This window comes from Oncorhynchus tshawytscha, linkage group LG21 (assembly GCF_018296145.1).
Source record: "Oncorhynchus tshawytscha isolate Ot180627B linkage group LG21, Otsh_v2.0, whole genome shotgun sequence".
Taxonomy (NCBI): domain Eukaryota; kingdom Metazoa; phylum Chordata; class Actinopteri; order Salmoniformes; family Salmonidae; genus Oncorhynchus; species Oncorhynchus tshawytscha.
The window spans coordinates 2,907,023-2,970,502 of record NC_056449.1 but is presented as its reverse complement, the minus strand read 5'-3'; the positions used below and the strand labels follow the sequence as shown (position 1 = coordinate 2,970,502).

The window sequence follows — 63,480 nt, the reverse complement described above, 5'->3', positions numbered from 1 at the left end:
TCAGTGCAAGAGAGTCAGTGCAGCTAGTTTGGGTACCAATCTGGCTACTTAGCAATTTTATGGCTTGGGGGTAGAAGCTGTCTCGGAGCCTGTTGGTCCGAGAGACGATGCTACGGTACCATTTGCCGGACAGTAGCAGAATGAATCAAATCAAATCAAATGTATTTATATAGCCCTTCGTACATCAGCTGATATCTCAAAGTGCTGTACAGAAACCCAGCCTAAAACCCCAAACAGCAAGCAATGCAGGTGTAGAAGCACGGTGGCTAGGAAAAACTCCCTAGAAAGGCCAAAACCTAGGAAGAAACCTAGAGAGGAACCAGGCTATGTGGGGTGGCCAGTCCTCTTCTGGCTGTGCCGGGTGGAGATTATAACAGAACATGGCCAAGATGTTCAAATGTTCATAAATGACCAGCATGGTCGAATAATAATAAGGCAGAACAGTTGAAACTGGAGCAGCAGCACAGTCAGGTGGAAGTTGAAACTGGAGCAGCAGCATGGCCAGGTGGGCTGGGGACAGCAAGGAGTCATCATGTCAGGTAGTCCTGGGGCATGGTCCTAGGGCTCAGGTCAGTTGAAACTGGAACAGCAGCATGGCCAGGTGGACTGGGGACAGATGGAGTCATCATGTTAGGTAGTCCTGGGGCATGGTCCTAGGGCTCAGGTCCTCCGAGAGAGAGAAAGAAAGAGAGAAGGAGAGAATTAGAGAACGCACACTTAGATTCACACAGGACACCGAATAGGACAGGAGAGGTACTCCAGATATAACAAACTGACCCCAGCCCCCGACACATAAACTACTGCAGCATAAATACTGGAGGCTGAGACAGGAGGGGTCAGGAGACACTGTGGCCCCATCCGAGGACACCCCGGACAGGGCCAAACAGGAAGGATATAACCCCACCCACTTTGCCAAAGCACAGCCCCCACACCACTAGAGGGATATCTTCAACCACCAACTTACCATCCTGAGACAAGGCTGAGTATAGCCCACAAAGATCTCCGCCACGGCACAACCCAAGGGGGGCGCCAACCCAGACAGGATGACCACAACAGTGAATCAACCCACTCAGGTGACGCACCCCCTCCAGGGACGGCATGAGAGAGCCCCAGTAAGCCAGTGACTCAGCCCCTGTAATAGGGTTAGAGGCAGAGAATCCCAGTGGAAAGAGGGGAACCGGCCAGGCAGAGACAGCAAGGGCGGTTCGTTGCTCCAGAGCCTTTCCGTTCACCTTCCCACTCCTGGGCCAGACTACACTCAATCATATGACCCACTGAAGAGATGAGTCTTCAGTAAAGACTTAAAGGTTGAGACCGAGTTTGCGTCTCTGACATGGGTAGGCAGACCGTTCCATAAAAATGGAGCTCTATAGGAGAAAGCCCTGCCTCCAGCTGTTTGCTTAGAAATTCTAGGGACAATTTGGAGGCCTGCGTCTTGTGACCGTAGCGTACGTGTAGGTATGTAAGGCAGGACCAAATCAGAGAGATAGGTAGGAGCAAGCCCATGTAATGCTTTGTAGGTTAGCAGTAAAACCTTGAAATCAGCCCTTGCTTTGACAGGAAGCCAGTGTAGAGAGGCTAGCACTGGAGTAATATGATCAAATTTTTGGTTCTAGTCAGGATTCTAGCAGCCGTATTTAGCACTAACTGAAGTTTATTTAGTGCTTTATCCAGGTAGCCGGAAAATAGAGCATTGCAGTAGTCTAACCTAGAAGTGACAAAAGCATGGATTAATTTTTCTGCATCATTTTTGGACAGAAAGTTTCTGATTTTTGCAATGTTACATAGATGGAAAAAAGCTGTCCTCGAAATGGTCTTGATATGTTCTTCAAAAGAGAGATCAGGGTCCAGAGTAACGCCGAGGTCCTTCACAGTTTTATTTGAGACGTCTGTACAACCATTAAGATTAATTGTCAGATTCAACAGAAGATCTCTTTGTTTCTTGGGACCTAGAACAAGCATCTCTGTTTTGTCCGAGTTTAATAGTAGAAAGTTTGCAGCCATCCACTTCCTTATGTCTGAAACACATGCTTCTAGCGAGGGCAATTTTGGGGCTTCACCATGTTTCATTGAAATGTACAGCTGTGCGTCATCCGCATAGCAGTGAAAGTTCACATTATGTTTTCGAATAACATCCCCAAGAGGTAAAATATAGTGAAAACAATAGTGGTCCCAAAACGGAACCTTGAGGAACACCGAAATTTACAGTTGATTTGTCAGAGGACAAACCATTCACAGAGACAAACTGATATCTTTCCGACAGATAAGATCTAAACCAGGCCCGAACATGTCCGTGTAGACCAATTTGGGTTTCCAATCTCTCCAAAAGAATGTGGTGATCGATGGTATCAAAAGCAGCACTAAGGTCTAGGAGCACGAGGACAGATGCAGAGCCTCGGTCCGATGCCATTAAAATGTCATTTACCACCTTCACAAGTGCCGTCTCAGTGCTATGATGGGGTCTAAAACCAGACTGAAGCATTTCGTATACATTGTTTGTCTTCAGGAAGGCAGTGAGTTGCTGAGCAACAGCCTTCTCTAAAATTTTTGAGAGGAATGGAAGATTCGATATAGGCCGATAGTTTTTTATATTTTCTGGGTCAAGGTTTGGCTTTTTCAAGAGAGGCTTTATTACTGCCACTTTTAGTGAGTTTGGTACACATCCAGTGGATAGAGAGCCGTTTATTATGTTCAACATAGGAGGGCCAAGCACAGGAAGCAGCTCTTTCAGTAGTTTAGTTGGAATAGGGTCCAGTATGCAGCTTGAAGGTTGAGGACATGATTATTTTCATCATTGTGTCAAGAGATATAGTACTAAAACACTTGAGCGTCTCTCTTGATCCTAGGTCCTGGCAGAGTTGTGCAGACTCAGGACAACTGAGGTTTGGAGGAATACGCAGGTTTAAAGAGGAGTCCGTAATTTGCTTTCTAATAATCATAATCTTTTCCTCAAAGAAGTTCATGAATTTATCACTGCTAAAGTGAAAGTCATCCTCTCTTGGGGAATGCTGCTTTTTAGTTAGCTTTGCGATAGTATCAAAAAGGAATTTTGGATTGTTCTTATTTTCCTCAATTAAGTTAGAAAAATAGGATGATCGAGCAGCAGTAAGGGCTCTTCGGTACTGCACGGTACCGTCCTTCCAAGCTAGTCGGAAGACTTCCAGTTTGGTGTGGCGCCATTTCCGTTCCAATTTTCTGGAAGCTTGCTTCAGAGCTCGGGTATTTTCTGTGTACCAGGGAGCTAGTTTCTTATGAGAATTTTTTTTTGTTTTTAGGGGTGCAACTGCATCTAGGGTATTGCGCAAGGTTAAATTGAGATCCTCAGTTAGGTGGTTAACTGATTTTTGTCCTCTGGCGTCCTTGGGTAGGCAGAGGGAGTCTGGAAGGGCATCAAGGAATCTTTGTGTTGTCTGTGAATTTATAGCACGACTTTTGATGTTCCTTGGTTGGGGTCTGAGCAGATTATTTGTTGCAATTGCAAACGTAATAAAATGGTGGTCCGATAGTCCAGGATTATGAGGAAAAACACTAAGATCCACCACATTTATTCCATGGGACAAAACTAGGTCCAGCGTATGACTGTGACAGTGAGTGGGTCCAGAGACATGTTGGACAAAACCCACTGAGTCGATGATGGCTCCGAAAGCCTTTTGGAGTGGGTCTGTGGACTTTTCCATGTGAATATTAAAGTCACCAAAGATTAGAATATTATCTGCTGACTACAAGGTCCGATAGGAATTCAGGGAACTCAGTGAGAAACGCTGTATATGGCCCAGGAGGCCTGTAAACAGTAGCTATAAAAAGTGATTGAGTAGGCTGCAGCTGCATAGATTTCATGACTAGAAGCTCAAAAGACAAAAACGTCATTTTTTTTTTTGTAAATTGAAATTTGCTATCGTAAATGTTAGCAACCCCTCCGCCTTTGCGGGATGCACGGGGGATATGGTCACTAGTGTAGCCAGGAGGTGAGGCCTCATTTAAAACAGTAAATTCATCAGGCTTAAGCCATGTTTCAGTCAGGCCAATCACATCAAGATTATGATCAGTGATTAGTTCATTGACTATAATTGCCTTTGAAGTAAGGGATCTAACATTAAGTAGCCCTATTTTGAGATGTGAGGTATCATGATCTCTTTCAGTAATGACAGGAATGGAGGTGGTCTTTATCCTAGTGAGATTGCTAAGGCGAACACCGCCATGTTTAGTTTTGCCCAACCTAGGTCGAGGCACAGACACGGTCTCAATGGTGATAGCTGAGCTGACTACACTGACCGTGCTAGTGGCAGACTCCACTATGCTGGCAGGCTGGCTAACAGCCTGCTGCCTGGCCTGCACCCTATTTCATTGTGGAGCTAGAGGAGTTAGAGCCCTGTCTATGTTGGTAGATAAGATGAGATCACCCCTCCAGCTAGGATGGAGTCTGTCACTCCTCAGCAGGTCAGGCTTGGTCCTGTTTGTGGGTGAGTCCCAGAAAGAGGGCCAATTATCTACAAATTCTATCTTTTGGGAAGGGCAGAAAACAGTTTTCAACCAGCGATTGAGTTGTGAGACTGCTGTAGAGCTCATCACTCCCCCTAACTGGGAGGGGGCCAGAGACAATTACTCGATGCCGACACATCTTTCTAGCTGATATGCACGCAGAAGCTATGTTGCGCTTGGTGATCTCTGACTGTTTCATCCTAACATCGTTGGTGCCGACGTGGATAACAATATCTCTATACTCGCCAGTTTTAGCTTTAGCCAGCACCATCTTCAGATTAGCCTTAACGTCGGTAGCCCTGCCCCCTGGTAAACAGTGTATGATCGCTGGATGATTCGCTTTAAGTCTAATACTGCGGGTAATGGAGTCGCCAATGACTAGAGTTTTCAATTTGCAGAGCTAATGTTGGGAAGCTTCGGCGTCTCAGACTCCGTAACGGGAGGAGTAGAGACCAGAGAAGAATCGGCCTCTGACTCCGACCCGCTGCTTAATGGGGAAAACCGGTTGAAAGTTTCTGTCGGCTGAATGAGTGACACCGGTTGAGCGTTCCTACAGCATTTCGTTCCAGAAACCGTGAGAAAGTTGTCCGGCTGCGGGGACTGTGCCAGGGGATTTATACTACTATCTGTACTTACTGGTGGCACAGACGCTGTTTCATCCTTTCCTACACTGAAATTACCCTTGCCTAACGATTGCGTCTGAAGCTGGGCTTGCAGCACAGCTATCCTCGCCGTAAGGCGAGTACAGCGGCTGCAATTAGAAGGCATCATGTTAATGTTACTATTTAGCTTCGGCTGTTGGAGGTCCTGACGAATCGTGTCCAGATAAAGCGTCCGGAGTGAAAAAGTTGAGGAAAAAATAAATAAATATATGAACGGTAATTAAGTGAAAACCGTAAAGTTGTCAGGTAGCAAAACAGGTTGGCAACAAAACGCACAGCAACTCGAAAACAAGCCTGAATGAATGAACATGAATGAATGAACATACTAAGGCTTGGGCGATGGGAGCCTGGCAGATTTTCGGGCTTTCTTCTGACACCGCCTGGATAGAGGTCCTGGATGGTAGGTAGCTCGGCCCCAGTGATGTACTGGGCTGCCTGCATCACCCTCTGTGGATCTCAAAAACTGGACTTGGATATGCATTAAGTAGTAATGATATCTTTCGCCACTATTGTCTTACAACACAACAGTTCGAACTAGTCATGATAATTCAACAATACATAATTTTCAAGTTTCTTTCCAGCAAAGTTCTTAGTTACATGATTGTTTAAATAGCAAATGAGTTTTGACGTTGAGGGTGCAGTATCTATGAAGTTTAGCAATGAGGACGAAAACAATCATAGTTCAGCTAGCCAGGTAGTTATACAAGGAATACTGGAGAAAAACTTGGGGACGGCATATAGCTGGGCGGCCATGGCACTAGTCTAATTCAGGACACAGTTTGTAGTTTTTCTAATCAACGGGCCAGAGTTCATGTCTAAGAAGCACGGCTTCGACTGCTCCTACAGTTTTGGTTCGGTACTGCAGTTTAACTGACGCCCTGCCCAGAAATACAATTTCCATATATGGCAACATAGCGATGTCAGATTTGAACATTCGTAATAAGACACTTTAGTCATCAACTTTGAGCACAAAACATTCATTGAATTATTCAAATCGTTTTTTGCTAAGGACGATTTTTTTACCTATCACGCACAGCCAAAGATGTCATCAATGCTCCCTGTGCACGTGATGTTTGTCCATATAAACTAGATGAAAGCCGGATATGCACTGTCCATGAATCGGCATATGCAAACGTGAGTAGATTACACTGAGTTATAAGAACTGGAGACTGTGTCCAAGATGTCCACCCGTTGTTTTGAAGGTAATATACCCATATGCTGATTCATGAACTGTCTATATCCTGGTTGCATCCGGTTTATATATATCGCATACGCGCCAGCACTCACAGGGAGCAGTGCAAACAGCAAAGCATTCCCCAAAAAAACATGGCAGACAATGGATGAATATAAAATGTTAATATCTTCGGCCATGAATGAAAAATACACTTGGCCTAAGCAACAAATATTTGAACAATTCAATGGATATTTTGTGCACAAAAGGGGATGATTAAACGGTCTTATTACAGTATATTTTCCAATCTGGCCATGTATGGAAATGCTCTTTCCAGGCTGGGTGTCAATAAATCTGCAGTACTGAAACAACTGTAGGAGCAGTCAAAACTGTGCTTATAGACCGGAACCGCTGGGCCCTTGGTGATTACATTGCATCCAAGATGTCCAACCGTTTTCAGTCTCCCGTTATTATACTTCAGTGGTTTTTATGCCCTGAAGCAAAAACAATTACATATTTAAGGAGAGCAAATCGAAATACAATCCTGAAGTCAAGTTGTAACTAAGTCGTGAAACAAAGCTTAAAAGGATGTTTGAGTCACTTCCAGACACAGTAGACTTGGTCACCAATTGCCAAAGGAACAAATTCCTAATTTAAAAAAGGAGACCAACACAACGCCATTGAAATTTATTATTTTATTAGAAAAATGAGCAACGGTACAACCTCCTGGCTCACAAACCCACCACATACCAGACGTATTTTGATAGCTGTCCTGTGCGAAATGCTGCCTCTGGCAAAACAAAATCTCCAGGGCAATGACTTTTACATTCTTAACAAAGTGAGATGTGTTACTAATGTGCATCCTCATCCAATTACACTCATTGGTATAGTCCACATTACCAATGTAAAAACAAATGTATCATACGTCGATGTTTCTATTTGTATGCAAAGTATTCTCTCCCAGTTCAGACCCATGATAATGTCAAGAATGAGCCAACTCTGGGCTCCTCTGTACTGAAAGGAATACCAGCATAAGGATTCAAATGTCTAAGAACAGAAATAAAATGATACATCTTTAACCACACCTATGTGGCTTTACTCGTATCACTGTACATATGTTTTCATAGAGCAGATAGACTTGATAAACAGGATGAAGCTAGAGAATATCCAAGCTTCTTCTATTGCATTTCCACTGGAGTCGTCAGTTGACCGGACAGAAGCAGAGCTACATGTACAAATGAAACCCAAATGGCGTCACGGTACGACAAACAAATAATTGCTATAAACAGATGCAAATAAATGTTTTTAAAATGGACAGGATATTGTTTTTGACAATTAAATTAATAGGGGTGGAAGAACATACATTATACTGTATATTTTACTGCAAAAACACAGTATGTGAGAATGACTTGAAGGCAATAGCCGCCGTTCAGAACATGTATACGCTCCCAAGCCCATCAGTCCATGTTCCCATTGTCTCCATGACAATCGCAAAGGTTTTACTGCTGGCCTTCCTTCTTCTCTCCAGCTCCACCTTCAGATGATGATGATCCAGAGCTGTTGCCGCTGCTGCCTTCCCTCTCTGATGCCATCTAGGAAGAAATTGACAAATATTCAGTTAATAAATACGTAATATTTCAATTTACCCATTGTAAAAAAAAGTATGTTGGGCTCTTGATTGACAAGCTAAGCAAACAATCCAGGCTTACTCCAACTCTGTTAGAACTGCAAGTTAAGGAAAAAAGATTTGACAATATTGGGGTGTTGAGACAATTACCTTCTTGTAAGCAATTTCAAAGAGTTTGAGTGATGCCTGCTGGAGGGTGGTGGCAGCCTGTTTGATATTCTCGCCAGTCTCTTCGTCCTTCCGTGACAGCAAGTCTCTCACTTTGGTAATCTCTTCCTTCAGTTTGTTGCACTGAAAGATGGGGGAAGAAAGTCAAATACTGGGACTATCAGATTTATATCTGTTCTTGTCAATTTTGTTGTTCAGTGTCTGGGTTTTTTGAAAAGCACTTTAAAACCAATGTATTAATATAATAAAATGTCCGACATGCCTCATCAGCAGGGAGCTGATCCTTGAACTCTTCCATCTTGGACTCAGTGTCATGGACGATGCCCTCGGCCTGGTTAACAGCCTCAACACGGTCCTGGGCAAAAACAAACGGATTCAAGGACAACTGTCAGCATTCACAGTCACATGGTTATCAAAACACACAACTCCAGCTGGGAGTAGCCTGCAGTTGATGTAACTGATAAGTTGAATGGATGCTTGATAAGAAAATTGTCAACCCTACCTTTCGCCTCCTGTCCTCCTCGGCATACTTCTCTGCATTCTTAACCATGTTCTCAATGTCATCCTTGCTGAGGCCACCGGAGGACTGGATAACAACTGGAGAAGTGAGGGAAATGGCAGTGTTAGACGAAGTAAATTCATACTATTGAAGACCTACTATAAGTTAACATGTATTTCAAGGGCAGGTTGTTAGATGATCTTACTCTGCTGTTCACGGCCTGTGCCTTTGTCTTTGGCAGACACGTGCACGATTCCGTTGGCGTCAATGTCGAAGCAGACCTCGATCTGAGGTACTCCACGTGGGGCAGGTGGTATTCCAACCTGCATGAGAGAAACACCAGTAAGACAGTATCCTTCAGAGACTTAAAAGATACTATACTTAGTGTAAGTATGAATCAGCTAGGACACTTACCAGAGTGAACTGTCCCAGGATCTTGTTATCTGCTGCCATCTCTCTTTCTCCCTGGCATACTTTGATCTCCACCTGGGTCTGGCCATCAGCTGCTGTAGAGAACACCTAAGCACAAGGAAAAATGAATCAGTACCACTGATGAAGTACATACAATTAATATAGGTTTCACCACTGCTTCAGACAGAACAAAATCTGATATTTGTCCCTCACCTGGCCCTTCTTGGTAGGAATGGTTGTGTTCCTGTTGATAAGTTTGGTGAACACCCCTCCAAGGGTCTCTATACCAAGAGACAGGGGCGTGACGTCCAGAAGGAGCACATCAGTAACATCTCCAGCCAGTACACCTCCCTGGATGGCAGCTCCAATGGCCACAGCCTCATCTGGGTTGACTGACTTGCTGGGGGCACGGCCAAACAGGTCCTGGACTGTCTGCTGGACCTGGGAGAGAAGACAACAGGATGGGTGGTCAGACGGGGGCAGAGCATGATGAAGAGGTGGGATAGAACCAGGGAGAGATCTGCTCACCTTGGGCATACGAGACATACCACCGACCAGAAGCACCTCGCCGATGTCCCCCTTGGAGACCTCTGCATCCTGCATGGCCTTCTGGCAGGGGGCCACTGTCCTGCGGATCAGGTCAGACACGATGCCCTCAAACTGGGAGCGGGTCATCTTCATGTTCAAGTGCTTGGGGCCAGAGGCATCCATGGTCAGGTAGGGCAGGTTGATGTCGGTCTGTGGGAGAACCAAGGATCTATGAGTGTTTTTTCCATCGTCACTGAAAAGGGGGTAACCTACAGTGAGCTCCAGAACTATTGGGACAGTGACGCACACATTGTTGTTTTGGCTCTGTACTCCAGAACCTTGGAGGGTATTTTCATCCATTTCCGGTAAACAGTTTCATTAAGGGTTTGGTCACATTCATAGCACACAATGACTACAAATTTGTTGGATGCATTTACAGCTTGTTTTGGTTGTTTCTGTAGTCGAATTGTCCCTACCCTGACGACAGTCCCCTCAGCAACGACCATCCCCTGTCCAATCCCACTCCAGAGGCGGGACTCCAGTGCCTTCATCACCTTTAAATACCCACACCTGTCACTAACCAGTGTGGCAGACCATAACGTTTTAGTTTGCAAGTGTTTTGTTACAAGACACCTTCTCTCTTGTAACCCTGTGTGTATTTTTTGGATGAGTTTAAGTAAGATTGTTCTTAATTCATACACTCATTTGATTGAGCCAGTTGCTTCATGCATTTCCTTTACTCATGTTTAAACATCACTTAAGTTACTTCACTAATATTATTTTATTGTTGAGATTCATGTACATTTGTTTCCTTTGCATCCTTGTTAACCAGCCCAACCTTACATCCTCAACCTTATCTTCAACAATTCAACTGAAATAATAAACTGGGCAACAGCCCTTTGAACTCCACATCCCCATTAGAGTTTTAAAATGTACACAACCACAATAGCCCCAACTCAAACCAACAGTTACAGCAAGGTAGTCCTTTTATCACAACTCTGATCAGTTTTCACATTTCAGATTGTGCCCAATAGAAATGTTAAATAAATGCCATTTGAGTTAGTTTATTTTGAGAATACAATGTTTCTAAACACTACTATACTGAACAAAAATATAAATAAAAACTGCAAATTTCAAAGACTTTACAGAGTTAGTTCATAAGGAAATCAGTCAACTGAAATAAATTCATGTGGCCCTAATCTATGGATTTCACATGACAGGAAATAAAGATATGCAGCGGTTGATCACATACCTTAAAACAAAAAAAAGGTAGGGGCGGCGTGGATCAGAAAACCAGTCAGTATCTGGTGTGACCACCATTTGCCTCATGTAGCGCAACATCTCCTTCACATAGACTTGATCAGGATGTCGATAGTGTCGGGAACTGGAACACGCTGTCGTACACGTCAATCCAGAGCATCTCAAACATACTCAACGGGTGACATGTCTGGGAGAGCAGGCCATTGAAGAACTGGGACATTCAGCTTCCAGAAAATGCAAGTGTTCGTTTTCCGTAGCGTAAGCCTGCCCATACCATAACCCCACCATGAGACAGTGTTCACAACATTGACATCAGCAAACCGCTCGCCCACACAACGCCATCTGCCCGATACAGTTGAAACTGGGATTCATCCGTGAAGAGCCTACTTCTCCGGCGGGCCATTGAAAGTGAGCATTTGCACACTGAAGTGAGTTACGGCGCTGAATTGCAGTCAAGTTAAGACCCTGGTGAGGATGACAAGCATGCAGAGAAGCTTCCCTGAGACTGTTTGAGCAGAAATGTTTCGATTGTGCAAACCCAGTTTCCTCAGCTGTCCGGGTGGTTGGTCTCAGATGATCCCACAGGTGAAGAAGCCAGATGTGGAGGTTATGGGCTGGTGTGGTTACATGTGGTCTGCAGTTGGGAGGCCATACAGCCAAATTCTCTAAAACAAGGTGGCTTTTGGTCGAGACAAGACAGTCTGCACTTTTAACATCACAGAAATTGCATCATTTCAAATACAAAGTGCTGGAGTACAGAGCCAAAACAACAAATGTGTCACTGTCTCAATACTTGGAGCTCAATGTATATCAATCTTACATACTATTACAATCTCCATATAGACAACATCTTAATTTGGTGTTAAGGTTTACTCGAGCTCCGTAGGGCTGGCCGATGTAGTCTAAAAATCTGAATTGTTGTTGGCAATTTTACGGTCGAGTCACAACATAACTTTAAACATTTTTTTTTTATCTAAATAAGCTGTTGTACAAAGGTAAAATATTCTGCATTTCAAACAGTCAGCAATAATCTCATGAATTGAGGGTTTGTGAAATTATACCCAGGCTAAATATAAGCCTTCCATAGGGGTTGATATCTATACAAGCATTATACTCTGATTTTTACCTCTACATAGTGTACAATACACAAACAATAGCCTAAACTAATTAGCTGGGTGGCTATAGAGATTAGCCTTGAATCACTACGAGTAGTGCTGTGCAGACCAATTTATTGAGTGTTTATGGACAGCTCCCTGAAGTGCAAGTAGTATGAATGTTCTGACTTCTGCAGAGGCTGCATCACAGTAAATGCTGTATGGCCACTGCAGAGCCTTTAAAATGGGAACGTGCAGCCACAGCAGAAAGAGCATAAAACATGACTTGATTCTTACGATACAGACATTTGGAATATCGCGCAAAACCACATTTGAATATCGCCACGCCCTAGAGCTCTGCATTGCATGTTTGTTAGCCCTTTGAGTAGGGCTGCCCCAGTAGCTCTGCTACAGCTCATCATCCACTAAAACAGTTGCTCTAATGTGGCCTGGGCCAGAAGACTTCCTCACTCAGCAGTGTAGCTAGCTCAGGCATAGGGCTGGCCTGTACAGCCCACTACTGCTGTGGGATTACAGATTTTCAAATAAAGACAGAGTCCAGGGACTGTATAAATGACAAACAAGTTACTTCTGTTGACAATGGTCTTGTTTAGACTAATCATTAGCCTCCCAAATAGGTAGAGAGAAATGTCTGCTGTGGGATGATGAAACTCACCTGCAGGGATGATGACAGTTCACATTTGGCTTTCTCAGCTGCCTCCCTCACTCGCTGCAGAGCCATGCTGTCTTTGGTCAGATCAACTCCAGACTGAAAAGAAAAATCAAAGGTTTGATCAAAATGTTTGGCTCACGTGAATATGGCAGATGCGCTTGGTCATAGAACGGTGTGTATCCAGGATATTTTCCCCCTTCTCACCTCTCGCTTGAACTCCTTCACAATGTGGGTTAGTAGGTGCTGGTCAAAGTCCTCTCCACCCAGAAAAGTGTCTCCGTTGGTGGACTTCACCTCAAACACACCCTTCTGGATCTCCAGGACAGAGATGTCAAAGGTGCCACCTCCCAGGTCATAGACTGCGATGCTACAAATCAGGGACAGGTATGAAATATGAGCCAAAACACCTTTAGGCATGGATCAAAAAAAAGTTAGGGTCATGGTCTCATAAGTTAACAGCAGTTTGTAGGGTTGTTGTAGTTACATTCTGTCCTGAGTCTTGTCCAAACCATAGGCCAGAGCAGCAGCAGTGGGCTCATTGATGACTCGCAGCACATTCAGCCCAGCAATCTGACCAGCATCCTTTGTGGCCTGTAAACAAAATTAGCTACTCATTATACACATCAAATAAAATGTTATTCGTCACATGCGCCAAATACAACAGGTGAACTTAGTGAAATGCTTACAAGCCCTTAACCAACAAAGCAGTTAAGTATTTACTAAAATAAATATAAAAACAAATAATGAAAAAGAGCAACAATAAAATAGCGAGCCTATATACGGGGGTACCAGCACAGAGTCAATGTGCAGGGGCACAGGTTAGTCAAGGTAATATGTACAGTACCAGTCAAAAGTTTGGACACGCCTACTCACTCAAGGGTTTCTTTATTTATACTATTTTCTACATTGTAGAGTAATAGTGAAGACATCAACTATTATTATTATTTTTTTAATCCTTTAACTAGGCAAGTCAGTTAAGAATGAATTCTTATTTACAATGACGGCCTAGGAACAGTGGTTTAACTGCCTTGTTCAGGGGCAGAGCGACAGACTCGTCAGCTCTGGGATTCAATCTAGCAACCTTTCGGTTACTGGCCCAACACCCTAACCACTAGGCTACCCGTTGCCCCAAGGTAGCCATGTGAGATAACACATGGAATCATGTAGTAATCAAAAGCATGTTAAACATATCAAAATATATTTTAGATTTTTCAAAGTAGCCACCCTTTGCCTTTGACAGCTTTGCACTCTTAACCAGCTTCATTAGGAATGCTTTCCCAATAATCCTGATGAAGTTCCCACATATGCTGAGCAGTTGATGGCTGCTTTTCCTTCACTCTGCAGTTCAACTCATCCCAAATTGGGTTGAGGTCAGGGGATTGTGGAAGCCAGGTCATCTGATGCAGCACTCCATCACTCTCCTTAGTCAAATAGCCCTTACACAGCCTGGAGGTGTGTTTTAGGTCATTGCCCTGTTGAAAAACAAATGATAGTGGAACTAAGTGCAAACCAGATATGATTGAGTAATAAGTAGCAACGCTGGTTAAGTGTGCCTTTTGAAGTGCAAATAAATCTGACAGTCACCAGCAAAGCACATCCACGCTTCGTGGTGGGAACCACACATGTAGAGATCATCCGTTCACCTACTCTGCGTCTCACAAAGACATGGCGGTTGGAACCAAAAATCTCAAATTTGGACTCATCAGACCAAAGGACAGATTTCCTCTGGTCTAATATCCATTGCATGTGTTTCTTGGCCGAAGCATGTCTTCTTACAGGAGTCCTTTTGTAGTGATTTCTTTGCAGCAATTTGACCATAAAGACCCGATTCACGCAGTTTCCTCTGAACAGTTAATGGTTTTTTTTTTTTTAAATGTCAAGTTGTGTTACTTGAACTCTGAATTTCTGAGGCTGGTAACTAATGAACTTATCCTCTGCAGTAGAAGTAACTCTGGGTCTTCCAATCCCGTGGCGGTCCTCATGAGTTTCATCATAGCGCTTGGTTTTTGCGACTGCACTTGAAGAAACTTTCAATGTTCAACTTTTACAAATTGACTGACCTCCGTGTCTTAACGTAATGGACTGTCGTTTCTCTTTGCTTATTTGAGCTGTTCTTGCCCTAATATGAACTTGGTATTTTACCAAATAGGGCTATCTTCTGTATACCACACCTACCTTGTCACAACACAACTGATTGGCTCAAACACATTAAGGTAAGTAATTCCACAAATTAACTTAAGGCACACCGGTTAATTGAAATGCATTTCAGGTGACTACCTCATGAAGCTGGTTGAAAGAATGCCAAGTGTGCAAAGCTGTCAAGGCAAAGGGTGGCTACTTTGAAGATTCTCAAATATATTTTGATTTAACACTTTTGGTTACTACATGATTCCATATGTTTTATTTCATAGTTGATGTTTCCAGTATTATTCTACAATGTAGAAAATAGTACAAATAAAGAAAAACCCTTTTGACTGGTACTGTACATTTAGGTAGAGGTAAAGTGATTATGCATAGATAGAGGTCGACCGATTATGATTTTACAACGCCGATAATTGGAGGACCAAAAAAGCCGATACCGATTAATCTGACGATTTTTTAATAATGACAATTACAACAATACTGAATGAACACTTATTTCAACTTAATACATCAATAAAATCAATTTAGCATCAAATAAATAATGAAACATGTTCAATTTGGTTTAAATAATGCAAAAACAAAGTGTTGGAGAAGAAAGTAAAAGTGCAATATGTGCTATGTAAGAAAGCTAACGTTTCTGTTCCTTGCTCAGAACATATGAAAGCTGGTGGTTCCTTTTAACATGAGTCTTCAATATTCCCAGGTAAGAAATTTTAGGTTGTAGTTATTATAGGAATTATAGGACTAATTCCCTCTATACCATTTGTATTTCATTAACCTTTGACTATTGGATGTTCTTATAGGCACTTTAGTATTGCCAGGTTAACAGTATAGCTTCCGTCCCTCTAGTTAGTGCGCGCTAACTAGCTAGCCATTTCACTTAGGTTACACCAGCCTCATCTCAGGAGTTGATAGGCTTGAAGTCATAAACAGCGCAATGCTTGACACACAACGAAGAGCTGCTGGCAAAACGCACGAAAGTGCTGTTTGAATGAATGTTCACGCGCCCGCTTCTGCCTACCACCGCTCAGTCAGATACTTGTATGTTCAGTCAGATTATATAAAACGCAGGACACGCTAGATAAGATATTGTAATAGCATCAACCATGTGTAGTTAACTAGTGATTATAATTGTTTTTTAATGCTAGCTAGGAACTTACCGTGGCTTCCTGCATTCACGTAACAGGCAGTCTCCTTGTGGAGTGCAACGAGAGAGGCAGGTCGTTATTGCGTTGGACTAGTTAACTGTAAGGTTGCAAGATTGGATCCCCCGAGCTGACATGGTGAAAATCTGTTGTTTATTTTTTATTTATTTTACCTTTATTTAACTAGTAAGTCAGTTAAGAACAACTTTTTATTTTCAATGACGGCCTAGGAACAGTGGGTTCAGTGCCTGTTCCGGGGCAGAACGGTTAGCCTAGTGGTTAGAGCGTTGGACTAGTAACCGGAAGGTTGCAAGTTCAAATCCCCGAGCTGCCTAAAAATAAGAATGTGTTCTTAACTGACTTGTCTAGTTAAATAAAGCTATAAAAATGTTAAAAATACAGATTTCTGATTATGAAAACGGCCCTAATTAAATCGGTCGACCTCTAATAGATAATAAACAGAGCAGCAGCGTATGCAGATAGTCCTGGTAGGCATTTGATTAGCTGTTCAGGCGTCTTATGGCTTGGGGGTAGAAGCTGTTAAGAAGCCTTTAGGACCTAGACTTGGCAGTCCGGTACCACTTGCCGTGCAGTAGCAGAGAGAACAATCTATGAATAGGGTGGCTGGAGTTTGACAATTCTTCAGAGGGCATAGCAGGATGTCTTATAAGTGTCCGGGATAGAGTCCCGCTCCTTGAAAGCTCAGGGTATGTTGGGGTATGTACGTACGGTCACTGTGTGGACGAAGTCATCAATGCACTTATTGATGAATCCAGTGACTGATGTGGGGTACTTCTCAATTCCATCAGAAGAATACCAGAATATATTCCAGTCTGCAAGCAAAACAGTCCTGTAGCGTAGCATCTGCTTCATCTGACCACTTTCATTTTCGCATGTAAGCAGGAACCTGGAGGATTGAATTATGGTCCGATTTGGGTGGTGGGTGAGCTTTGTACGCGTCTCTGTGTGTGGAGTAAAGATAGTCTAGTTTTTGTCCCCCTGGTTGCACATTTAACACACTGATAGAAATGAGGTAAAACAGATTTAAGTTTGCCTGCATTAAAGTATCTGGCCATTAGGAACGCCGCCTCTGGATGAGCATTTTCTTGTTTGCTTATGGCCTTTTGCAGCTCGTTGAGTGAAATCTTATTGCCAGCATCGGTTTGTGGTGGTAAATAGACAGCTATGAAAAATAGATAAACTCCTGGTAAATAGTGTGGTCTACAGCTTATCATGAGATACTCTGCCTCAGGCGAGCAAAACCTAGAGACTTCCTTAATATTAGCTTTCAGCTGTTATTTACAAACAGACAGACCGCCATCCCGTCTTACCGGAGGCAGCTGTTCCATCTTGCCGATGCACGGAAAACCCAGCCAGCTGTATGTTATCCATTTCCTGGTTCAACCACGACTCGGTGAAACATAAGATACAGTTAATGCCCCGTTGCTAGGTTAGTCTTGATCGGAGCTCATCCAGTTCTCCACTGATTGCACGTTGGCTAATAGGACTGATAGTAGCGGCGGATTACCCACTTGCCGTCGGATCCGTACAAGGCACCCCGACCTACACTACCGTTCAAAAGATTGAGGTCACTCAGAAATGTTCTTGTTGTTGAAAGAACACATGTTTTGTCCATTAAAATATCAAATTGATCTGAAATACCATGTAGACATTGTTAATGTTGTAAATTACTATTGTAGCTGGAAACAGCATATATTTTTTAAATATACATCTACATAGGCCCATTATCAGCAACCATCACTCCTGTGTTCCAATGGCATGTTGTGTTCGCTTATCATTTAAAAAAGGCTAATTGATCATTAGAAAAACATTGTAATTATATTTGCTGAAAACTGTTGTACTGATTATAGAAGCAATAAAACCGGCCTTCTTTAGACTAGTTGAGTATCAGGAGCGTCAGCATTTCTGGCCTCGATTACAGGCTCAAAATTGCCAGAAACTAAGTACTTTCTTCTGAAACTCTTCAGTCTATTCTTGTTTTGAGAAATTATGGCTATTCCGTGTGAGAAATTGCCAAGAAACTGAAGATCTCGTACAACGCTGTGTACTACTCCCTTCACAGAACAGCGCAAACTGGCTCTAAACAGAATAGAAAGAGTGGGAGGCCCCGGTGCACAACTGAGCAAGAGGACAAGTACATTAGTGTCTAGTTTGAGAAACAGACACCTCAAGTCCTCAACTGGCAGCTTCATTAAATACAACCCACAAAACACCAGTCTCAACTTCAAAAGTGAAGAGGCAACTCCGGGATGCTGGCCTTCTAGGCAGAGTTGCAAAAAAAAGTCTCATCTCAGACTGGCAAATAAAAAGAAAAGATTAAGATGGGCAAAAGAACAGACACTGGACAGAGGAACTCTGCCTAGAAGGCAGCATCCCGAAGTAGCATCTTCACGGTTTAACTTTGAGACGAGTGTTTTGCAGGTACTATTAGCCTTCTAAAATGATAAACTTGGATTAGCTAATACAGCGTGCCATTGAAACACAGAAGTGATGGTTGCTGATAATGGGCCTCTGTAGATATTCTATTAAAGTTTTTTTTTTCTTATAAATGTTTCCAGCTACAATAGTCATTGAAAACAACTATGTCTACACTGTATTTATGATCAATTTCATGTTATTTTAATGAACAAAAATGTGCCTTTCTTTCAAAAACAAAGACATTTCTACGTGACCCCAAACTTTTGAACGGTAGTGTACGTCCGATATTTCTCTCTTTTCCATGCGAATGACGGGGATTTGGATCTTGTCCGGTGTCTGAAGTGAATCCTTTGCGTCCGACTTGTTAAATAATCTTTATCCCGTACGAGGTGAGTAATCGATGTTCTGATATCCAGAAGCTCTTTTTGGTCACAAGAGACAGTGGCAGAAACATTATGTACAAAATAAGTTACAAATAATGCAAAATAAAAAAAATAAAACACAATAGGTTAGGAGCCCGTAAAACGGCAGCCATTACATGTACTGATCAGTTGAGAGGCTTGCTAGATCACCATTCTGTGAGTCAATGGTAAAGGAATAGCTTTTGGCCACCCGTGTGTTCCAGTCAAATGATTTAGCAGACAAAGGAAGGCTCTTACCTGTCTCTGGGAGTCATTGAAGTAGGCTGGCACGGTGACAACGGCATTCTTCACACTGTGACCCATGTAGTTCTCTAAAACCAAGACAATTTTACAATGAGCAAGGTTTTTAGAACACAGGCAGGCGTAGTTGGGAACAGAATTTTGACATGCTAGTTTTCCCCCCGGGGGCAATAAAGATTGATTGGTAGTTTACCTGCCGTCTCCTTCATCTTCATCAGCACGAAGGCACCGACTTGGCTGGGGGAGTATAGCTTTTCGTGGGCCTCCACCCAGGCATCACCATTGGAAGCACGAACAATTTTGTAGGGCACGTTCTTCCTGTAAAGCCACAACAATAACAATGTCATACATTCATCTCAAACGACAAAATATTTTCCAACTAATGATGCTTTACAATGGCTAGTACGGTCTGAGGCCTAATTTAACAAAACACACTCACAGGTCCTTCTGAACCTCTGCGTCATCGTAACGGCGACCGATGAGACGCTTGGTGGCATAGAGGGTGTTGTTAGGGTTGGTGACCGCCTGTCTTTTAGCTGGCATGCCCACCAGTCTCTCCCCATCAGCTGTGAAGGCCACCACTGAAGGAGTTGTCCTTGCTCCCTCTGCATTCTCCAGTACCTGTCACACAACAAACTAATCAGTAACAATCTAGAAAAGGAACTATAAGAGGAGAATTTCAAAGGGATCTATGGTCTTTTCATTACACAGGTCACACAAACATAAAATGACCTGTAAAACTTCAACCGACCTTCGCTTGTTTGCCCTCCATGACTGCCACACAGGAGTTTGTAGTTCCCAGGTCAATTCCAATCACGGATCCTTTGATCGCCTCCGATCTGTAAAACAATGTCAAACAGTAAGTACAAATGCTAAGAGCTGCTCATGGATGTTAAAGGAATAAATGTTGTATAGTAACGTTAAATAACTAACAATACTTACGCATAGTCACGTCTGGACATCGCTCTGAAAGCATCTTGTTGGAATCCATTCCAGCAAGCCTGGCAAAAAAAAAACATTGATTAGCTACCATGACTACTTATTAGTGAAATCTGTTTAACTTCTTCAACCAATATGAGAAGAAACAATTCACACAGGGCATAGACATGACGCACAGTAATCCACATTTGGTATAAAGAAACGCAAAGGTGTCCATGAGTGAAATAGTTACATAGATAAGCGTGTGTAACATTATGTTTGGTTATGATATTTGAACATTATGCCATAGGACTGCGGTGTACTAGGGTGGGTGGACAGGAACACCACAATGAAGGTCACAGATGTTCTCTTCACATAAAACAATGAATGACACCCCCATTCACAACAAGACCGGTAAACTTCAGCAGCTTGCTAATGCTAACATTATCTTGCGCAAATAAAACGATCCGTGTCTATAACCAGCTAAAGGTCTTGACACCCCGCTTAAGTCAGTTTAAACCAACTCACTGGTTGAGGATTTAGCTAAAAGACATTGAAATAACACGAGGTGGTTATACAAACATCCATGTTAGGTAACGTTAGCTAGATTAGCTTGCCTGAGAGGACTAGCCTCTGCTGCAGTCTTCAAATTCAATCAGACTATACGAGGGAAGCTAGCCAACTAACGTTAGTTACTTAACCCCACTGTGATCGTCAATGAACATGACTTAGTATGTTTAGTTCAGACGAAGGACACATGAATGAGAGAACATTCTGGCTAACCTAAAAGTGAACTTGTTAGCTAACATTAGTTAGTTACTACTAGTTGCGTCATAGCTAACGTTAGCTGGCTAGTTCGTCTACCTGACCAGGCTCAAGCCCAGGCTGGGAACATAGTTAGCAAGCTAGATAATTATTTAACAGTTACTTACCATGACTTGACAATTGTTAACTAGCTAGTCATTCGTTTTATCCACTACCAGATGCTAGTTAACTTACGTTAGTAGCTAGCTAGTATGGTAGCCAACTGCGACATTTATGTAACGTTTTTAGTTAGCAAGCGAGCTAACGCTTAGCCATCAGTTATCCTTCATTTCTTGTTACACCTCTTGGAAACATTTAATTAACCTAACATATTGGATATATTTGGGGGACAATTTTAACTGACTTACCTTCTTTATCAAGGAGGACACGCTTCTTGAGCAGTTCGGAGAGGGGAGAGACCTTGAAGCTGTTCTTGCAACACTTAACATTTTTGACAATTCTGGTAGCAAGCTAGTTGGCTTTAAAATGGAAGCCGCAATGATCAAATTCAAACTGTTGAGCTTTTGTCGATTTTAGCGAGGACCCAGGTATAGATATCTTATTTCGTTCGAGAGATGTAATTTCCACGACAAATCTAGGAATATATTTAGCCTGTCAGAACCGGTATTGCAGCACCGCTACTCTCCAACAATGCAGTTGAACTTCCGATTTTCTCGAATTAACTGACACATGAGTTGCTCCATGCATTGAGAAACGGACCCATTTTAGAAACTTAAAGATTGCCTGGGTATAATTACATCCTTCAAAAATAAATTACAACGTTATCCAAGTATTATATTACATAATTATAGACTATATACTTACAAACTACATGTAGTTTATGTTTAGGGTGCAGTATAATTATTTAACACAATAAATTATGCTAAAACAAAATCATGCCCAGATCGGGGCATCACACACCACTGGGCTTTTGAAGGTCATTTTGAAAAAGCGGTGAAAATTCTCACGTGAGTTTCATCAGCGATGCCAGCACTGTACTGTTTTTGATGACAGTGTCTGGCCTGATGAAACATCTAGCTAAATGTGGACAAATTAGCTACATATTTAATTTATTTTGTATATATATTTTTAAATACATTAAATTACCAAATAAAGGGATCAGTCGACCATTTTGCTCATCGGCATATTGCTACTCAGTTTGATTCTATTGGACTTTGCCTCTCACTCATGTCATCTGTATGTCATTGCAGCTCATCAATTTGGCAGCTTGCTGCATTTAATTAATAGTTTTTACACCCTATCTAATGTAGTGGCAACACGGTTTTGGGTCCGGTACTGTTCAGTTTCTATATTGTAACGACCCTGGTTTTATAAGTTGGATATCGACTGCCACTTGAGCTTGCTTTTGTGCCACAGTTGATAGTGGGCTGGAAAGTTGAGGGTTCGAGACCTGCTCCCTGCCAGTTTCATTACATTATGTTACACCTTGGCAGCATTATCAGAAAGCACAGCATTGATTATGACTGTTATGCAGCTGATACACAACTTTTCATTTCCGTGTCACCAAAGGATTTTAGCTCCATGGATAAATTATTAGACTGTATTAGTGATTGAATTACTTTGATGGATCATAACTTCCAGCAGCTAAATCAAGACAAGACTGAGGTACTTATTGTTGGAGCCAAAGCACAGAGAGAGAATCTGGCCACATATTTTAATTCACAAGCAATAAAGATAAAACACATCGTAAAAAAAACCTAGGTGTTATTTTAGACTGAAGTCAATTTTGAATCACACATTAGGAATGTGACCAAATTAGCTTTTTAACACCTGAGGAACATTGCCACTGTGCGACCATTTCTCTCTGAGGCTGATACAGAGGGACTCATCCATGCTTTTATTACAAGCAGGCTTGATTACTCTTATGCTCCCCTGTCTGGTTTACCCAAGAAAGCCATTGGTCAACAGCAAAACATACAGAATGCTGCAGCATGGGTACTGACCAAGGTCTCCACACTGGCTGCCTGTGAGTTAAAATACATTTTAAGATTCTTCTATTGGTTTTTAAATAAATCCACGATTGTGCACCACAATACATGTCAGACATGCTTTTAAGTTATGTACCCAGTAGGTCCCTCAGGTCCTCTGGCACTGGCATTTTAACTATCCCAAAGCCTAGGACCAAGAGGCATGGAGAGGCAGCCTTTAGTTACCATGCCTTCAGCCTCTGGAATAGCCTGCCATGGAACCTGAGAGAGGCTGAAACTGTGATTAAAAACACACCTTTTTAGCGTTGTTTTTCCTTAGGGTGCTTTTTAGTCGTTCAGTTTTGTTATTCTTTAGTTTATCCTCTTGTGTTTGTGTTGTAAATATTTCAGTTTCTTTTTTCCTTGTTTTTATTCATTTTTTCCTGTAATGCACATTGTATTGCATTCCGTGTCTGTCTATAAATAAAGCTTGATTTGAACACATAAAACCCAACATATGCGAGAGATATAAAACCCTAAACAAGAAAGCATTATTGGACATCTTCAGTAATTCCACTACTATGCCAAAAGATGGAGCCCAATTTATGCTGTGCGATCTTTCTGCAGCAGTCTATTTATGGCCCCACTCACCAACAACATGTAACATTGGCCTCTCCACAGGAAACAGTAACAGCAAAGCAAATGGATATAGGGTGACAGTAAACTTCCATGTCAAATAGGCTACAACTGATTTATTTTTAATTTTTTACATGTCCATTCACTACATCCTATTCAATGGAAATACTGGAACTTGACTCTCCATCCTGGTCCAGATGGGTGCTGAAATACATTGGGTCTATCACAACTTAGGATATGACCCAGATGCAGACATGGGAGGCAGATAGTACAGTTCTCAGAGTATTTATTAATATCACAGGGAAGGCAAAGGTTCGTGATCAGGTCAGAGTCAGGCAGGTACAGGACAGCAGGCAGAATGGTCAGAACCAGGAAAAACTAGGAAACAGAACTAGCGCAACAGGAAGGCGGGAAAGACCACTGGTAAGACCTGACCAGACGAACTGGCAACAGACAAACATAGAACACAGGTATAAATACACAGGGGATAATGGGAAGATGGGTGACACCTGGAGGGGGTGGAGACAAGCACAAAGACAGGTAAAACAGATCAGGATGTGACAGGGTCCTTAGGGCAGAGAAAACACATCTACTGTATCTTACTTATTCCTTTTTAAAGATTTCATCATTTTAAGATTCAAGCATTTATATAATGAGGACAAAAACGCTGCTCCTTTCTCTATAGCTATAGAGAAAGGTGTGTGATTTTACCCACGCCCCGCTACTGAACACATTACAGGCAGTGGAGGCTCCTCAGAGGAGGACCTCAGTGAAATTTCATAAAAATAAAATTGTGAAACATTAAAACTATACTAAATATATTCATATGTCACCAAATAATGTATTAAAATACACTGTTTTTGTCACACACAGATCTGTTTCACCTGTCCTTGTGCTTGTCTCCACCCCCTTCCAGGTGTCGCCCATCTTCTCCATTATCCCCTGTGTATTTATACCTGTGTTTGCCAAATCAACCAGCAGTTTTCTCCTAGCTCCTGGTTTTCCCCAATCTCTCTTTTTTCTCGTCCTCCTGGTTCTGACCCTTGCCTGTCCTGACTCTGAGCCCTCCTGCCTGCCACCCTGTACTGTTTTGGACTCTGACCTGGTTATGAACTCTTACCTGTCCCCAACCTGCCTTTTGCCAACCCCTTGGAGTATAATAAATATCAGAGCTCAAACCATCTGCTTCCCGTGTCTGCATCTGGGTCTGGCCTTGTGTCGTTATAGATCAGTTTTATTATGACATGAAAAGGTGAGGGCGTTCAACACTAACTCGAATCAAAAGTATAGCTGTTGAACAGAGAGCCTTTCATCAGGCGGCCTGTACTGCTGGCCTTACCTGCTTTTTGGAAAGTCTGAGCCTTGGTTGAAAGGTGGGTGGGTGCAATGACCTGAAGATAGGGCTGGGCGGTATAAAGTAATTTACTATATACCGGTATTGATGCGCGGACCGGTTTGGGTTTTGACTTTACCTTCTATAACGATATTTGAATGTTTGGTTTGTTACATGTGATACGCCGTGTGTAACGTCCATTTAAAATAGTTTACTCCGTTACTTGAGCCTCCTCCTTCTCTCCATGCCGCTTACCACATAGACCGAGTCCCACCCCGTCACTCAAGGAGCGCATTTGTTGTTGCTTGACCACGAGACACTTTCGGTCAGTCTGCATGGTCAATGCAGCACATGCAACAATGTTGATGACAACGATGTTTCCAATTTTATCTTAATATAAATCCACAAGCATTCTATAATTACAATATTAGTTTGTGTGTCTTACATCTGCAAACAGCTAGTTTTTATTTTCTTAGCAAGCTAAGCTAAATAGTGTTAGCTGGCTAATACAAGTACCGAGTCAGAGCAAACGTTGCTAGCTAATACAGCCTGTTACCAGTGCTGATGGAGGCCTAAATCAGCATGTCGTTTGTGCAACAGTATCTTCTAAATCAAAGAGGAATAGGCGAAGCATGAATATGTTGGCTACATGAATAAAGATTTAATGTAGGCAAAGATTATATGGTCCCCTAGGAAACACTGAACATCACTTTTGTTCCTAACCTGTCACAACTCGTCCATGGCATTTTCATTCGTTGTCATGTCAAACAACACTGTATTCAAAGTGGCCACTATTATTTATATTCTAACTATAGAATAAGAATAAACATTCTATTTCCATGATTCCAAAAGTTCACCCAAGTGTTTTGATCTAAATCGCAATTGCAACATTTGGTTAAAAATTACATTTTGGCCATATCGCCCAGCCCTACCTGAAGAACATTGATGGTTCAGCTAAACGAAAAAAAAAGCAGGGAATGCAATAATTTTTATTTTAGGTGGACACTACGATATGAAAAGTTCCGTTAACAAGAGCTTGCAGAGATAATTGCACATTATGATGCTTTACTTGCTGAACATATGGAACTTTCGACTGTCTTTTCTGGGATGTTGAAAACCATTCCGAATGATTTGATAGCTTCCATCGCCTCATCCATTAAAAGTTATATTACAGAGAATTTGACCCAGGGCTTTTTTTCGCGTGCGCTCAGGTAGGCTTTCCACTTTCTTCCGGTATTTATTTAGCAAAGAGGATAACACATAATCACTCCGGACAGACACAAGCAAAAATTCATGACATAGATGTTGCAGCAGCCTAGGCTACACCTAAACATTAGGAATCTGACATGCTGTATCGGATGAAAACGAGACCATTTTTCAGTCTCTTCAACTGTTAAAAATTGCCCCACCGCTCTGGGACCTGCACCAGTTTGCTTGCAGTTGTCAGTTATCTTCAGGTATGTGGATGGTCAGGGCTTTATTCAGGAACGTTTCTTGGGCTACTTTAATGTGTCAAGTGGGCGAGATGCGCAATCTGTGTTTGACTTTATGAATTTTGAGATGTCTGAGTTTAAATTGGAGACTTTTATCTCCCTCACCAACTTTAAACATCTGCTATCTGAGCAGCTAACCGATCGCTGCAGCTGTACATAGTCCATCGATAAATAGCCCACCCAATTCACCTACCTCATCCCCATACTGTTTTTTATTTACTTTTCTGCTCTTTTGCACACCAGTATCTCTACCTGCACATGACCATCTGATCATTTATCACTCCAGTGTTAATCTGCTAAATTGTAATTATTCACCTACCTCCTTATGCCTTTTGCACACAATGTATATAGACTCTTTCTTTTTTTCTACTGTGTTATTGACTTGTTAATTGTTTACTCCATGTGTAACTCTGTGTTGTTGTCTGTTCACACTGCTATGCTTTATCTTGGCCAGGTCGCAGTTGTAAATGAGAACTTGTTCTCAACTAGCCTACCTGGTTAAATAAAGGTGAAATAAAAAATAAAAAAGTTCATAGAGAAACTCATTGTCCAAATCTATGATGGCGCTGCTGTAATGGAATGTATCTGCCATTTGTATTTACAGCTAAGTCCCCTCCACTACCATTGTCAACTTTCTTTTGGCATGAACTGAAGCCAAGTCTCATGTGCCTGCTCATCCACTGGCACATTGAATGTTTCCCCTCCAAGCACTGTGAGTACCCTATCAATTTTCTCTCATTACTGCATGTAGAGTCAATCACTTACACAGTCACATTATTACATATCAATGATTTTACTCCTTGCTTGGACTAACTCATTCTTAGCTCCTTTGTCTAACTGTATAGTGTGTTGTCTTATATATTTTTTTGTCTTCCCAGTCAAATCCTGTCCTGCATTGGTCAAGCCTCTGAACACCTCAACTCATGCCTCATACCGTCATTCAATCACTGCTGTGATCCCTTTCCAAAATGGTGTAAGACGACCTCTCATTCCTATTCCCCATAATATTGTATTTTAAATGTCTTTATTAAATGCTTTAGTTTAAAAGAATTAGTCTTTGACTATTTTTGAAATACACTTTGTCATCTCTGTGCATTCCGCCCCTATACTGTGGGTCTCCCATCCTCCTAAATGGTTCTAGTCACCAGCCTCCACTGATTACAGGGAAGCCTACTCTGCTGACACTGACAAACATATCTATAAAAACGACATTGTCTGGTCCCTATAATAGGTTGACGAGAAGGGGAGACACAAATACAGTATGATGTCCATCCAAAAACAAACTTTTATGTGGCACTGACCCAACAATGATATGGAATGAATATGAGTGCTCACCGGGGATATGACCGATGCGCTTTGCTGCATGGTGCCAGTATGATAGGCTATTTTTAGTTTAGTTTATCTTTAATGAATCTCTCCTTGTTTGTCTTTCAAGCATCCATGTGGGTTTGTATCTTCCTGATATCCAGTAAGGAGTGGACTTGCTATCCAATAAGGAGGGGACTTGCAGCGCCTCAAATAAAACCACGTTCTATTTTAGCCCTTGGTTATGCATACACGAGCGCAAGCGGTGTGGGTGAAATGATTGAATAACATGTCAACTTATTTTGCAATGCTCATGCACGCATACTTTTCAGATGACCCAGTGGGCAGAACCTGGTTGAAAAGATGTCAGTCGCAAACTGGTTGAAAAATGAAGTTTTTATGGAGTCTTTCGCTAACCACCATATGACCAGTTGGTCATTATGGGCTATATGATGTACTGGTCATAGTTAAAACCTCATCATAACCTGGTAATGACCACCTGACTACAGCTTATTACTCAGTTGTGTAAAGTGCTTAAGTAAAAATAATTTTAAGTAGTACTTAAGTCATTTTTTGGGGTATCTGTACTTTACTATTTATATTTTTAACTACTTTTAATTTTACTTCACTACATTCCTAAAGAAAATTATGTACTTTTTACTAGTATTAGTTACAATTTGAATGCTTAGTAAAAAGGTCAAATTCACACACTTATCAAGATAATGTCCCTTGTAAATTATGTTCGAGTGTTGCAGTGTGCCCTTGGCTTTCAAAAATATTTATAAAAAAGGAAATTGTGCCGACTTGTTATAAGGATTTTGATGTTTAGCATTTACTTTTACCTTGTACTTTTACTCATGTATGAAAATGTAGTTATTTTTCCACCACTGTACTTAAGTACATTTTAAATCTGATACTTTTACTCAAGTAGTATCTTACTGGGTTACTTTCACTTTAGTAATTTTATATTAAAGTATCTTTACTTTCTCAAGAATGACAATTGAGAACTTTTTCCACCTCTGTTATTACCTACTGTAAAAAGTATTGCAGAGGATAAAGTTGGATATTGAAAACATTGTTCATTACATTTCACATTTTTTTCATAGGCACCAATTCAACTTAAAAGTGCAACATATTCTCACATTTAAAATATATCAAGCAATGGCAAAAACAAATCTACAGCACCATTTTTTTGCTCATCTGCATACACTAATAGTTTCATAATACACCCACAGACATTACATCCATAGAAAGACTGGGACACAGAGTGTATTAAAGGCCTAGCCCAATATTGGACTAAAGGAGCCTAACTTTACTCCTTACAGGCTGACTACACCACTCGCGTTGCGTGCGTTGCAAAATAAATGTGGAAATCTATATTATTCAATTATTGCACCCACACTGCTCGTTCGTGCCAACGAGCGTCTGCGTTGCCAAGGGTTAAAATAGAAGTCAGTTCTATTTGTGACGCAGATCGCGCTGCAAGTCCTGCCTCTCCCATCTCCTCATTGGTTTATAGAAGTAGGTACCAACGTGCCATCTCTTCATTGGTTATACCCACATGGGTGACTGAAAGATGAACGAGGTCAGTGGCGGTAATGCAGCTAATTTATGAAAGTTGCCAATCGCAATATTAAGTTAAGAGAAGAAAAAGCCTAGAAGGAGGAGAGGTGACTAGAAATGATTCGGGTTCACCGTTTTATGTGTGGATTAATTGTCAGAGTAGAGGACCTTGTACATTTCAGGTAAAATAACAACTCAATGTTTATATCCCAGGACATATTAGCTAGCAACAGCAAGCTAGCTAAATTGGACAAATTAGCTAGCAAGTGCAAGCTAGCTAGCTAAATTGCCATAAATGATTAATGCTTTTCGACCTGTCCCCAAATTAATGTAATTGGTTCAGTGTGTTTTGATATTTTAATCTGCGTATCGTGATCGCGTTTGGTGTGGGTTGACAAAATACATTTATGCATGATGGCGCACGGGCACAGCCGGTTTCGTTTTGGTGTTAGTCCAAGGACCTTACATGTCCTGTTTAAAGGGCGAATTGGCTCTAGTAGCCAAAAGAGCGAAACACTCCATCTAAACTTGAATTGATTCTCAATTGTGGTATGGTTCTAGTCATAAATCCCTCTACTTTCATATATCAAAATGATTTTACAAATGCAAAATACACACTTACTGTACACTGTTTTAACCGGTTTTAACACAGTTGCAGCCAAAAGTATTTTTCAGTGACAACACATTTGTGGTGACTGTCTTCCATTTAAACACAGGTGTTCATAGACGGAGATAGCTACACTGAACACAAGTATAAACGATACATGCAAATCAAATCAAATGTATTTATATAGCCCTTCGTACATCAGCTGATATCTCAAAGTGCTGTACAGAAACCCAGCCTAAAACCCCAAACAGCAAGCAATGCAGGTGTAGAAGCACGGTGGCTAGGAAAAACTCTGTAGAAAGGCCAAAACCTAGGAAGAAACCTAGAGAGGAACCAGGCTACGTGGGGTGGCCAGTCCTCTTCTGGCTGTGCCGGGTGGAGATTATAACCGAACATGGCCAAGATGTTCAAATGTTCATAAATGACCAGCATGGTCAAATAATAATAATCACAGGCAGAACAGTTGAAACCGGAGCAGCAGCACAGCCAGGTGGACTGGGGACAGCAAGGAGTCATCATGTCAGGTAGTCCCTGAGGCATGGTCCTAGGGCTCAGGTCCTCCGAGAGAGAGAGAGAAAGAGAGAATTAGAGAGAGCATACTTAAATTCACACAGGACACCGGATAGGACAGGAGAAGTACTCCAGATATAACAAACTGACCCTAGCCCCCCGACACATAAACTACTGCAGCATAAATACTGGAGGCTGAGACAGGAGGGGTCAGGAGACACTGTGGCCCCATCCGATGACACCCCCAGACAGGGCCAAACAGGAAGGATATAACCCCACCCACTTTGCCAAAGCACAGCCCCCACACCACGAGAGGGATATCTTCAACCACCAACTTACCATCCAGAGACAGGGCCGAGTATAGCCCACAAAGATCTCCGCCACGGCACGAGGGTAAAAAAAAAACACGCCCTGTTAAGAACTATTTAAAAAAAATTTTTTTTTATATATATTGACTTTCAATGCCAACCCAGACAGGAAGATCACATCAGTGACTCAACCCACTCAAGTGACACACCCCTCCTAGGGACGGTATGAAAGAGCCCTAGTAAGCCAGTGACTCAGCCCCTGTAATAGGGTTAGAGGCAGAGAATCCCAGTGGAAAGAGGGGAACCGGCCAGGCAGAGACAGCAAGGGCGGTTCGTTGCTCCAGAGCCTTTCCGTTCACCTTCACACTCCTGGGCCAGACTACTCAATCATATGACCCACTGAAGAGAGTCTTCAGTAAAGACTTAAAGGTTGAGACTGAGTTTGCGTCTCTCACATGGGTAGGCAGACCATTCCATAAACATGGAGCTCTATAGGAGAAAGCCCTGCCTCCTAGGGACATTTAGGAGGCCTGCGTCTTGTGACCATAGCGTACGTGTAGGTATGTACTGCAGGACCAAATCAGAGAGATAGGTAGGAGCAAGCCCATGTAATGCTTTGTAGGTTAGCAGTAAAACCTTGAAATCAGCCCTTGCCTTGACAGGAAGCCAGTGTAGGGAGGCTAGCACTGGAGTAATATGATCACATTTTTTGGTTCTAGTCAGGATTCTAGCAGCCGTATTTAGCACTAACTGAAGTTTATTTAGTGCTTTATCCGGGTAGCCGGAAAGTAGAGCATTGCAGTAGTCCAACCTAGAAGTGACAAAAGCATGGATTAATTTTTCTGCATCCTTTTTGGTCAGAAAGTTTCTGATTTTTGCAATGTTACGTAGATGGAAAAAAGCTGTCCTTGAAACAGTCTTGATATGTTCTTCAAAAGAGAGATCAGGGTCCAGAGTAACGCCGAGGTCCTTCACAGTTTTATTTGAGACGACTGTACAACCATTAAGATTGATTGTCAGATTCAACAGAAGATCTCTTTGTTTCTTGGGACCTAGAACAAGCATCTCTGTTTTGTCCGAGTTTAAAAGTAGAACGTTTGCAGCCATCCACTTCCTTATGTCTGAAACACATGCTTCTAGCGAGGGCAATTTTGGGGCTTCACCAACAATTTCAAAGATTTTACTGAGTTGAGGCGGCAGGTAGCCTAGTGTTTATAGCATTGGACCAGTAACCAAAAGGTTGCTAGATCGAATCCCTGAGCTGGCAAGGTAAAAATCTGTCATTATGCCCCTGAACAAGGCAGTTAACCCACTATTCCTAGGTCGTCATTGTAAATAAGAATTTATTCTTAACTGACTTGCCTAGTTAAACAAAGGTTAAATAAAAAAATATATTAAAAAACTTTTCATATCAGGAAATCAGTCAATTGAAATAAATTCATTGGGCCCTAATCTATGAATTTCACATGACTGGGAATCTGTTGGTTACAAATACTGTACCTTAAAAAAAGAGGTAGGGGCGTTGATCAGAAAACCAGTCAGTATCTGGTGTAACCACTATTTTCCACATGCAGTGCGATACATCTCCTTCTTCAGAGTTGATCAGGCTGTTGATTGTGGCCTGTGAAAATTTGTCCAACTCCTCTTCAATGGCTGTGCGAGGGAGGCAGAAGGATGGATGAACCCTGCAGAACGCTCAATGTAGGTCTCCATAGCCTTGGTCTCCAGACCCGACAGAGAGTACAGTTGTCCCCGGGGCGGAGTGGTGCCTGGGACAAGGTCAATCCCGCAGTCATAGGGTCGGTGCGGCGGAAGCGAAGTGGCCCAGGCCTTACTGAACACCATCCGGAGGTCCTGGTATTCCACGGGAATGGCAGAGAGGTCCGGGGCAACTTCCGAGCACCCAGGAAAACATCCCGTGGCAGGCTGCGCTGACTTCAGGCAGTGAGCGTGGCAGAACGGGATCCAATCCATGATGGCACCAGCAGACCAGTCTAAGGGGATTGGGTCGTTGGAGCCAAGATAATATCAATACCACGGGAACCTGAGGCAACTTAATAAGCAGGAATTGGATCGTCTCGCTGTGGTTCCCTGACACCTGTAGGTTGATGGGGGTGGTATTGTGGGTGACCTGGCCTATAGAGCGCCCGTCCAGCGCTCTAACGTCCATGGGAATGGAGAGGGGCTGAGTGGGAATGCCTAGCTCAGACGCCAGAGTAGTGTCCATAAAGCTCTCATCAGCCACAGAGTCGATGAGTACCCGGAGAGATTTTGTCTGGTTTCCCCACAGCAAAATGGCATTAAAAGGGGTGCAAGTTAAGGGGAGAGGAAAAGTTCTCTGTATGGCCCACCAGAGCACTCGGTCCTACCGGTGAGCCTGGTCTTTTAGTGGACAAGTCTTAATTTTTAATTGTTTGTTTTGTCTTCTTATTTGATGTTGGACCCCATGAAGATTAGCTAACGTTACAGCAATAATTGGGATCCTAATAAAAATTCACAAAATTTACATGAGATGTCTCATCACGGTATCTCTGTACATTCAAATTGCCATTGATAAAATGCAATTGTGTTCATTGTCCGTAGGTTATGCCTGCCCATACCATAACCCCACCGCCACCATGAGGCACTCGGTTCACAATGTTGACATCAACATACAGCTCCCCCACACGGCGCCATACATGATGCCATAATGCGTGTCTGCCATCTGCCCTGATAGTTGAAACCGGGTTTCATCAATGAAGATCACACTTCTCCCGCATACCAGTGGCCATCGAAGGTGAGCATTTGCCCACTGAATTTCGGTTACAAAGCCAAACTGCAGTCAGGTCAAGACCCTGGTGAGGACAACAAGTACGCAGAAGAGCTTCCATGAGACGGTTTCTGTGCAAACCCACAGTTTCATCAGCTGTCCGGGTGGCTGCTCTCAGACCATCCTGCAGGCGAAGAAGCCAGATGTGGAGGTACTGGGCTGGCGTGGTTACACGAGGTCTGCGGTTGTCAGGCCGGTTGAACGTACTGCCAACTTCTCTAAAACAAAGTTGGAGGTGGCTTACGGTAGAGAAATTAACATTAAATTATCTGGTGGGCATTCCTGCAGTCAGCATGCCAATCGTGCGCTTCCTCAAAACTTGAGACAATTTGTGGCATTGTGTTTTGTGACAAAATTGCATATTTTAGAGTGGCCTTTTTATTGTCTCCAGCACAAGGTGCACGTGTGTAATGATCATGCTGTTTAATCAGATTATTGATATGCCACACCTGGAAGGTGGATGGTAAACACATTTCTGCACAGAATTTGAGAGAAATAAGCTTTTTGTGCATATGGAACATTTCTGGGATCTTTTATTTCAGCTCATGAAACATGGGACCAACACTTTACATGTTGCGTTTATATTTTTCGTACTTCATATTGAAGTGGGACATTAAATCATTGGTCATCAATCTGAAACATTTTAAGAAAGAGGCAGTGGTGTAAAGTACTTAAGTAAAAATACTTTAAAGTACTACGTAAGTATTTTTGGGGGGCATCTGTACTTTACTATTTATATTTACTTCACTACATTCCTAAAGAAAATGATGTACCTTTTCCCTGACACCCAAAAGTACTAGTTACATTTTGAATGCTTAGCAAGACAGGAAGTTGGTCCAATTCACACACATTCCTGACATCTCTACTGCTTCTGATCTAACGGATTCACTAAACACAAATGCTTTGTTTGTAAGTTATGTCTGAGTTGGAGTAGGCCCCTGGATATCCGTAAAGAAAATAAATAAGAAAATGGTGCCGTCTGGTTTGCTTTATGTAAGGATTTTGAAATCATTTATGCTTAGACTTTTGATACTTAAGTATATTTTAGCAATTACATTTACTTTAGATACTTTTAAGTATATTTAAAACCAAATACTTTTAGACTTTTACTCAAGTAATATTTTACTGGATGACTTTCACTTTTAGTTGAGTCATTTTCTATTAAGGTATCGTTACTTTTACTCAAGTATGACAATTGGGTACTTTTTCCACCACTGGAAAGAGGATATCAAAATTTGACAGTTGGACAATTTTTATCTCATCTTTAAATGGTAAAGTTTTGTTTTATCCTAATACATGTTGTAAGATTCAAACAACACTTTATAAACAAACTGTTCCATAATCCTGAGGACATTGTCCCGGACAGAGGTTCAACCAATTGAGGACAGCTTGGCAGTCTTCAGAGTCAAGTTACCTTTATTTTGTTATTTGAGACAATTCACGCACTGCAAGGCCCCTCCTTGTTGGATATTTGCACTAAGATCAGGCAATCATGGGGAGCTGAATAGCATGTCTTTTGGGAATCCAGTCTCAGTGAGATCTGATGCAGTGAAAAAAACATTAATGACCATCAGCATAGCTAGTGTAACAGTATAGCTTCTGTCCCTCTCTTTGCCTCGAACCAGGGACCCTCTGCACATATCACTCACAAAGAAACAGTCACCCACGAAGCATCATTACCCTTCGGGCCACAAAAGCCACGGCTTTTGCAGAGCAAGGGGAACAACTACTTCAGGTCTCAGAGCAGTGACGTCACCGATTGAAACGCTATTAGCGCGCACCACCGCTAACTAGCTAGCCATTTCACATGGTTACACTAGTACAAACCTAGCTATTACCAGGCTGGTTAGTAGGAACCAATACTCATTTAACATCAGAGTATCAAAGAGAAAAAACAACATTTTTCACACAAAACCTACGGTCAATGACAATGGATTTAAGGAGGGGTGTTTCTGCTCTATCCTTACCCTAGGATGTAGCAGAATAGGTCACTGGTAACCAAGTGGGTGGCCAGCCACTGCTGTAAAGGCCATGCATCAGGACATTGACATGTTTTAGGAACTGTAAAGACAGAGACAACTCATGATTAACCATTACCTAAGGACTTCACTAAGTTAGATTTATTCTAGCAAGTACATTGACAATGTTGCCTCAGTAATATGGCAGTCAGGCAGACAGACCAGAGAGGGATAGAGAGACCACAAAACATAAGCTATTTACATTTCTTAGTCAGCAGGTTGAATAACTTCTGTACTCCTTCCCTTTGTTCCCTCCTCCATCCTTCCATCCAAGCTAGAAGATTCCTGCAAAAAAAGAGAATCAAGAATTGAAAAATGCAGTTGAGAGATATAACATTAGAATGAGTGTTGAGGGGGAGTAGGGATAGGCAAAATGTATCATATTGTCAAATACAAAAATACAAGGATTCATGATAGATTAAGAAAAACGGATTGCACATTTTGGTCAACCCCCACAGAAAAGGGGAATGAGAGAATCTTAAATTGCACCATCTAACCCCGCACCTATGCACTATCCCCTTAGTGTAAATTGACAAATTATGTGACTAAACTCAACAAAAAGAAGAAGCTGTATTATGAAGCCAAGATCAATGATATAAAAAAACTTTGGAGTACTTTAAATGAAATTATGGGCAGAAAGACAAATTCAACTCCATCTTTCATTGAATCAGATGGCTTATTAATCACAAAACCATCTTCCATATTGTGGATTCAGAGATATCTATCTAATAGAACTCAGAGGGTTTTCTTTAATGGTGTACCGCAGGACAGCTCTTTAAGCCCTCTATTTTTACCAATGACCTGCCACTGGCATTAAACAAAGCCTGTGTGTCCATGTATGCTGATGACTCAACCATATACATGACAGCAACCACGGCTAATGAAGTCACTGAAACCCTTAACAAGGAGTTGCAGTCTGTTTTGGAATGGGTGGCCAGTAATAAATTGGTTCTGAACATCTCAAAAGCTAGGAGCATTGTATTTGGTACAAATCATTCCATAAGCTCTAGACTTCAGCTGAATCTGCCAATGGTGTGGCTGTTGAACAGTTGAGGAGACTGAATTACTTTAGGTTACCTTAGATTGTAAATTGTCATGGTCAAAACATATAGATTCAATGGTTGTAAAGATGGGAGGTACACTACATGGCGAGGTAGACTATATGGAGAGGTACACTACAAAAGTGTGTGGACACCTGCTTGTCGAACATCACATTCCAAAATCATGGACTTTAATATGGAGTTGGTCCCCCCTTTACTTTTGTAACAGTCTCCACTCTTCTGGGAAAGCTCTCCACTAGATGTTGGAACATTGCTGTGGGGACTTGCCTCCAGCCACAAACGAGACTATTAGTGAGGTTGGGAACTAATGTTGGTCGATTAGGCCTGGCTCACAGTCGGCATTACAATTCATCCCAAAGGTGTTAGAATGGGGTTCCGGTCAGGGGTCTATGTAGGCCAGTCATGTTCTTCCTCACCGATCTTGACATACCATTTCTGTATGGACCTCAATTTGCCATGCTGAAACAGGAAAGGGCCTTCCCCAAACTGTTGCCACAAAGTTGGAAGCACAGAATCGTCTCAAATTTCATTGTATGCTGTATTGTTAAGATTTCCCTTCACTGGAACTAAGGGGCCTAGCCCGAACCTTGAAATACAGCCCCAGACCATTATTCCTCCTGAACGTGAATCAATTCTCAACTGTGATACGGTTCTAAAAACATGAATCCCTTTACTTTTATATCACAAGAAAATAATTTCATAAATGCAAAATACCCACTTACTGTACACTGTTTTAACACAGTTGCAGCCGACAGTATTTTTCAATGACAACACGTTTGTGTTGGGGCATTCCCCAAACTGTTGCCACAAAGTTGGAGTCACAGAATCAAGTAATTAGCACAGGTAGTTGACTGTGTCTTCTGTCTGTTTACTGTAAACACGAGCTGTAACATGCCGATATGGCTGTGTGGGAACACTAATCCTACAAAGGTGTATATTAATTTAACTATTTCATATTATTATTCATAGCTGGTATTAAAGAAAATGTCCTAATGCTTTCAAAACCGTACCACAAGAGATACGTGTCAATGTTCAGACTGCAGGTTGGGGCACGTTGGGACATAAGAGGACTTAGTTCAATGACTTACATTATGTGTACATGTAATGGAACTGAGATTCATGATCAAGGGCTAGCAGCTCATTAATTTACACACAGCTAGCTAGCTAGCTAATAATACAAGTCATTTAAAAATGTATTTACTAACTTGAATAGGTTCATGTGTATGCCCACTAAGCGGCCAATCGTTTGTAGCCAAGAGTTGTCAAGCCGGGCTGCCGGTTCTGGTGAAAACCATCTGAATTGTTGTGCATTGACTGCTTGTCAGAATGTATGTTTTCCTCTTTATGGCTCTCGTCATTTTAATGCACCTTGAGAGTACCTGGTTTACTGGGAGGGGTACGGTCCAGAGGAGTGGTGTTGGGTTCCGGTGGATGATATTCTAGATCCCAACATCATCTGAGAATTCCACCTTCGCCGTCCAGACCGGCCCAATCCTCGCCCTCAAGGCCGTCCTCCTGGCCAGAGTCGTCCTATTGCTGGAGCTGCGCATCGGGGGGTGGGGGGGTTTACTGTCACGTCTTCTCCCGATCCCCCCCTCCGGGGCTCGACGTCGTCGGTCTACTAACCACAGGTCCTGGTGTAACAGTTGTTAAAGTACTATGTGAATTTCACCAGGTTCATATATTAATATGTCGTGTTGATTTGTTATTATGCATGCCTGCATCCTGGGAATAGGGGAGTGTGTACTTACGTTTTGGCCTGCGTGCCTGTGCTCAAATCATGTTGATGCACTGAGAGAGGTAGACAAGCTTTTTCTGTCTTTGATTCTTTTAAGTTTGATTCTTTTAAGTACAAACTCATACACACAGTGTTTTGTTCATGAATAATGATGTATATTTAGAGGTTACTCATAAGTGGATGATATCAACATTCTGAATTCAACATGTGGTTAATAGCTAGCTAAGGTATTAGCAGTCTATTGTATGTGTGAACGATGGCTAGCTCCTCGAATGATCCCAGTCCCTCCTATTGTGCATCTGTTGTAGAAAGAGGCAACGATTCTCAGAACATATGTGCTCTACAAATGTTTTATTTCCTTTTGGATGCAGGTATGTGGTTTTATCTATGTAAAATATGTTATGTATAATAAGGAGAGAGTGTATTAATTTTTGTATTCAAAAATAATTTTGTTGCACTGAGAGAGAAAGAGGCAACGATTCTCAGAACATATGTGCTCTACAAATGTTTTATTTCCTTTTGGATGCAGATGCAGGATGCAGAGAGTGAGTTCTGCTTGATTAAAACTACCTGATCTCCAAAGTCCACGTCTATAGTCTCAATCAACCACACACAACGCAGAGTTACAGCGGTGCAGTATAGCACCGGTTACACTGGCAACCCATCATTACGCACACCTGGCAACGTTCACACCTGCGCCTCATCATTAGGCACACCTGGACTTCATCAATTCCCTGATTACTTCCCCTTTATCGAGCACTCTGTTTTAATCACCCATCAGGCAGTATTGTTTCTGTGTTCATGTTCAGACGATACGCTTGTTTGTGTATTCACTCTGTTTGTTCTTATTAAACTCACTGACTGCACTTGCTTCCTGACTGCCTGCATCCTGACTGCCTGCATCTTCGTTACAATAACTGTAACAGGATGATGGCGCCCTCCTTTCGGAAAAGCTGACCACGACTCCATTTTGTTGATCCCTGCCTACAGACAGAAACTAAAACAAGAGGCTCCCACGCTGAGGTCTGTCCAACGCTGGTCCGACCAAGCTGACTCCACACTCCAAGACTGCTTCCATCACGTGGACTGGGAGATGTTTCGTATTGCGTCAGACAACAACATTGACGAATACGCTGTTTCGGTGTGCGAGTTCATTAGAACGTGCGTTGAAGATGTCGTTCCCATAGCAACGATTAAAACATTCCCTAACCAGAAACCGTGGATTGATGGCAGCATTCGTGTGAAACTGAAGGCGCGAACCACTGCTTTTAATCAGGGCAAGGTGTCTAGTAACATGACTGAATACAAACAGTGCAGCTATTCCCTCCGCAAGGCTATCAAACAAGCTAAGCGCCAGTACAGAGACAAAGTAGAATCTCAATTTAACGGCTCAGACACAAGAGGCATGTGGCAGGGTCTACAGTCAATCACGGACTACAGGAAGAAACCCAGCCCAGTCACGGACCAGGATGTCTTGCTCCCAGGCAGACTAAATAACTTTTTGCCCGCTTTGAGGACAATACAGTGCCACTGACACGGCCTGCAACGAAAACATGCGGTCTCTCCTTCACTGCAGCCGAAGTGAGTAAGACATTTAAACGTGTTAACCCTCGCAAGGCTGCAGGCCCAGACGGCATCCCCAACCGCGCCCTCAGAGCATGCGCAGACCAGCTGGCCGGTGTGTTTACGGACATATTCAATCAATCCCTATACCAGTCTGCTGTTCCCACATGCTTCAAGAGGGCCACCATTGCTCCTGTTCCCAAGAAAGCTAAGGTAACTGAGCTAAACGACTACCGCCCCGTAGCACTCACATCCGTCATCATGAAGTGCTTTGAGAGACTAGTCAAGGACCATATCACCTCCACCCTACCTGACACCCTAGACCCACTCCAATTTGCTTACCGCCCAAATAGGTCCACAGACGATGCAATCTCAACCACACTGCACACTGCCCTAACCCATCTGGACAAGAGGAATACCTATGTGAGAATGCTGTTCATCGACTACAGCTCGGCATTCAACACCATAGTACCCTCCAAGATCGTCATCAAGCTCGAGACCCTGGGTCTCGACCCCGCCCTGTGCAACTGGGTACTGGACTTCCTGACGGGCCGCCCCCAGGTGGTGAGGGTAGGCAACAACATCTCCTCCCCGCTGATCCTCAACACTGGGGCCCCACAAGGGTGCGTTCTGAGCCCTCTCCTGTACTCCCTGTTCACCCACGACTGCGTGGCCACGCACGCCTCCAACTCAATCATCAAGTTTGCGGACGACACAACAGTGGTAGGCTTGATTACCAACAACGACGAGACGGCCTACAGGGAGGAGGTGAGTGCCCTCGGAGTGTGGTGTCAGGAAAATAACCTCACACTCAACGTCAACAAAACTAAGGAGATGATTGTGGACTTCAGGAAACAGCAGAGGGAACACCCCCATCCACATCGATGGAACAGTAGTGGAGAGGGTAGCAAGTTTTAAGTTCCTCGGCATACACATCACAGACAAACTGAATTGGTCCACTCACACAGACAGCATCGTGAGGAAGGCGCAGCAGCGCCTCTTCAACCTCAGGAGGCTGAAGAAATTCGTCTTGTCACCAAAAGCACTCACAAACTTCTACAGATGCACAATCGAGAGCATCCTGGCGGGCTGTATCACCGCCTGGTATGGCAACTGCACCGCCCTCAACCGTAAGGCTCTCCAGAGGGTAGTGAGGTCTGCACAACGCATCACCGGGGGCAAACTACCTGCCCTCCAGGACACCTACACCACCCAATGCAACAGGAAGGCCATAAAGATCTTCAAGGACATCAACCACCCGAGCCACTGCCTGTTCACCCCGCTGTCATCCAGAAGGCGAGGTCAGTACAGGTGCATCAAAGCTGGGACCGAGAGACTGAAAAACAGCTTCTATCTCAAGGCCATCAGACTGTTAAACAGCCACCACTAACATTGAGTGGCTACTGCCAACACACTGTCAATGACACTGACTCTACTCCAGCCAGTTTAATAATGGGAATTGATGGGAAATGATGTAAATATATCACTAGCCACTTTAAACAATGCTACCTTATATAATGTTACTTACCCTACATTATTCATCTCATATGCATACGTAGATACTGTACTCTATATCATCGACTGCATCCTTATGTAATACATGTATCACTAGCCACTTTAACTATGCCACTTTGTTTACATACTCATCTCATATGTATATACTGTACTCGATACCATCTACTGTATCTTGCCTATGCTGCTCTGTACCATCACTCATTCATATATCCTTATGTACATATTCTTTATCCCCTTACACTGTGTATAAGACAGTAGTTTTTTGGAATTGTTAGTTAGATTACTTGTTCGTTATTACTGCATTGTCGGAACTAGAAGCACAAGCATTTCGCTACACTCGCATTAACATCTGCTAACCATGTGTATGTGACAAATAACATTTGATTTGATTTTGATTTGATTTGAATTATTTTAATTTTTGTACAAATTTTTGCATAAAGTCAACGAGTCAAATAACCTTTTCACCCCAAGTTCTTATCTCATCTTATCTTTACTTTTTCCTACCTAGTGTCAGTAATTCTCTGGTTGATGTGTAGATTAACCTCGTTTGAAAGCAATGTTGTGGGCTTCAGTATTGTCTGTACACTGCTCATCACGGGGAAAGCCAAGTGTTGTGCATGATGTGGTTACGATGTTTCGATTGATAACTATTTGACCTTCTATCAGCATGCATTGTAAAAGATACAAATGTTTTTTATAGCCAACGGTAAGGGCATTTTATGTTAAATGGGCAATCTGCTATTGCTACATCCATTTTTGTATTAATGATATTCAGCCATTGATTTAAGAATATAACTTATAAATGGAGTTTAGGAGTTTAGGAGTTTAGTTTAACTGTATAGTCCCATCAGAACCCAAAATATGAGTTTGCTTTTACTAATCCATCCAATAGGTCAGTTCTTGCATCCATCGATGAATTTGAGAGTGGTTCCATTTTTCCAGCCCAATTCCTCAACAATTTACCCAAAAAGGTGGTGGGGTGACCGCTTTGCTGTTTCAACTGCAGATTGCCCCTGACATTTAATTGTGTTAGCCAATGAAGCGGAACATGGTGGTGAGAGAGGCTACTGCCAATAACAGGAACAAGACCAACAGGTTAATCCTATGATTTTCCTCTACCTTCTGCATTTTGTCAATATATTCAATTTGTTATGCGAAGTATGTTTTGAAATGATATTGAGAGCATGCTGTCCTTAAAATGATATGGGAAAATGTATGGGGCACTGATTTTATTAGTCTGTAAGATTGTCAAAGGCTCGTTATTGCACATTAATTGATAGTTGAGATAATAAAAGTACAACATAATTACTGTTTCTATATTCCTAGCAGAATGGAAGATCACTCTAGGAAATACCACAGAAACAATGAGATTTCAGTGATATGTGGTTGACAGTAGCACACATCGCACTCATGCCTTGGCATCTGACTAAAGTGACCTGTGTGGGAAAATAGTCTGACAAATAATTAGAGTGAGAAAACTGGCATCAGGGATTCCCCAGTTGTTTGGAAATGTCAATAATGGGCCTTAAAAGCTGCCACACAGGTCCAGAATCAAATCATTGGGAACCAGTTGTTTATTCGGGTTTATCAATAGAGAAATGGCAATGCACAAACGCATAATGCTTCTTCTGCTGCTCTCAATGATGATTAGTTTGGCCACCTCATCTCCAGCACCACTTCAAGGAAGAACTGAATATGATAATGATATCAATACAATTAAAAATATACTTAAGGTAAGGTAGTTATTATTACACTAAAACCTTTTTAACAAATGTTCAAGTCCAGACTTGTTGTAGCGATTAAAGTAATGTAACTAATGTCACCTGTGTTTCCTGAACAACAGAACTGTCATGAAGGCTGCAGCACATCTGGAATGGTGAGTCCATAACAATCTCAGATAATTGGCTTAATCTTTTATTCACTTCATTACACTCTATCTTTAAAAAAAAACGTCTCAGTGCCAGTCTGATTCTTGTGTACACTGTAAACTTCATGAAACACCCCTTTTGAGCAAAGAGCTAAATAATCTCTAATCTGTTTTGTGACATTTCTAATCTTAATCAGAATACACACAGCTACAACAGCCGACCACAGCAGGCTGCCCTAACTTCCTCTGTTGTGTTATTTCAATCTGCAAAGCATATTTCATATCTTAGTATATTCAGTCCTAACGTAATGCATTGCTCTCTGATAGAGGAATATTGACCTAAATGTATGTTTTGTATTGCAATACAGTGGTTATAGTAAACAGTTCTGTACCGGCAGTGGTACAATTCTGTATCCAATTGTCATACTTGAGTAAAAGTAAAGACCTTAATAGACCCCCTAAAGACCTCAAGTAAAAGTCACCCAGTAAAATATTACTTGAGTAAAGTCTAAAAGTATTTGCTTTTAAATATACTTAAGTATCAAAAATACATGTAATTTCTCAAATATACTTAAGTATCAAAAGTAAATGTATAAATAATTGAAAATGTCTTATATTAAGCAAACCAGACAGCCTCATTTTCTTGTTTTTTAAATTACGGATAGCCAGGGGCACACTCCAACACTAAGATATAATCTACAAACAAAGCATTTGCTTAGTGGGTCCGCCATATCAGAGGCAGTAGGGATGACCAGGGGTGTTCTCTTGATAAGTGCGTGAATTGAACCATTTTCCTGTCTTGACAAGCATAAAAAATGTAACTAGTACTTTTGGGTGTCCGGGAAAATGTATGGAGTAAAAAGTCCATTATTTTCTTTAGGAAGTCAAAGTAAAAGTTGTCAAAAATATAAATAGTAAAGTACAGATACCCCCCAAAACGACTTAAGTAGTACTTTTTTGACACTTACTTTTCTCTGCAGGATCTAAAATGCCAGTGTCTCCGAATCCCCATCACATTAGTGGTAAGCGACGCATAAATATGTACATTGGAGTTTATACAGTAGTCATTTCATTCAATGTGTACCTTTATAACCCTTTTCTTCCGTTACTTTGAATAGGAAACGTGCACACCAGACTACTTCAAACAGGGACTTGCGTCACTGAGTAGTGTGCATCCTGTTGCACGCTTACTGATTAGAAGATTGAATTTTTGGTCCAAGGTAAGTTATTTTCCTTAAACATGCACAGAATTGCTCTTAGACTATAATGCCATTCTGAATATGGCAGAGAAAACTGAAGAGCCATGAAATTACCATTACATTGCTTACATTTACAACGATCTTAACGGATGTATATGTTATTCTCTCTCATAGCCGGGCTTTCAGCAGCTGGCCCCTCATTGTGAACCAGTGGTGTCTCCACGGGTGTTTCTGGAGCAGCTGAGACAAGTGTTCCAAGGACTGAACAGCTTCAAACCATAACCAAATGATTTAAATATTCTATATGTATAATGTATTTATTTACTATTTATCAATTTGAAATTGTACGGCTAAATGGTTGAATAAACACCTGAAACAGACATATCGACTCCTGAGTTTGCTTTTTCTCTATTGACTTGATTGGGAAATGACCAGTGAATTAAATAGTGTAGGTCTATGTATGGCAAAGTGCATCACAGATAAATCTGTCTAAAGAATGTTATGGCCATATATTTTATTGACCTTTCAATCATGATTATTGGCTGAATCAAACAACACTTCTTTATGATTAGAAACGAAGATAGGCTATTACAATTTTTAAAATAATAATCTTAACCCAAAACCATAATGCTACAAATCATGTAACACATAATAAAGACAACACTGGATGTTTTTGGACATCGAGCTAAAATACCAAGGTATGCCACCTTTTGGAGTTCTCCTGACCTAGGCTCTCCAACAATACAGTGTACAGGCTATTGTCAATCAAACGTGACACTCTTGGGGACAGCATTAGAAGTATACATTCAGGAAGGAGCCTATTGCACAAAAGGGAGAGGCTATACAGACACTCCTGGAGCCAAAATTGATAACCTATGTCGCACAGCTGAGAGTCGAGACGAATGGATTTGGTTTAGTCAGTCATCCTGATGAGCCCTTACCAGCTAGCTGGTTTACGCTGGCTATCTGGCAACAACAGCTTGGCTCTAGTTAAAATTTGTAAAAGAAAGTGATGTTTATTTCAATGGGCAAGGGAGAAATAACTTGTATTGTTGTTCACCATCTGGAATCTTGATGTCACCATGACATGCCAATTAGCTAACCTAACGACAAGCCAGTGTGAATGACCAATGCAACGGTGTTGTACCGAGGTGCTTCCCACTGTTGCTTCCCACAGCACAGAAAGAGTCCAGGGAGGCCCCTCTGAACAGGGCCAATGAAGTGGCCATACCCCTGATGGAGAGGGCTACCATGTCGTCTTGAGTTGGTCTACCTGCCGCAGCGAATGATTTTGACACTGCGTTGGTAATCCAATGTGCCAGTCTCTGCTTTGAGACAATGTGAACTTGGTGTGCTCTCCATAACACACAAAAAGCTATTCTGTTTGACGAGAAATTCTTAAAATACATTTCTAATACCACCATGCATAAGTGTGTGTAGACTGCGTGTGCTGGCGTGTGTGTGAGTATACATGTGTGTGTGCCTGGGTTTGTGTCTCCTCACAGTTTTATCTGTTTTTTAAATCTTATTTTACTGCTTGCATGAGTTACTTGATGTGGAATAGATTTCCATGTAGTTATGGCTCTTTGTAGTCCTGTGCATTTCCCTAGTCCGTTCTGGACTTGGTGGATTGTCTTGTGGGGTATGCATGGGTGTCTGAGCTGTCAAGTAGTGATGACAAGTAGTGATGCAGTCAATCGCTCCCCTACTGTGAGCCAGGAGAGATAGGTCCTCTTTGTGGCACATGGCCATATGACTGGGCAGTAGTCCAGGTGTGACAAAACTAGGTAGCATTTGTTTTGTTTATAGCAATGTCAAAAAAGCAATGCAATGTCATGAGGTTCTGAAGGAGCCTTGTGGGGCCATAGTCTGCAGGCACCATTCATGAATTGCGATACTAGAGGGTGAACCCCTGGTGATGCACCCGCAAACTGGTCATGACCCATAGAGATATATACACTTTTAATGTAGATGGGGACTTCCATGCAGTCATAAGCTCCTGGAGGAAAGTCGAAATGACAAAGTGGGCAGGAAGATGGCGTTTCTGCATGGTCGACACAACTTCCTGTACACATTCCACCCTAGTCAGTCATAGACTGTTCTCTCTGCTTTTGCATGGCAAGTGGTACCGGAGCGCCAAGTCTAGGTCCAAGAGGCTTCTAAACAGGTTCTACCCCCAAGCCATAAGACTCCTGAACATCTTATCAAATGGCTACCCAGACTATTTGCATTACCCCCCTTCTTTTACACCTGCTACTCTCTGTTGTTAACATCCATGCATAGTCACTTTAATAACTCTACCTACATGTACATATTACCTCAATTACCTCGACTAACCGGTGCCCCCGCACATTGACTCTGTACCGGCACCACCCTGTATATAGTCTCACTATTGTTATTTTACTGCTACTCTTTAATTACTTGTTACTTTTATTTCTTATTCTTATTCATCTTTTTATTATTTTAAACTGCATTGTTGGTTAGTAAGTAAGCATTTTACTGTAAGGTCACCTGTTGTATTCGGCGCATGTAACTAATACAATTTGATTTGATATACAGGTCAATGCCAGTACCTTATTTAATGTGGAGGGGTACTGGAGAGTTGAGTTTGGTTAATACATGAAAAGTGACTGGTAGTAGGATATACATGTAAACAGTAATAATTGTCACACCCTGATGTGTTTCACTTGTCTTTGTGCTCGTCTCCACCCCCCTCCAGGTGTCGCCCATCTCCCCCATTATCCCCAGTGTATTTATACCTGTGTTCTCTGTTTTGTCTGTTGCCAGTTTGTTTTGTTCGTCAAACCTACCAACGGTTTTCCCCTTGTGCCTGTCTGTTTCTAGTTTTCCCGGTTTTAACCATTCTGCCTGCCCTGAGCCTGCTGTTCTGTACTTTGTCACACCACACTGGATTATTGACCTCTGCCTGCCCTGACCCTGAGACTGCCTGCCGTTCTGTACCTCTTTATTTTTTAAATTTAACCTTTATTTAACCAGGAAGGGATCATTCAAATTTGAAATCTCTTTTTCAAGTGTGTCCTGGCCAAGATAGGCAGCACCAAGTCATTACACAATTAAGGGCAGACAACATGAAAAACTACAGGTAATCTAGTAAAAAAACCATAGAATTCACAAGAGTATAACAAAGTCATAAAACAGCAAATTAAAAACATTGACAGGCCAGGGAATCAGCCTCAAAATCATTCATCAATGATTTAAAAACACCAATCGGGACAAGTTCTTCCAGTTTAAAAGTATTTTGTAAGGCGTTCCAAGCCGATGGTGCGGAGTACATAAAAGCCCTTTAACCAAATTCAGTTTGGAATTTAAGTATGCTCCCTCTAATTCTCTCTCCCTCCCCTCCCGGAGGACCTGAGCCCTGGGACCATGCCTCAGGACTACCTGGCCTGTTGACTCCTTGCTGTCCCCAGTCCACCTTGTCGTGCTGCTGCTCCAGTTTCAACTGTTCTGCCTGCTGCTATGGAACCCTGATCTGTTCACCGGACGTGCTACCTTGTCTCGGACCTGCTGTTTTCAACTCTTTCTCTACCGCACCTGCTGTCTAACTCTGAATGCTCGGCTATGAAAAGCCAACTGACATTTACTCCTGAGATGCTGACCTGTTGCACCCTCTACAACCACTGTGATTATTATTATTATTTAACCCTGCTGGTCATCTATAAACGTTTGAACATCTTGGCCATGTATACTCTCAACCCGGCACAGCAAGAAGAGGACTGGCCACGCCTCGGAGCCTGGTTCTTCTCTATGTTTCTTCCTAGGTTCCTACCTTTCTAGGAAGTTTTACTTAGCCACCGTGCTTCTACATCTGCATTTCTTGCTGTTTGGTGTTTTAGGCTGGGTTTCTGTACAGCACTTTGTGACATCGACTGATGTAAAAAGGGCTTTATAAATACATTTGATGAATTGATACCCACCACATTTCTGAACAATACAAATGCCTACATAAAATGGTAGTAAACCCAAAATGGCTTTGTAAATAAAAGTATACCAGTGACTGAGCCTACGATTGACTAGAGAAGGCCAGCCAACCCTTGTATATAACGTGCAATGGTGCGTAAGGGTTTTGCAGTTTAAAATAAATCTCAATGCGCCATGGTAAAGGGTGTCAATTGATCTCAAACACAGAGCGGAAGCATTCATATACAAAATATCCTCATAGTCTAGTATTGGTATAAATGTAGCCGATACTAGCCTCCTTATGGCTTCAAAAGAAAAGGAGGCCTTATTCTTAAAATAAAATAAAAAAATTGTAAGTTGTTGATAATGCAATTTTGGACTCTGATCTGGATTACTGACCTCTGTTTGCCCTTTACCTGTTGTTTTGTCTGCCCCCTGTTCTACTAATAAACTTTTGTTGTCTGGATATGAGTCTTCCCTAAAACGTGATAGTGAACAGTAGCAGGATAAATACTAATGGTAATGGCAATCAATAATCAATGGACAGCAGCGTAATGAAGTAATACATTTAATAATTGTAGAAATTATTATTGATTAGAACTGGTAGCGATGATATTCAAAATGATCCAACCTACGGAATAAACCAACAGATGACTTAAACTACAATAACATTCTTAGTAAGGGTTACAGAAATATATTTTCCTTGCTATGACTGTGATACACTATATATACAAAAGTATGTGGACACCCCTTCAAATGAGTGGATTCAGCTATTTCAGCCACACCCGTTGCTGACAGGTATATAAAATTGACCACACAGCCATGCAATCTCCATAGACAAATATTGGCAGTATGATGTCCTTACTGAAGAATTCAGTGACTTACAACGTGGCACGTCATAGCATGCCACCTTACAAGTCAGCTCATCACATGTATGCCCTGCTAGAGCTGCCATTTTTCCTTGGTTGCAACACTCACTACTGAGTTCAAAACTGCCTCTGGAAGCAACGTCAGCACAAGAACAAGAACTGTTGGTTGGGATCTTCATGAAATGGGTTTCCATGGCCGAACAGCCACACACAAGCCTAAGATCACCATGCACAATGCCAAGCAACGCTTTCTCTGGAGGGATGAATCACGCTTCACCATCTGGCAGTTCGACAGACGAATCTGGGTTTGGCGGATGCCAGAAGAACGATATCTGCCCGAATGCATAATGCCATCTGTAAAGTTTTGTGAAGTAGGAATAATGGTCTGGGGCTGTTTTTCATGGGTCGGGCTAGGCCCCTTAGTTCCAGGGAAATCTTAACAATACAGCATACAATGACATTCTACACAATTCTGTGCTTCCAACTTTGTGGCAACAGTTTGGGGAAGGCCCTTTCCTGTTTCAGCATGACAAATTGAGGTCGATACAGAAATGGTTTGTTGAGATCAGTGTGGAAGAACTTGACTGGCCTTCACAGAGCCCTGACCTCAACCCCATCAAACACCTTTAGGATGAATTGGAACGCCGACTGCAAGCCAGGCCTAATTGCCCAACATCAGTGCTCTACCTCACTAATGCTCTTGTGGCTGAATGGAAGCAAGTCCCCACAGCAATGTTACTACGTCTCGTGGAAAGCCTTCCCAGAAGAGTGGAGGCTATTATAGCAGCAGAGGGGGGACCAACTCGATATTAATGCCCATGATTTTGGAATGAGATGTTCATGTAGTGTAGATAATAAACAGAGTAGAAGCAATGTATGTGAAGACTATGAAAGAATCAAAATCAAATCAAATGTTATTTGACAAATGCTCCGAATACAACAGGTGTAGACCTTAACGTGAAATGCTTACTTACAAGCCATTGTGAACAGTGCAGTGAGAAAATATTTGTAAAATAAACTAAAGTTTAAAAAAGGAGCACAATAACATAACAATAACGAGGCCATACACAGGGGGTACCAAGTCAATGTGCGGGGGTACGGGTTAATTTGAGGTAATTGAGGTCATATGTAAATGTAGGTAGGGGTAAAGTGACTATGCATAGATAAACAGTGAGTAGCTGCAGCATAAGACAAGGGGGTCAATGCAAATAGTCCGGGAAACCGTTTGATTAACTGTTTATGTGTCTTATGGCTTGGGGTAGAAGCTTTTAACTAGCCTTTTGGACATTAACTTGTCACTCCAGTACCACTTGCCGTGCGGTAGTAGAGCGAACAGTCTATGACTTGTTCCTTCCTACTGAAGCCTATGTTTGTATAAATACAGTTGAAGTTGTAAGTTTACATACTCCGTAGCCAAATATATTTAAACTCAGTTTTTCACTATTCGTGACATTTAATCCTAGTAAAAATCCCCTGTCTTAGATCAGTTAGGATCACCACTTTATTCAAGAATGTGAAATGTCAGAATAATAGTAGAGAGTTAGTTAAGATTTTATTTCTTTCATCTAATTCCCAGTGGGTCAGAAGTTTACATACACTCAATTAGTATTTGGTAGCATATTTTGAAGTCTTGGCTGATTTCTTTTGTTTTTCCCATGATGTCAAGCAAAGAGGCACTGAGTTTGAATGTTGGCCTTGAAATACATCCACAGGTACACCTCCAATTGACTCAAATGATGTCAAGTAACCTATCAGAAGCTTCTAAAGCCATGACATTTCTGGAAGTGTCCAAGCTCTTCAAAGGCACAGTCAACTTAGTGTATGTACAGTGAATACAGTGAATTATAAGTTAAATAATCTGTCTGTAAACAATTTTTGGAAAAATGACTTGTGTCATGCATAAAGTAGATGTCCTAACCGACTTGCCAAAACTATAGTTTGTTAACAAGAAATTTGTGGAGTTGGCGAAAATTAGTTTTAATGACTACAACCTATGTAAACTCCCAACTGTACATACCTGATAAGTATGGCTGTATATGGCCCCAGTATGGCTGCAATTTGCATTGTAGACATCACAAGAACCATTAGATACACTAAGGATGCTGAGTATGTGAAACAGAATGATCTATGGCTGAGCTTTCAGCTCCAGTCTAGCATCTGATCAGTGTTTAGAGATATTAGCTTTCAAGGTATGTGCTGTGAGCCTATTTCTTTCTGCCAATTATTGTATCTTAGAGAGCGAGAGGGAGGGCGAGAGGGGGATATAATTACAGCCTAAATGCAGTTCACTGACATATCCTGGATGAAACTGTCTCTATGTGATGTTTATTTTTCTTTGCCCAGGTCTTTCAGTAAACAACGGGTTGCCATATAGAAAGAGTACGGTCAGGTGAGAGGACTCTCATCCTACTAATGCTAAATGAGAAGCTGTGGTCGGGTGTGTGTGTGTGTTATAATGTACCCTTATATGTTCTGTACCACGTCACCCTCTCCAGTCATGGTGGGCAGTACACCCTGTGATACGACCTGCCATATCGTAGAGTGGCATATCATTGAGCTAAAATTGGTTTGGAATATCCCCTGGACACTTACCTGCCCTCTCTCAGGGTCTGTTTTTGTTAGCATCATTTCTACAACTACTTTAACCAACACTATCACAGCCCTCCCTACATTAAGGGCTTTACTGGGTTAACACTGAGATGCATGCTAAGCTAAAGGACAGAGCTACCACTCACAGGGCTATCACAGCCATCTCTGTGGCTACGGTTGAGGACACAGACGCGTACAAGAAGTCCCTCAACCACCTCCGCAGAGCCATCAAACAGGCAAAATGACAATATCGGAAAACAATACCGGCTCAGACGTTCAATGTATGTGGCAGTGGCTACAGTACATTACGGAAGGAAGCCCTATCCATGATCTGCCCAATGATGCTTCTCTACCAGACGAACTCAATGCCTTTTACACACACTTCGACAAAAACAACAGAGCCCTGCATGAAGGCCCCTGCTGATCCAGAGGACTGGGGGGGATCTCTCTCCGAGGCTGACGTGAGTAAGGTTTTTAAACAGATCAACACTTGTAAGGCCGCAGGGCCAGACGGTATTCCAGGGCGTGACGTCAGGGCATGTGCAGACCAGCTGGCAGGCGTCTTCACTGACTTTTTAAACCTCTCCTTGTAATCCCCACGTTTCAAACCGACTACCATCATTCCTTTTCCCATAAACTCTTAAGGCATCCTGCCACAATGACTACCACCCTGTAGCACTAGCATCTGTAATAATGAAGTGCTTTGAAAGGCTGGTCCTGGCACACATCAACTCTATCATCGCAGACACCCTGGACCCACTGCAATTTGCGTACCACAGAAGATGCAATCTCTATTGTACTCCACACTGCCCTCTCTCACCTTGAAAAGAGGAATACCTATGTGGGGATGCTGTTCATCAACTACAGCTCAGCGTTCAACACCATAGTGCCTTCCAAGCACGTCACCAAGCTCAGGACACTGGGACTGAACACCTCCCTTTGCAACTGGATCCTGGACTTCCGGACGGGCCGCCCCCAGGTGGTGAGGGTAGGCAACAACACCTCTGCCACTCTGACCCTCAACACGTGGGCACCTTAGGGGTGTGTGCTTAGCCCCCTCCTGTATTCCCTGTTCACCCATGGCTGTGTGGCCACACACGAGTGCAACTGATGACACAGCAGTGGTAGGCCTGATCACCAATGGCGATGAGACAGCCTACAGGGAGGAGGTCAAAGACCTGGGAGTGTGGTGCCAGGACAACAACCACCCCCTTAACGTCAGTAAGACCAAGGAGCTGATCGTGAACCACAGGAAACATGGGTGGATACGCACCCTCATCCACATCAAAGGTACCGCAGTGCACAAGCTCAAGAGCTTCAAGTTCCTCTGTGTCCACATCACTAAGGACTTAAAATTGTTCTCTCACATCAGCACAGTCATGAAGAAGGCATGGCAGTGTCTCCTCTCCCTCCGGAGTCTGAAATGATTTGGCATGGCCCCTCAGATCCTTAAGAACTTATACGGCTGCACCATTGAGAGCATCCTAACAGGTTGTATCACCGTTTGGTATGGCAACTGCACTGCCCTCCACCAGAAGGCCCTACAGAGGGTGGAGCGGATGAACCAGCAAATCACTGGGGCTCCCGGCCATCCAGGACGTCCATGCCAGGCGGTGTCTGAGAAAGGACCAAAAAATGACTAGACTCCAGCCACCCAAGACATGGACTGTTCTCAATGCTCCCGTCCGGCAGGCAGTACCAGTGCATCAATGTTCAGAGCAACAGACTCCTAAACAGCTTCTTTCCCCTGGCCATAAGACTGTTTTATGGCTAACAACTACTGACCCCCCTCACACCAACGCTGCTAAAATAAATATTTATTATATTTAATACTACCGCTACACTTCTGTTCATTGATTATTGATTGCCATTACCATTCGTATCTATCTATTTATCCTGCTAATGGTCACTATTACTCCTGTTTACATATTACCATAAGTATTTATATATTCCTACCAGTCACTTTTCAGCCCTGTTTACATGTATATCCACCTATCACTCACACACCCACCCACCACGTATGTTGCTGCCACACTGTTTACTATTATTATTATAATTTATCCTACTATCAGTCACTTTCTCCTAATCCCTACATACAGTACTCAAATACTCCAGTATCCATGCTCATTGTAAATTTGGTACTGGCATTGACCCTGTATATTGTGTAGCGGTTTCAGGGCTTGTGTGGTAGATGGACATTATGTGCCTGTGAGGTTTCTTTGTTTTTTGGCTGCCAGGGCCACGGACAGCAATGTGAAGTATTCCCCAGAGGCAGGACCAGGGGAAAACTTTGAGACTGCATCAGAACAGCCACACCTGTCTCCACTTGTAATCAGAGCCAAACTGCAGACAGGTGAAACCAATCAGTGCCTCTACTGAACCTCGCCCTGGGTTGTCTTTCTTTGTCTTTCTTTTCTTTATTATTATTATTATTATTTTCTTTTTTTGACCCTGGCAGGTGAAGGCGTAGGAGGTTATTGGAAAGACAGAGCATATGGTGAAGGAGGTTTTTAAGAAAAAAGGAAATTGTGATTTCAACAAGGTTTGAACACCCAAAGACCAAGATTAGAGGACCTTCCACTGGTGACAAAGTGTTTACTCTGTTTGTTTTGAGTTTTGGTATATTAGCCATGTTGCTTTAGCCTGATATTAATAAACTGTTTCAACCCTTCACTTGGACTGGTGGTGTGTGTTTGCCTGCATTACAAAGACCTTCGCCACAATATCTTCCTCTCTTATTTCTCTTGTTTTTTTTAAAAATAGATTATTTTATTAGTTATACTATTTTGATATTGAATACTTCACTGTTGGATATGGCTTGCAAGTTAAGCTTGTCACTGTACTTGTGCATGTGACATACAACTTGAAACTACTCAAAACACTCATATTGAATGTTTTCATAGAATGTATTCAGATATTGAGTTGGTGACTTTCAGGGACCTTAGTGTTGTCTATGTCCTTAAGCAAGGCAGGGGAATAGAGCACACATTGTGCATTTGTTTCAGGAACCAGGGAAACAGTTCTAGTTGTGTCATACAGTAGTGCTGATTTCCAATTGGATGTTTCCCCATGGAGCAATATGGATGGTGTAGGTCATTCTGTAAGATTTGCATAATAGGGTTTTTGATTATCTGATATCTTCATTAAATGATTGAATGGCTGTGTTTGATTTAGATGTACTGAACTGACCTAATCCTATTAGTTTTCTAACATTAGGACTGGCCGCGTTATAGTGTAGTAACTTCCTATAGTGCCAGACTTAAGAGCATTCCTAATGAGTCTTCTATCGACATGTTGCCGTGGACATTGAACTTGCCTCTGACCATTGTGGTTTCTAGTTTGTTTCCATAGTGAAATAACTGTCCTGTTGTGCTTTTCCTGGTGTTTGTGCTTTTGGCTCTGCTGGTAGTTAGCATCAGTATTGCACCTACAGAGTAGGTCTAACAGTTATAATAATTTTCACATAAACACTCAGGCAAGTCTTTTCCACCCATAGACTGTGAGACTTTGTCCATCTCAGACCCTAGCATCATGGAGAATGTAGCAGGGTGGTGATGGTGAAATAAGGGCCTGTGAACCAATCCCTCCACGTCTGAACATTTCAGAATAAAAGCGGTCTGTGGCTTCAGTACTACTGGTGGCTAGCCCGTAGTGGCTCTGCTATTTGATTTCTGGGTGTGAAGGAGACCGTTTGTTTCTGAGCCAGGCTCCTGGATCAGTTCTCTGACGTCGGCAGTGAGTTCACCTAAAACAGGAAGTGAACACTGGACAGGCCTGTTTTCACTGGGGTGTTGACTTTCCACCAAGTGTTTCGCCGGCAGAGCTTCAAGTATTGATAGCAAACCTCTGCCTTTAGCTCCAAACATCTGCAAGTTCTCCCGTACACAAAAACAAGACGTGTTTACTTTAAATCGGGCTCTGCACTTGCATTACAAACCAAATTCCTATTTATGGATCATAACAAGGTTTTTCAGGTGAATTAAATACCCCTGACTGTGTGTCCAATCAACTTTAAAACATTCCTTATTCAGGCTACCCAGAGGCTGGCCATACAGTTCCAAAAGAAAGATTGGCAAAGAGGCAAGGAAGACTCTGAACTCTGGGTAACCTATAAGGAGCTTGATAGTTTGATCCCACAACACAATGACATTTTTACTATCAGTCATTCCAACCTCCCATTTTGGTAAGACAAGATGCATGCTATGTTTCATAGGCATATATGAAGGAAATAGGTCATATACAGTGCCTTCGGAAAGTATTCATACCCCTTGACTTATTCCACATTATTCCACACATTCCACACAGGCTGAATTCAAGATTGATTAAATATTTTTTTTCTTTCTCCCATTTACACACAATACCACATAATGAGAAAGTGAAAACAGTTTTTTTAATTTCATTTATTGAAAATGAACTACAGAAATCTAATTTACATTAGTATTCACAACCCTGAGTCAGTACTTTGTAGAAGAAACTTTGGCGGCGATTACATCTTTGTGTAGTCTTGGGTATGTCTGTATCTGCTTTGCACATCTGGATTTGGGGATTTTCCCCCATTCTTCCATACAGATTTTTCTCAAGCTCTGTTAAGTTAAATGGGGAGTGGGGGTGAACAGCAATCTTCCATTTTTTCCACAGATTTCCAATGAGATTAAAGTCTAGGCTTTGGCTGGGCCACTCATGGACTTTCACATTCTTGTTCTGAAGCCATTCCAGCTTTGCTTGGGATTTTTTCCATTTCCCAATGATGGAGACCACTCTGCTCTTGGAAACTTTCAAGAGCACAGAAAATAGAAATAGTTTTATACCCTTCCCCAGAATGATGCCTTATCACAATTCTATCTCGGAAATCTACAGATTTCTATAGTTTTTGCTCCGACATGCGCTGTTACTGTGGGACCTTATATAGACAGGTGTGTTTCTTTCTAATTCATGTCCAAATAATTGAATTGGCCACAGGCCACAATCAAATTGTAGTGACTTCTCAAGGATGATCAAAGGACATTGGATGCACCCCAGCTCCATTTGGAGTGTCATAGCAAAGGGGTGTGAATACTAATGTAAATGAGCAATTTCTGTATTAAACTTTCAATAAATGTGAGAAAAATATATAAAAACATGTTTTCACTTTGTCATTACGAGGTATTGTGTGTGTGTGTGTGTGTGTGTGTGTGTGTGTGTGTGTGTGTGTGTGTGTGTGTGTGTGTGTGTGTGTGTGTGTGTGTGTGTGTGTGTGTGTGTGTTAGTTATTCCCAGAAATGTGTTTGCTGTGTGTAGGTCTCTGAGGCCACGGCGCAGAGCGGACCATGTCATCTCACGGGCCGCCGACCGATATCGCTTACTCACCACTGACGCTCTGAAGAGGTCAACCAAGGAGCTGAGAGCCAAAAGGTTGAGCTGAGCTGTGCAGTGGCTTATTGGAGGACACACTGAAGTAATGTATGATACACATTGCAGTGCAGCCTAGTCTGAGTACCCAGATATACTACTTCGCAAAAGTAGTGTAGCGTTCACAACTGTAAATTGTCTTCATCAGGCTTCGCTAAATTGAGAACGTTGTGTAGAGATTGTTTTGGAGTCTGTTAAAGCTTATCTACACATTTTGTCTACACATTCACTTATCTACAGCTTGTCTACACATTCACGTCAAGCCCACGACAATGATCTACTCCGATTAAGTACACTTATTTACTATTTTTTCTCCATGTAAATGAGGAGATATTAGTTTAACAGAGTGTAGTTTACGATAGACTCCTCCATGCTTATGGAAATGACACAATGATGTAACCATGGCACGTTGTTCTAAGCCCACAATGCATCCCCTCACAAAACCATAACAAAACCAACTCATTACCAGAGGTTTTCTCATGTTATACTTTCAGCTTTTCTCTAGGAGGGAAATACATTCCAACACCATCTAACACAAACAACCAAAGCCTTTCATTTCCTCTAAACCTTTGTAGACAAGGCAGCAAATTGATCAGTTCTTACTGTGGACTTCCTCTCAATCTTTATGCTACTCTGAGGTAGTTGTTGTTAATGACAGAAAATCAAACAAAGCAGGGATGTGAGTTACTCATTAGCCTCGAAAAGATTGTGATCTAATGGTTACTATTGGAGCGGTGGAGAACCCTAGAAAACCCATCACAATATCATAGCTTAGACCTCCACATGCTACATGCACTGTTAAACTATGTACACTATTTGTCATTCAATACACAAAGTGTAAATGCAGTAAACTCGTTTCACTGTGGATATAGATACTTTTGTACCTGTTTCCTCCAGCATCTTCCCGTGGAGGTATTTCAAGGCCTACCTTCAAACTCAGTGCCTCTTTGCTTGACATCATTGGAAAATCTAAAGAAAGCAGCCAAGACCTCAGAAAAGCAATTGTAGACCTCCACAAGTCTGGTTCATCCTTGGGAGCAATTTCCAAAAGTGTGAAGGTACCACGTTCATCTGTACAAACAATAGTACGCAAGTATAAATACCATGGGACCACGCAGCCGTCATACCGCTCAGGAAGGAGATGTGTTCTGTCTCCAAGAGATGAACGTACTTTGGTGCGAAAAGTGCAAATCAATCCCAGAACAACAGCAAATGACCTTGTGAAGATGCTGGAGGAAACAGGTACCAAAGTATTTATATCTACAGTAAAATGAGTCCTATATCGACATAACCTGAAAGGCTGCTCAGCAAGGAAGAAGCCACTGCTCCAAAACTGCCATAAAAAATCCAGACTACGGTTTGAAACTGCACATAGTGACAAAGATCGTACTTTTGGGAGAAATGTCCTCTGGTCTGATGAAACAAAAGTATAACTGTTTGGCCATAATGGCCATTGTTATGTTTGGAGGAAAAAGGGGGAGTCTTATAAGACGAAGAACACCATCCCAACTGTGAAACACGGGGGTGGCAGCATCATGTTGTGGGGGTGCTTTGCTGCAGTGGGGACTGGTGCACTACACAAAATAGATGGCATCACGAGGAGGAAAATTATGTGGATATAGTTCATGCTTGGTCGCAAATGGGTCTTCCAAATGGACAATGACCCCAAGCATACTTCCAAAGGCAAAATGGCTTAAGGAAAGCAAAGTCAAGGTATTGGAGTGGCAATCACAAAGCCCTGGCCTCAATCCAAAAGAAAATGTGTGGGAAGAACTGAAAAAGCGTGTGTGAGCAAGGAGGCCTACAAACCTGACTCAGTTACACCAGCTCTGTCAGGAGGAATGGGCCAACATTCACCCAACTTATTGTGGGAAGATTGTGGAAGGCTACCCGAAACGTTTGACCCAAGTTAAACAATTTAAAGGCAATGCTACCAAATACTAATTGAATGTATGTAAACTTCTGACCCACTGGGAATGTGATGAAAGAAATAAAAGCTGAAATAAATCATTCTCTCTACTATTTTTCTTAAATTTCACATTCTTAAAATAAAGTGGTGATCCTAACTGACCCAAGACAGGGAATTTTTACTAGGATCAAATGTCAGGAATTGTGAAAAACTGAGTTTAAATGTATTTGGTTAAGGTGTATGTAAACTTCCAACTTCAACTGTATATACATATATACAGTGGGGCAAAAAAGTATTTAGTCAGCCACCAATTGTGCAAGTTCTCCCACTTAAAAAGAGAGAGGCCTGTAATTTTCATCATAGGTACACTTCAACTATGACAGACAAAATGAGAAAAAAAATCCAGAAAATCACATTGTAGGATTGTTAATGAATTTATTTGCAAATTATGGTGGAAAATAAGTATTTGGCCACCAACAAACAAGCAAGATTTCTGGCTCTCACAGACCTGTAACTTCTTCTTTAAGAGGCTCCCCTGTCCTCCACTCGTTACCTGTATTAATGGCACCTGTTTGAACTTGTTATCAGTATAAAAGACACCTGTCCACAACCTCAAACAGTCACACTCCAAACTCCACTATGGCCAAGACCAAAGAGCTGTCAAAGGACACCAGAAACAAAATTGTAGACCTGCACCAGGCTGGGAAGACTGAATCTGCAATAGGTAAGCAGCTTGGTTTGAAGAAATCAACTGTGGGAGCAATTATTAGGAAATGGAAGACATACAAGACCACTGATAATCTCCCTCGATCTGGGGCGCCACGCAAGATCTCACCCCGGGGACCAAAGTAACAAAGCCTACCATCAGTAACACACTACGCCGCCAGGGACTCAAATCCTGCAGTGCCAGACATGTCCCCCTGCTTAAGCCAGTACATGTCCAGCCTGTACATGTCCAGTTTGCTAGAGAGCATTTGGATGATCCAGAAGAAGATTGGAAGAATGTCATATGGTCAGATGAAACCAAAATATAACTTTTTGGTAATAACTCAACTCATCGTGTTTGTAGGACAAAGAATGCTGAGTTGCATCCAAAGAACACCATACCTACTGTGAAGCATGGGGGTAGAAACATCATGCTCTGGGGCTGTTTTTCGGCAAAGGGACCAGGACGACTGATCCGTGTAAAGGAAGGAATGAATGTGGCCATGTATTGTGAGATTTTGAGTGAAAACCTCCTTCCATCAGCATATATATATTTGGGCAGATGAACACTTGTGGCAAGAGCATGCTGGCTGTGTTGAGATGTATGGGTTTGCATTCTACACAATACCATTTTATATAAAATGAAATGGGTAAAGTACACGTTAGCTAGTCATTGTGAGTGAGGGTTTGTTTGTTTGTATGAGAATGACCATAGCCTATGTCTGTATATATATACTTTTGGCCCTTTGGCACATCCATGCCTGCACAAATATATTTGGGCAGATGAACACTTGTGGCAGGAGCAGAAAGGACAGGGCTTGGGTGCAGTGGTGCTATAGCCAGCAAGCTCCCTGATGCTCCCTCTAATGTAGACTGATTAGAGGAAGCATGCTGGCTGTGTTGAGATGTATGGGTTTGCATTCTACACAATACCATTGTTACAAACAAACAGTTGATTGCAAGGAAACCAAACATGACTGGATAAAGTCAGGGAAAGTCTGTCTATTTTACGTTGGATGTTATGTCGAAAATTGAATGACACGAAATTCAACGAGATAAGCGTTCACAAAATGTTTTGTGTTAGGCTATAAAAAATGGATTTAACCAAACAAAAGACCATTCATTGTGTAACAATGAGCCTTGGGATTGCAACCAGAGTAAGATCTTCAAAAGGTAAACAATTTATTTCAATGCAATCTGTGATTTCATTACGCAAGTGCTGGCTGAATAAGTAGTTTGATTTGGGGGTCTGTGCTCAGATAATCGCAGCGTATTCTTTCGCAATAAATCATTTTAAAAATCTGACAACGCAGTTGGATTAGCAAGATTCTAGGCTTTCGAACCATGTGAGACACTTGTATTTTCATGAATGTTTAATATGACTATTTATGTAGCGATCACCTATGTTGTTGAATTTAATCCCGCTAACGGGTTCGGTGTGCAGAGAGGTTAAACACTGTTTCCCATGGTTATTCAATGAACTATAAATAATTTATGAACATGCACCTGTAGAATGGTTAAGACACTAACAGTTTACAGATGGTAGGCAATTAAGGTCACAGTTATGAAAACTTAGGACACGAAAGAGGCCTTTCTACTGACTCTGAAAAACACAAAAAGAAAGATGCCCAGGGTCCTTGCTCATCTGCGTGAACGTGCCTTAGGCATGCTGCAAGGAGGCATGAGGACTGCAGATGTGGCCAGGGCAATAAATTGCAATGTTCGTACTGTGAGACGCCTAAGACAGTGCTACAGGGAGACAGGATGGACAGTTGATCGTCCTCGCAGTGGCAGACCACATGTAACAACAGTTGCACAAGATCGGTACATCCGAACATCACACCTGCGGGACAGTTACAGGATGGCAACAACAACTGCCCGAGTTACACCAGGAACGCACAATCCCTCCGTCAGTGCTAAAACTGTCTGTAACAGGCTGAGATAGGCTGGACTGAGGGCTTGTAGGCCTGTTGTAAGGCAGGTCCTCACCAGATATCACCGGCAACAACGTTGCCTATGGGCACAAACCCACCGTCACTGGACCAGACAGGACTGGCAAGAAGTGCTCTTCACTGACGAGTCGCGGTTTTGTCTCACCAGGGGTGATGGTCGGATTTGCGTTTATCGTCGAAGGAATGAGCGTTGCACTGAGGCCTGTACTCTGGAGCGGGATCGAATTTGGAGGTGGAGGGTCCATTGGACTCTGGAGCGGTGGAAACGCATCTGGCAGGCCGATGGATGAATCTGTGTGTGGTGGATGCCAGGAGAACGCTACCTACCCCACTGTAAAGTTTTGTAAAGGAGGAATAATGGTCTGGGACTAATTTTTATCTTTTGGGCAAGGCCCCTTAGTTCCAGTGAAGGGAAGTCTTAATGCTACAACATATATTGACATTCTAGACGATTCTGTGATTCAAACTTTGTGGAAGGCCATTTCCTGTTTCTGCATGACAATGCCCCTGTTCACAAAGCGAGGTCCATACAGAAATGTTTTGTCGATCGGTGTGGAAGAACTTGACTGCCCTGCACAGAGACTGACCTCAACCCCGTCGAACACCTTCGGGACGAATTGGTACGCCAACATCAGTGCCCTACCTCACTAATGCTCTTGTGGCTTAATGGAAGCAAGTTTCCGCAGCAATGTTCCAACATCTAATGGAAAGCCTTCCCAAAAGAGTGGAGACTGTTATAGCAGCAACGGGGGGACCAACTCCATGTTAATGCCTATGATTTTGGAATGAGATGTTCGACAAGCAGGTGTCCACATACTTTTGGTGATGTAGTGTAAAACCATATCTATTTTTGATTGATCTTCCCACCAATGATACTCTTACTCTAGGCCTGCTTTTCCCCCAGCTTATTGCCTTAAATTAATGCTGCTTCCCACTGTACCATAGTGTTGGGAATATTATGATTAAATGACTATGATTAATATTATGATTTTAAATGGAACTGTCACTAAGTTAACTTATACTTTATTATATCTGATTAACAATATGAGTTCATAAGAAGGGATTGTGTGACACAGACAAGGAGTAATTAAAGTTAATGGACACCATTCCAACTGGGAAGAAAGGAATGGTTTGTGGATTAAGTAAACAGATAATGTAGTTAACCTATGGTTGAACCGACGAAACTGAGCTCTGGGGTGTTTTAGATAAGGAAGTGAGTGCATTCCTAGGTTTTCTGTTAATTAGAACTGTCAGCTAAGTGGTGATCGATAAAGTTGGGGGGTCAAAAGTTAATTCAGTTATGTTGTGTGACCTGTGAGTGTGTTAGTAAGTTAGAATGAACTATTAACCTCACGTTGTCCCGGTCGAGAGGAGGGGATTCTGTTAAGCAATGAAATGACGTCATGTTATTGTATATAAACTGTTGCTCGTGGTAAAGTGGCAGCGCGCTCCGAGAATAAATTCTGTTACCTATTATTGAAATGGCTGGTCTCCGTCTATTTTATGCAAACAAGAATCTTACAAATTCTCATAAAATAGATTAAGGGTTTTCAATTAATGAAAACACATTGGCATAATTAAATTACAGTAACACATAGTTAGAGAGTTCAACATCTGTGAGGGAGCAGGTAATGGGATTATAGATGTTATGTAAACCTGTAGTTATTGCATTCTAGATGTTCAGATACCCACTTGAAGTGCATATTTTATGTCAATTGATCATTATCTATACTAATGGCAATAAGAGTCTTGCTATTATTATTTCTATTACATGTCCTCATCTGACCTATTTCAGATCCAATAAGTGTGACCATGGATTTTTCCATTTAGTACAGGCTTGCAGAAAAATGTGTTCAAAGGTAGGCTATGTAATGTAGTCTGACACACATGCAGGTGTACCCCACCACCACCGCATGAATGTCAGCTGGCTAGTTGCTACAGTGCCTTCGGAAAGTATTCAGACCACTTAACTTTTCCACGTTGTGTTACATTACAGCCTTATTCTAAAATGT

The 63,480-nt window shown here is 42.1% G+C and overlaps 1 protein-coding gene and 2 long non-coding RNA genes across 3 annotated transcripts; 1 reads left to right on the top strand and 2 right to left on the bottom strand.

Moving 5' to 3' along the window:
- Nucleotides 1-6,992: 6,992 nt before the first annotated feature.
- On the bottom strand, nt 6,993-21,369 carry LOC112220698 (stress-70 protein, mitochondrial). Its single transcript, XM_024382538.2, has 17 exons — nt 21,051-21,369; nt 19,903-19,961; nt 19,712-19,799; nt 19,400-19,581; nt 19,154-19,278; nt 18,958-19,031; nt 13,057-13,163; nt 12,777-12,939; nt 12,576-12,668; nt 9,546-9,755; nt 9,231-9,458; nt 9,021-9,125; nt 8,812-8,929; nt 8,610-8,704; nt 8,370-8,462; nt 8,090-8,230; nt 6,993-7,904 (listed from the first exon to the last, which is right to left on the bottom strand). Exons 1-17 carry the CDS (start codon nt 21,129-21,131, stop codon nt 7,812-7,814), a joined length of 2,055 nt encoding a protein of 684 aa, XP_024238306.1. The 5' UTR covers nt 21,132-21,369; the 3' UTR covers nt 6,993-7,811.
- Nucleotides 21,370-24,183: 2,814 nt separating this feature from the next.
- LOC121840340 lies at nt 24,184-27,256 on the top strand. The gene is made up of 3 exons (XR_006079513.1): nt 24,184-24,619; nt 26,677-26,784; nt 26,951-27,256. It is a non-coding gene; the product is annotated as an uncharacterized LOC121840340 (long non-coding RNA).
- Nucleotides 27,257-35,194: 7,938 nt separating this feature from the next.
- Nucleotides 35,195-45,283, bottom strand: LOC121840339. The gene is made up of 3 exons (XR_006079512.1): nt 43,905-45,283; nt 35,395-35,477; nt 35,195-35,235 (listed from the first exon to the last, which is right to left on the bottom strand). It is a non-coding gene; the product is annotated as an uncharacterized LOC121840339 (long non-coding RNA).
- Nucleotides 45,284-63,480: the final 18,197 nt, after the last annotated feature.

What these genes read in the sequence shown, in the direction of transcription:
- LOC112220698 (XM_024382538.2), bottom strand. Translation starts at nt 21,131, where the DNA reads ATGTTAAGTGTTGCAAGAACAGCTTCAAGGTCTCTCCCCTCTCCGAAC. An exon ending in GCAGAGGTTCAGAAGGACCT is followed by an intron (nt 19,279 to 19,399) that starts GTGAGTGTGTTT and finishes GTGGCTTTACAG; the next exon opens with GAAGAACGTGCCCTACAAAA. An exon ending in TTGAAATTGCTTACAAGAAG is followed by an intron (nt 7,905 to 8,089) that starts GTAATTGTCTCA and finishes ATTTCTTCCTAG; the next exon opens with ATGGCATCAGAGAGGGAAGG.